This window comes from Cervus elaphus, chromosome X (genome assembly GCF_910594005.1).
Source record: "Cervus elaphus chromosome X, mCerEla1.1, whole genome shotgun sequence".
Taxonomy (NCBI): domain Eukaryota; kingdom Metazoa; phylum Chordata; class Mammalia; order Artiodactyla; family Cervidae; genus Cervus; species Cervus elaphus.
The window spans coordinates 4,830,193-4,897,263 of NC_057848.1; positions in this window are offsets into that span (position 1 = coordinate 4,830,193).

The window sequence follows — 67,071 nt, forward strand, 5'->3', positions numbered from 1 at the left end:
GCCCTTGCCCCTGAGCCTGGGGGCCAGGCAGGGTGTCCACAGTCCCAGGCCAAGGCAGAACCACATGCACACGTCTGTTCCTGCCCCCTGCACCGGCAGAGAGCTCGGGGGAGCCAGAGACTGTCAGGCAGCTGCTGGGCTGGCCGCCTGTGTGGGAAGGGGCAGAGCCGACCTAGGGGCACACTGGGCCTCTTGCTCTCCCTGCTGCCCTGAGGCTGCTGGGCCAAAGAGGTCTTGGGCATCCAGCCCCTTGCTGGTCCCTTCCCTCTGACGAAGACCTCTGAGCTCCAGCACCTTGCAGTGTGGAGAGAGCCCCTGCCAGCAACCTCCTCTCCAAGGAGGCCTCAACCGAGGCCTAGGCCCAGGGGAAAGGCACCAGCGGGGATGAGCCTGGGGAAGCGCCCAGGCATGTCTGGGCCCAGTCCCCGCAGCCTGCCCCTTGGTGGGGCAGTAGCCCCGGAGGCCCCGAACGTCTGGGCAAGGCTGGCCAGGGACAGGGGCCCTGCTGGGTCCTGCCCCTGTCCTGTGGGGCCTCCTAGCACAACCGGCTATCTCCCGCTGGAAGACCTCCCCGGCTGCCTCCAAAGGCCGCTTTGCAAGCACTCTCGCCGGCTGTTCCCGCCAGCCGCGCAAAATGCTCCCAAGTCTGGGAGAAAAGCGCTTCGGGGTGGTGCTCTCTCCTGGCCCTTCACCCTGAGCCTGAGGGCCAGGCAGGGGGTCCACACTCCCAGGCCAAGGCAGAACCACATGCACACGTCTGTTCCTGCCCCCTACACCGGCAGAGAGCTCGGGGGAGCCAGAGTCTGTCAGGCAGCTGCTGGGCTGGCTGCCCGTGTGGGAAGGGGCAGAGCCGACCTAGAGGCACAGTGGGCCTCTTGCTCTCCCTGCTGCCCTGAGGCTGCTGGGCCAAAGAGGTCTTGGGCATCCAGCCCCTTGCTGGTCCCTTCCCTCTGACGAAGCCCTCTGAGCTCCAGCACCTTGCAGTGTGGAGAGAGCCCCTGCCAGCAACCTCCTCTCCAAGGAGGCCTCAACCGAGGCCTAGGCCCAGGGGAAAGGCACCAGCGGGGATGAGCCTGGGAAGGCGCAGGGGAATGTCTGGACCCAGTCCCCGCAGCCTGCCCCTTGGTGGGGCAGTACCCCCGGAGGCCAGGAAGGTCTGGGCAAGGCTGGCCAGGGGAAGGGGCCCTGCTGGGTCCTGCCCCTGGCCTGTGGGGCCTCTGAGCACAACCGGCCCTCTCCCGCTGGAAGACCTCCCCGGCTGCCTCCAAAGGCCGCTTTGCAAGCACTCTCGCCGGCTGTTCCCGCCAGCTGCGCACAATGCTCTCAAGCCCGGGAGAAAAGCGCTTCGGGGTGGTGCTCTCTCCCGGCCCTTGCCCCTGAGCCTGGGGGCCAGGCAGGGGGTCCACAGTCCCTGGCCAAGGCAGAACCACATGCACAGGTCTGTTCCTGCCCCCTGCACCAGCAGAGAGCTCGGGGGAGCCAGAGACTGTCAGGCAGCTGCTGGGCTGGCCGCCTGTGTGGGAAGGGGCAGAGCCGACCTAGGGGCACACTGGTCCTCTTGCTCTCCCTGCTGCCCTGAGGCTGCTGGGCCAAAGAGGTCTTGGGCATCCAGCCCCTTGCTGGTCCCTTCCCTCTGACGAAGCCCTCTGAGCTCCAGCACCTTGCAGTGTGGAGAGAGCCCCTGCCAGCAACCTCCTCTCCAAGGAGGCCTCAACCGAGGCCTAGGCCCAGGGGAAAGGCACCAGCGGGGATGAGCCTGGGAAGGCGCAGGGGAATGTCTGGACCCAGTCCCCGTAGCCTGCCCCTTGGTGGGGCAGTACCCCCGGAGGCCAGGAAGGTCTGGGCAAGGCTGGCCAGGGGAAGGGGACCTGCTGGGTGCTGTCCCTGGCCTGTGGGGCCTCTGAGCACAACCGACCCTCTCCCGCTGGAAGACCTCCCCGGCTGCCTCCAAAGGCCGCTTTGCAAGCACTCTCGCCGGCTGTTCCCGCCAGCCGCGCAAAATGCTCCCAAGTCCGGGAGAAAAGCGCTTCGGGGTGGTGCTCTCTCCCGGCCCTTCCCCCTGAGCCTGAGGGCCAGGCAGGGGTCCACACTCCCAGGCCAAGGCAGAACCACATGCACACGTCTGTTCCTGCCCCCTACACCGGCAGAGAGCTCGGGGGAGCCAGAGTCTGTCAGGCAGCTGCTGGGCTGGCCGCCCGTGTGGGAAGGGGCAGAGCCGACCTAGAGGCACAGTGGGCCTCTTGCTCTCCCTGCTGCCCTGAGGCTGCTGGGCCAAAGAGGTCTTGGGCATCCAGCCCCTTGCTGGTCCCTTCCCTCTGACGAAGCCCTCTGAGCTCCAGCACCTTGCAGTGTGGAGAGAGCCCCTGCCAGCAACCTCCTCTCCAAGGAGGCCTCAACCGAGGCCTAGGCCCAGGGGAAAGGCACCAGCGGGGATGAGCCTGGGGAGGCGCCCGGGCATGTCTGGACCCAGGCCCCGCAGCCTGCCCCTTGGTGGGGCAGTAGCCCCGGAGGCCAGGAAGGTCTGGGCAAGGCTGGCCAGGGGAAGGGGACTTGCTGGGTCCTGCCCCTGGCCTGTGGGGCCTCTGAGCACAACCGGCCCTCTCCCGCTGGAAGACCTCCCCGGCTGCCTCCAAAGGCCGCTTTGCAAGCACTCTCGCCGGCTGTTCCCGCCAGCTGCGCACAATGCTCCCAAGCCCGGGAGAAAAGCGCTTCGGGGTGGTGCTCTCTCCCGGCCCTTGCCCCTGAGCCTGGGGGCCAGGCAGGGGGTCCACAGTCCGTGGCCAAGGCAGAACCACATGCACAGGTCTGTTCCTGTCCCCTGCACCAGCAGAGAGCTCGGGGGAGCCAGAGACTCTCAGGCAGCTGCTGGGCTGGCCGCCTGTTTGGGAAGGGGCAGAGCCGACCTAGGGGCACACTGGGCCTCTTGCTCTCCCTGCTGCCCTGAGGCTGCTGGGCCAAAGAGGTCTTGGGCATCCAGCCCATTGCTGGTCCCTTCCCTCTGACGAGTCCCTCTGAGCTCCAGCACCTTGTAGTGTGGAGACAGGCCCTGCCAGCAACCTCCTCTCCAAGGAGGCCTCAACCGAGGCCTAGGCCCAGGGGAAAGGCACCAGCGGGGATGAGCCTGGGGAGGCGCCCAGGCATGTCTGGGCCCAGTCCCCGCAGCCTGCCCCTTGGTGGGGCAGTACCCCCGGAGGCCAGGAAGGTCTGGGCAAGGCTGGCCAGGGTCAGGGGCCGTGCTGGGTCCTGCCCCTGGCCTGTGGGGCCTCTGAGCACAACCGGCCCTCTCACGCTGGAAGTCCTCCCCGGCTGCCTCCAAGGCCGCTTTGCAAGCACTCTCGCCGGCTGTTCCCGCCAGCTGGGCACAATGCTCCCAAGCCCGGGAGAAAAGCGCTTCGTGGTGGTGCTCTCTCCCGGCCCTTGCCCCTGAGCCTGGGGGCCAGGCAGGGGGTCCACAGTCCCAGGCCAAGGCAGAACCACATGCACACGTCTGTTCCTGCCCCCTGCACCGGCAGAGAGCTCGGGGGAGCCAGAGACTGTCAGGCAGCTGCTGGGCTGGCCGCCTGTGTGGGAAGGGGCAGAGCCGACCTAGGGGCACACTGGGCCTCTTGCTCTCCCTGCTGCCCTGAGGCTGCTGGGCCAAAGAGGTCTTGGGCATCCAGCCCCTTGCTGGTCCCTTCCCTCTGACGAAGACCTCTGAGCTCCAGCACCTTGCAGTGTGGAGAGAACCCCTGCCAGCAACCTCCTCTCCAAGGAGGCCTCAACCGAGGCCTAGGCCCAGGGGAAAGGCACCAGCGGGGATGAGCCTGGGGAGGCGCCCAGGCATGTCTGGGCCCAGTCCCCGCAGCCTGCCCCTTGGTGGGGCAGTAGCCCCGGAGGCCAGGAACGTCTGGGCAAGGCTGGCCAGGGACAGGGGCCCTGCTGGGTCCTGCCCCTGTCCTGTGGGGCCTCCTAGCACAACCGGCTATCTCCCGCTGGAAGACCTCCCCGGCTGCCTCCAAAGGCTGCTTTGCAAGCACTCTCGCCGGCTGTTCCCGCCAGCCGCGCAAAATGCTCCCAAGTCCGGGAGAAAAGCGCTTCGGGGTGGTGCTCTCTCCCGGCCCTTGCCCCTGAGCCTGAGGGCCAGGCAGGGGGTCCACACTCCCAGGCCAAGGCAGAACCACATGCACACGTCTGTTCCTGCCCCCTACACCGGCAGAGAGCTCGGGGGAGCCAGATTCTGTCAGGCAGCTGCTGGGCTGGCTGCCCGTGTGGGAAGGGGCAGAGCCGACCTAGAGGCACAGTGGGCCTCTTGCTCTCCCTGCTGCCCTGAGGCTGCTGGGCCAAAGAGGTCTTGGGCATCCAGCCCCTTGCTGGTCCCTTCCCTCTGACGAAGCCCTCTGAGCTCCAGCACCTTGCAGTGTGGAGAGAGCCCCTGCCAGCAACCTCCTCTCCAAGGAGGCCTCAACCGAGGCCTAGGCCCAGGGGAAAGGCACCAGCGGGGATGAGCCTGGGAAGGCGCAGGGGAATGTCTGGACCCAGTCCCCGCAGCCTGCCCCTTGGTGGGGCAGTACCCCCGGAGACCAGGAAGGTCTGGGCAAGGCTGGCCAGGGGAAGGGGCCCTGCTGGGTCCTGCCCCTGGCCTGTGGGGCCTCTGAGCACAACCGGCCCTCTCCCGCTGGAAGACCTCCCCGGCTGCCTCCAAAGGCCGCTTTGCAAGCACTCTCGCCGGCTGTTCCCGCCAGCCGCGCAAAATGCTCCCAAGTCCGGGAGAAAAGCGCTTCGGGGTGGTGCTCTCTCCCGGCCCTTGACCCTGAGCCTGAGGGCCAGGCAGGGGTCCACACTCCCAGGCCAAGGCAGAACCACATGCACACGTCTGTTCCTGCCCCCTACACCGGCAGAGAGCTCGGGGGAGCCAGAGTCTGTCAGGCAGCTGCTGGGCTGGCCGCCCGTGTGGGAAGGGGCAGAGCCGACCTAGAGGCACAGTGGGCCTCTTGCTCTCCCTGCTGCCCTGAGGCTGCTGGGCCAAAGAGGTCTTGGGCATCCAGCCCCTTGCTGGTCCCTTCCCTCTGACGAAGCCCTCTGAGCTCCAGCACCTTGCAGTGTGGAGAGAGCCCCTGCCAGCAACCTCCTCTCCAAGGAGGCCTCAACCGAGGCCTAGGCCCAGGGGAAAGGCACCAGCGGGGATGAGCCTGGGGAGGCGCCCGGGCATGTCTGGACCCAGTCCCCGCAGCCTGCCCCTTGGTGGGGCAGTAGCCCCGGAGGCCAGGATGGATTGGGCAAGGCTGGCCAGGGGAAGGGGACTTGCTGGGTCCTGCCCCTGGCCTGTGGGGCCTCTGAGCACAACCGGCCCTCTCCCGCTGGAAGACCTCCCCGGCTGCCTCCAAAGGCCGCTTTGCAAGCACTCTCGCCGGCTGTTCCCGCCAGCTGCGCACAATGCTCCCAAGCCCGGGAGAAAAGCGCTTCGGGGAGGTACTCTCTCCCGGCCCTTGCCCCTGAGCCTGGGGGCCAGGCAGGGGGTCCACAGTCCGTGGCCAAGGCAGAACCACATGCACAGGTCTGTTCCTGTCCCCTGCACCAGCAGAGAGCTCGGGGGAGCCAGAGACTCTCAGGCAGCTGCTGGGCTGGCCGCCTGTTTGGGAAGGGGCAGAGCCGACCTAGGGGCACACTGGGCCTCTTGCTCTCCCTGCTGCCCTGAGGCTGCTGGGCCAAAGAGGTCTTGGGCATCCAGCCCCTTGCTGGTCCCTTCCCTCTGACGAGTCCCTCTGAGCTCCAGCACCTTGCAGTGTGGAGACAGGCCCTGCCAGCAACCTCCTCTCCAAGGAGGCCTCAACCGAGGCCTAGGCCCAGGGGAAAGGCACCAGCGGGGATGAGCCTGGGGAGGCGCCCAGGCATGTCTGGGCCCAGTCCCCGCAGCCTGCCCCTTGGTGGGGCAGTACCCCCGGAGGCCAGGAAGGTCTGGGCAAGGCTGGCCAGGGTCAGGGGCCCTGCTGGGTCCTGCCCCTGGCCTGTGGGGCCTCTGAGCACAACCGGCCCTCTCACGCTGGAAGTCCTCCCCGGCTGCCTCCAAGGCCGCTTTGCAAGCACTCTCGCCGGCTGTTCCCGCCAGCTGCGCACAATGCTCCCAAGCCCGGGAGAAAAGCGCTTCGGGGTGGTGCTCTCTCCCGGCCCTTGCCCCTGAGCCTGGGGGCCAGGCAGGGGGTCCACACTCCCAGGCCAAGGCAGAACCACATGCACACGTCTGTTCCTGCCCCCTGCACCGGCAGAGAGCTCGGGGGAGCCAGAGACTGTCAGGCAGCTGCTGGGCTGGCCGCCTGTGTGGGAAGGGGCAGAGCCGACCTAGGGGCACACTGGGCCTCTTGCTCTCCCTGCTGCCCTGAGGCTGCTGGGCCAAAGAGGTCTTGGGCATCCAGCCCCTTGCTGGTCCCTTCCCTCTGACGAAGACCTCTGAGTTCCAGCACCTTGCAGTGTGGAGAGAGCCCCTGCCAGCAACCTCCTCTCCAAGGAGGCCTCAACCGAGGCCTAGGCCCAGGGGAAAGGCACCAGCGGGGATGAGCCTGGGGAGGCGCCCGGGCATGTCTGGACCCAGGCCCCGCAGCCTGCCCCTTGGTGGGGCAGTAGCCCCGGAGGCCAGGAAGGTCTGGGCAAGGCTGGCCAGGGGAAGGGGACTTGCTGGGTCCTGCCCCTGGCCTGTGGGGCCTCTGAACACAACCGGCCCTCTCCCGCTGGAAGACCTCCCCGGCTGCCTCCAAAGGCCGCTTTGCAAGCACTCTCGCCGGCTGTTCCCGCCAGCTGCGCACAATGCTCCCAAGCCCGGGAGAAAAGCGCTTCGAGGTGGTGCTCTCTCCCGGCCCTTGCCCCTGAGCCTGGGGGCCAGGCAGGGGGTCCACAGTCCCTGGCCAAGGCAGAACCACATGCACAGGTCTGTTCCTGTCCCCTGCACCAGCAGAGAGCTCGGGGGAGCCAGAGACTCTCAGGCAACTGCTGGGCTGGCCGCCTGTGTGGGAAGGGGCAGAGCCGACCTAGGGGCACACTGGGCCTCTTGCTCTCCCTGCTGCCCTGAGGCTGCTGGGCCAAAGAGGTCTTGGGCATCCAGCCCCTTGCTGGTCCCTTCCCTCTGACGAGTCCCTCTGAGCTCCAGCACCTTGCAGTGTGGAGACATGCCCTGCCAGCAACCTCCTCTCCAAGGAGGCCTCAACCGAGGCCTAGGCCCAGGGGAAAGGCACCAGCGGGGATGAGCCTGGGGAGGCGCCCAGGCATGTCTGGGCCCAGTCCCCGCAGCCTGCCCCTTGGTGGGGCAGTACCCCCGGAGGCCAGGAACGTCTGGGCAAGGCTGGCCAGGGACAGGGGCCCTGCTGGGTCCTGCCCCTGTCCTGTGGGGCCTCCTAGCACAACCGGCTATCTCCCGCTGGAAGACCTCCCCGGCTGCCTCCAAAGGCCGCTTTGCAAGCACTCTCGCCGGCTGTTCCCGCCAGCCGCGCAAAATGCTCCCAAGTCCGGGAGAAAAGCGCTTCGGGGTGGTGCTCTCTCCCGGCCCTTGCCCCTGAGCCTGAGGGCCAGGCAGGGGGTCCACACTCCCAGGCCAAGGCAGAACCACATGCACACGTCTGTTCCTGCCCCCTACACCGGCAGAGAGCTCGGGGGAGCCAGAGTCTGTCAGGCAGCTGCTGGGCTGGCTGCCCGTGTGGGAAGGGGCAGAGCCGACCTAGAGGCACAGTGGGCCTCTTGCTCTCCCTGCTGCCCTGAGGCTGCTGGGCCAAAGAGGTCTTGGGCATCCAGCCCCTTGCTGGTCCCTTCCCTCTGACGAAGCCCTCTGAGCTGCAGCACCTTGCAGTGTGGAGAGAGCCCCTGCCAGCAACCTCCTCTCCAAGGAGGCCTCAACCGAGGCCTAGGCCCAGGGGAAAGGCACCAGCGGGGATGAGCCTGGGAAGGCGCAGGGGAATGTCTGGACCCAGTCCCCGCAGCCTGCCCCTTGGTGGGGCAGTACCCCCGGAGACCAGGAAGGTCTGGGCAAGGCTGGCCAGGGGAAGGGGCCCTGCTGGGTCCTGCCCCTGGCCTGTGGGGCCTCTGAGCACAACCGGCCCTCTCCCGCTGGAAGACCTCCCCGGCTGCCTCCAAAGGCCGCTTTGCAAGCACTCTCGCCGGCTGTTCCCGCCAGCTGCGCACAATGCTCCCAAGCCCGGGAGAAAAGCGCTTCGGGGTGGTGCTCTCTCCCGGCCCTTGCCCCTGAGCCTGGGGGCCAGGCAGGGGGTCCACAGTCCCTGGCCAAGGCAGAACCACATGCACAGGTCTGTTCCTGTCCCCTGCACCAGCAGAGAGCTCGGGGGAGCCAGAGACTCTCAGGCAGCTGCTGGGCTGGCCGCCTGTTTGGGAAGGGGCAGAGCCGACCTAGGGGCACACTGGGCCTCTTGCTCTCCCTGCTGCCCTGAGGCTGCTGGGCCAAAGAGGTCTTGGGCATCCAGCCCCTTGCTGGTCCCTTCCCTCTGACGAGTCCCTCTGAGCTCCAGCACCTTGCAGTGTGGAAACAGGCCCTGCCAGCAACCTCCTCTCCAAGGAGGCCTCAACCGAGGCCTAGGCCCAGGGGAAAGGCACCAGCGGGGATGAGCCTGGGGAGGCGCCCAGGCATGTCTGGGCCCAGTCCCCGCAGCCTGCCCCTTGGTGGGGCAGTACCCCCGGAGGCAAGGAAGGTCTGGGCAAGGCTGGCCAGGGTCAGGGGCCCTGCTGGGTCCTGCCCCTGGCCTGTGGGGCCTCTGAGCACAACCGACCCTCTCCCGCTGGAAGACCTCCCCGGATGCCTTCAAAGGCCGCTTTGCAAGCACTCTCGCCGGCTGTTCCCGCCAGCCGCGCAAAAATGCTCCCAAGTCCGGGAGAAAAGCGCTTCGGGGTGGTGCTCTCTCCCGGCCCTTGCCCCTGAGCCTGAGGGCCAGGCAGGGGTCCACACTCCCAGGCCAAAGCAGAACCACATGCACACGTCTGTTCCTGCCCCCTACACCGGCAGAGAGCTCGGGGGAGCCAGAGTCAGTCAGGCAGCTGCTGGGCTGGCCGCCCGTGTGGGAAGGGGCAGAGCCGACCTAGAGGCACAGTGGGCCTCTTGCTCTCCCTGCTGCCCTGAGGCTGCTGGGCCAAAGAGGTCTTGGGCATCCAGCCCCTTGCTGGTCCCTTCCCTCTGACGAAGCCCTCTGAGCTCCAGCACCTTGCAGTGTGGAGAGAGCCCCTGCCAGCAACCTCCTCTCCAAGGAGGCCTCAACCGAGGCCTAGGCCCAGGGGAAAGGCACCAGCGGGGATGAGCCTGGGGAGGCGCCCGGGCATGTCTGGACCCAGTCCCCGCAGCCTGCCCCTTGGTAGGGCAGTAGCCCCGGAGGCCAGGAAGGTCTGGGCAAGGCTGGCCAGGGGAAGGGGACTTGCTGGGTCCTGCCCCTGGCCTGTGGGGCCTCTGAGCACAACCGGCCCTCTCCCGCTGGAAGACCTCCCCGGCTGCCTCCAAAGGCCGCTTTGCAAGCACTCTCGCCAGCTGTTCCCGCCAGCTGCGCACAATGCTCCCAAACCCGGGAGAAAAGCGCTTCGGGGTGGTGCTCTCTCCCGGCCCTTGCCCCTGAGCCTGGGGGCCAGGCAGGGGGTCCACAGTCCCTGGCCAAGGCAGAACCACATGCACACGTCTGTTCCTGTCCCGTGCACCAGCAGAGAGCTCGGGGGAGCCAGAGACTGTCAGGCAGCTGCTGGGAAGGCCGCCTGTGTGGGAAGGGGCAGAGCCGACCTAGGGGCACACTGGGCCTCTTGCTCTCCCTGCTGCCCTGAGGCTGCTGGGCCAAAGAGGTCTTGGGCATCCAGCCACTTGCTGGTCCCTTCCCTCTGACGAGTCCCTCTGAGCTCCAGCACCTTGCAGTGTGGAGACAGGCCCTGCCAGCAACCTCCTCTCCAAGGAGGCCTCAACCGAGGCCTAGGCCCAGGGGAAAGGCACCAGCGGGGATGAGCCTGGGGAGGCGCCCAGGCATGTCTGGGCCCAGTCCCCGCAGCCTGCCCCTTTGTGGGGCAGTACCCCCGGAGGCCAGGAAGGTCTGGGCAAGGCTGGCCAGGGGCAGGGGCCCTGCTGGGTCCTGCCCCTGGCCTGTGGGGCCTATGAGCACAACCGGCCCTCTCACGCTGGAAGTCCTCCCCGGCTGCCTCCAAGGCCGCTTTGCAAGCACTCTCGCCGGCTGTTCCCGCCAGCTGCGCACAATGCTCCCAAGCCCGGGAGAAAAGCGCTTCGGGGTGGTGCTCTCTCCCGGCCCTTGCCCCTGAGCCTGGGGGCCAGGCAGGGGGTCCACAGTCCCTGGCCAAGGCAGAACCACATGCACACGTCTGTTCCTGCCCCCTGCACCGGCAGAGAGCTCAGGGGAGCCAGAGACTGTCAGGCAGCTGCTGGGCTGGCCGCATGTGTGGGAAGGGGCAGAGCCGTCCTAGGGGCACACTGGGCCTCTTGCTCTCCCTGCTGCGCTGAGGCTGCTGGGCCAAAGATGTCTTGGGCATCCAGCCCCTTGCTGGTCCCTTCCCTCTGACGAAGACCTCTGAGCTCCAGCACCTTGCAGTGTGGAGAGAGCCCCTGCCAGCAACCTCCTCTCCAAGGAGGCCTCAACCGAGGCCTAGGCCCAGGGGAAAGGCACCAGCGGGGATGAGCCTGGGGAGGCGCCCGGGCATGTCTGGACCCAGTCCCCGCAGCCTGCCCCTTGGTGGGGCAGTAGCCCCGGAGGCCAGGAAGGTCTGGGCAAGGCTGGCCAGGGGAAGGGGACTTGCTGGGTCCTGCCCCTGGCCTGTGGGGCCTCTGAGCACAACCGGCCCTCTCCCGCTGGAAGACCTCCCCGGCTGCCTCCAAAGGCCGCTTTGCAAGCACTCTCGCCGGCTGTTCCCGCCAGCTGCGCACAATGCTCCCAAGCCCGGGAGAAAAGCGCTTCGGGGTGGTGCTCTCTCCCGGCCCTTGCCCCTGAGCCTGGGGGCCAGGCATGGGGTCCACAGTCCCTGGCCAAGGCAGAACCACATGCACAGGTCTGTTCCTGTCCCCTGCACCAGCAGAGAGCTCGGGGGAGCCAGAGACTCTCAGGCAGCTGCTGGGCTGGCCGCCTGTTTGGGAAGGGGCAGAGCCGACCTAGGGGCACAGTGGGCCTCTTGCTCTCCCTGCTGCCCTGAGGCTGCTGGGCCAAAGAGGTCTTGGGCATCCAGCCCCTTGCTGGTCCCTTCCCTCTGACGAGTCCCTCTGAGCTCCAGCACCTTGCAGTGTGGAGACAGGCCCTGCCAGCAACCTCCTCTCCAAGGAGGCCTCAACCGAGGCCTAGGACCAGGGGAAAGGCACCAGCGGGGATGAGCCTGAGGAGGCGCCCAGGCATGTCTGGGCCCAGTCCCCGCAGCCTGCCCCTTGGTGGGGCAGTACCCCCGGAGGCCAGGAACGTCTGGGCAAGGCTGGCCAGGGACAGGGGCACTGCTGGGTCCTGCCCCTGGCCTGTGGGGCCTCTGAGCACAACCGGCTATCTCCCGCTGGAAGACCTCCCCGGCTGCCTCCAAAGGCCGCTTTGCAAGCATTCTCGCCGGCTGTTCCCGCCAGCCGCGCAAAATGCTCCCAAGTCCGGGGGAAAAGCGCTTCGGGGTGGTGCTCTCTCCCGGCCCTTCCCCCTGAGCCTGAGGGCCAGGCAGGGGGTCCACACTTCCAGGCCAAGGCAGAACCACATGCACACGTCTGTTCCTGCCCCCTACACCGGCAGAGAGCTCGGGGGAGCCAGAGTCTGTCAGGCAGCTGCTGGGCTGGCTGCCCGTGTGGGAAGGGGCAGAGCCGACCTAGAGGCACAGTGGGCCTCTTGCTCTCCCTGCTGCCCTGAGGCTGCTGGGCCAAAGAGGTCTTGGGCATCCAGCCCCTTGCTGGTCCCTTCCCTCTGACGAAGCCCTCTGAGCTCCAGCACCTTGCAGTGTGGAGAGAGCCCCTGCCAGCAACCTCCTCTCCAAGGAGGCCTCAACCGAGGCCTAGGCCCAGGGGAAAGGCACCAGCGGGGATGAGCCTGGGGAGGCGCCCGGGCATGTCTGGACCCAGTCCCCGCAGCCTGCCCCTTGGTGGGGCAGTAGCCCCGGAGGCCAGGAAGGTCTGGGCAAGGCTGGCCAGGGGAAGGGGACTTGCTGGGTCCTGCCCCTGGCCTGTGGGACCTCTGAGCACAACCGGCCCTCTCCCGCTGGAAGACCTCCCCGGCTGCCTCCAAAGGCCGCTTTGCAAGCACTCTCGCCGGCTGTTCCCGCCAGCTGCGCACAATGCTCCCAAGTCCGGGAGAAAAGCGCTTCGGGGTGGTGCTCTCTCCCGGCCCTTGCCCCTGAGCCTGGGGGCCAGGCAGGGGGTCCACAGTCCGTGGCCAAGGCAGAACCACATGCACACGTCTGTTCCTGCCCCCTGCACCGGCAGAGAGCTCGGGGGAGCCAGAGACTGTCAGGCAGCTGCTGGGCTGGCCGCCTGTGTGGGAAGGGGCAGAGCCGACCTAGGGGCACACTGGGCCTCTTGCTCTCCCTGCTGCCCTGAGGCTGCTGGGCCAAAGAGGTCTTGGGCATCCAGCCCCTTGCTGGTCCCTTCCCTCTGACGAAGACCTCTGAGCTCCAGCACCTTGCAGTGTGGAGAGAGCCCCTGCCAGCAACCTCCTCTCCAAGGAGGCCTCAACCGAGGCCTAGGCCCAGGGGAAAGGCACCAGCGGGGATGAGCCTGGGTAGGCGCCCAGACATGTCTGGACCCAGTCCCCGCAGCCTGCCCCTTGGTGGGGCAGTAGCCCCGGAGGCCAGGAAGGTCTGGGCAAGGCTGGCCAGGGGAACGGGACTTGCTGGGTCCTGCCCCTGGCCTGTGGGGCCTCTGAGCACAACCGGCCCTCTCCCGCTGGAAGACCTCCCCGGCTGCCTCCAAAGGCCGCTTTGCAAGCACTCTCGCCGGCTGTTCCCGCCAGCTGCGCACAATGCTCCCAAGCCCGGGAGAAAAGCGCTTCGGGGTGATGCTTTCTCCCGGCCCTTGCCCCTGAGCCTGGGGGCCAGGCAGGGGGTCCACAGTCCCTGGCCAAGGCAGAACCACATGCACAGGTCTGTTCCTGTCCCCTGCACCAGCAGAGAGCTCGGGGGAGCCAGAGACTCTCAGGCAGCTGCTGGGCTGGCCGCCTGTGTGGGAAGGGGCAGAGCCGACCTAGGGGCACACTGGGCCTCTTGCTCTCCCTGCTGCCCTGAGGCTGCTGGGCCAAAGAGGTCTTGGGCATCCAGCCCCTTGCTGGTCCCTTCCCTCTGACGAGTCCCTCTGAGCTCCAGCACCTTGCAGTGTGGAGACAGGCCCTGCCAGCAACCTCCTCTCCAAGGAGGCCTCAACCGAGGCCTAGGCCCAGGGGAAAGGCACCAGCGGGGATGAGCCTGGGGAGGCGCCCAGACATGTCTGGGCCCAGTCCCCGCAGCCTGCCCCTTGGTGGGGCAGTACCCCCGGAGGCCAGGAAGGTCTGGGCAAGGCTGGCCAGGGACAGGGGCCCTGCTGGGTCCTGCCCCTGGCCTGTGGGGCCTCTGAGCACAACCGGCTATCTCCCGCTGGAAGACCTCCCCGGCTGCCTCCAAAGGCCGCTTTGCAAGCACTCTCGCCGGCTGTTCCCGCCAGCCTTGCAAAATGCTCCCAAGTCTGGGAGAAAAGCGCTTCGGGGTGGTGCTCTCTCCTGGCCCTTCACCCTGAGCCTGAGGGCCAGGCAGGGGGTCCACACTCCCAGGCCAAGGCAGAACCACATGCACACGTCTGTTCCTGCCCCCTACACCGGCAGAGAGCTCGGGAGAGCCAGAGTCTGTCAGGCAGCTGCTGGGCTGGCTGCCCGTGTGGGAAGGGGCAGAGCCGACCTAGAGGCACAGTGGGCCTCTTGCTCTCCCTGCTGCCCTGAGGCTGCTGGGCCAAAGAGGTCTTGGGCATCCAGCCCCTTGCTGGTCCCTTCCCTCTGACGAAGCCCTCTGAGCTCCAGCACCTTGCAGTGTGGAGAGAGCCCCTGCCAGCAACCTCCTCTCCAAGGAGGCCTCAACCGAGGCCTAGGCCCAGGGGAAAGGCACCAGCGGGGATGAGCCTGGGAAGGCGCAGGGGAATGTCTGGACCCAGTCCCCGCAGCCTGCCCCTTGGTGGGGCAGTACCCCCGGAGACCAGGAAGGTCTGGGCAAGGCTGGCCAGGGGAAGGGGCCCTGCTGGGTCCTGCCCCTGGCCTGTGGGGCCTCTGAGCACAACCGGCCCTCTCCCGCTGGAAGACCTCCCCGGCTGCCTCCAAAGGCCGCTTTGCAAGCACTCTCGCCGGCTGTTCCCGCCAGCTGCGCACAATGCTCCCAAGCCCGGGAGAAAAGCGCTTCGGGGTGGTGCTCTCTCCCGGCCCTTGCCCCTGAGCCTGGGGGCCAGGCAGGGGGTCCACAGTCCGTGGCCAAGGCAGAACCACATGCACAGGTCTGTTCCTGTCCCCTGCACCAGCAGAGAGCTCGGGGGAGCCAGAGACTCTCAGGCAGCTGCTGGGCTGGCCGCCTGTTTGGGAAGGGGCAGAGCCGACCTAGGGGCACACTGGGCCTCTTGCTCTCCCTGCTGCCCTGAGGCTGCTGGGCCAAAGAGGTCTTGGGCATCCAGCCCATTGCTGGTCCCTTCCCTCTGACGAGTCCCTCTGAGCTCCAGCACCTTGCAGTGTGGAGACAGGCCCTGCCAGCAACCTCCTCTCCAAGGAGGCCTCAACCGAGGCCTAGGCCCAGGGGAAAGGCACCAGCGGGGATGAGCCTGGGGAGGCGCCCAGGCATGTCTGGGCCCAGTCCCCGCAGCCTGCCCCTTGGTGGGGCAGTACCCCCGGAGGCCAGGAAGGTCTGGGCAAGGCTGGCCAGGGTCAGGGGCCGTGCTGGGTCCTGCCCCTGGCCTGTGGGGCCTCTGAGCACAACCGGCCCTCTCACGCTGGAAGTCCTCCCTGGCTGCCTCCAAGGCCGCTTTGCAAGCACTCTCGCCGGCTGTTCCCGCCAGCTGGGCACAATGCTCCCAAGCCCGGGAGAAAAGCGCTTCGGGGTGGTGCTCTCTCCCGGCCCTTGCCCCTGAGCCTGGGGGCCAGGCAGGGGGTCCACAGTCCCAGGCCAAGGCAGAACCACATGCACACGTCTGTTCCTGCCCCCTGCACCGGCAGAGAGCTCGGGGGAGCCAGAGACTGTCAGGCAGCTGCTGGGCTGGCCTCCTGTGTGGGAAGGGGCAGAGACGACCTAGGGGCACACTGGGCCTCTTGCTCTCCCTGCTGCCCTGAGGCTGCTGGGCCAAAGAGGTCTTGGGCATCCAGCCCCTTGCTGGTCCCTTCCCTCTGACGAAGACCTCTGAGCTCCAGCACCTTGCAGTGTGGAGAGAGCCCCTGCCAGCAACCTCCTCTCCAAGGAGGCCTCAACCGAGGCCTAGGCCCAGGGGAAAGGCACCAGCGGGGATGAGCCTGGGGAGGCGCCCAGGCATGTCTGGGCCCAGTCCCCGCAGCCTGCCCCTTGGTGGGGCAGTAGCCCCGGAGGCCAGGAACGTCTGGGCAAGGCTGGCCAGGGACAGGGGCCCTGCTGGGTCCTGCCCCTGTCCTGTGGGGCCTCCTAGCACAACCGGCTATCTCCCGCTGGAAGACCTCCCCGGCTGCCTCCAAAGGCCGCTTTGCAAGCACTCTCGCCGGCTGTTCCCGCCAGCCGCGCAAAATGCTCCCAAGTCCGGGAGAAAAGCGCTTCGGGGTGGTGCTCTCTCCCGGCCCTTGCCCCTGAGCCTGAGGGCCAGGCAGGGGGTCCACACTCCCAGGCCAAGGCAGAACCACATGCACACGTCTGTTCCTGCCCCCTACACCGGCAGAGAGCTCGGGGGAGCCAGAGTCTGTCAGGCAGCTGCTGGGCTGGCTGCCCGTGTGGGAAGGGGCAGAGCCGACCTAGAGGCACAGTGGGCCTCTTGCTCTCCCTGCTGCCCTGAGGCTGCTGGGCCAAAGAGGTCTTGGGCATCCAGCCCCTTGCTGGTCCCTTCCCTCTGACGAAGCCCTCTGAGCTCCAGCACCTTGCAGTGTGGAGAGAGCCCCTGCCAGCAACCTCCTCTCCAAGGAGGCCTCAACCGAGGCCTAGGCCCAGGGGAAAGGCACCAGCGGGGATGAGCCTGGGAAGGCGCAGGGGAATGTCTGGACCCAGTCCCCGCAGCCTGCCCCTTGGTGGGGCAGTACCCCCGGAGACCAGGAAGGTCTGGGCAAGGCTGGCCAGGGGAAGGGGCCCTGCTGGGTCCTGCCCCTGGCCTGTGGGGCCTCTGAGCACAACCGGCCCTCTCCCGCTGGAAGACCTCCCCGGCTGCCTCCAAAGGCCGCTTTGCAAGCACTCTCGCCGGCTGTTCCCGCCAGCTGCGCACAATGCTCCCAAGCCCGGGAGAAAAGCGCTTCGAGGTGGTGCTCTCTCCCGGCCCTTGCCCCTGAGCCTGGGGGCCAGGCAGGGGGTCCACAGTCCGTGGCCAAGGCAGAATCACATGCACAGGTCTATTCCTGCCCCCTGCACCAGCAGAGAGCTCGGGGGAGCCAGAGACTGTCAGGCAGCTGCTGGGCTGGCCGCCTGTGTGGGAAGGGGCAGAGCCGACCTAGGGGCACACTGGGCCTCTTGCTCTCCCTGCTGCCCTGAGGCTGCTGGGCCAAAGAGGTCTTGGGCATCCAGCCCCTTGCTGGTCCCTTCCCTCTGACGAAGCCCTCTGAGCTCCAGCACCTTGCAGTGTGGAGAGAGCCCCTGCCAGCAACCTCCTCTCCAAGGAGGCCTCAACCGAGGCCTAGGCCCAGGGGAAAGGCACCAGCGGGGATGAGCCTGGGAAGGCGCAGGGGAATGTCTGGACCCAGTCCCCGTAGCCTGCCCCTTGGTGGGGCAGTACCCCCGGAGGCCAGGAAGGTCTGGGCAAGGCTAGCCAGGGGAAGGGGACCTGCTGGGTGCTGTCCCTGGCCTGTGGGGCCTCTGAGCACAACCGACCCTCTCCCGCTGGAAGACCTCCCCGGCTGCCTGCAAAGGCCGCTTTGCAAGCACTCTGCCGGCTGTTCCCGCCAGCCGAGCAAAATGCTCCCAAGTCCGGGAGAAAAGCGCTTCGGGGTGGTGCTCTCTCCCGGCCCTTGACCCTGAGCCTGAGGGCCAGGCAGGGGTCCACACTCCCAGGCCAAGGCAGAACCACATGCACACGTCTGTTCCTGCCCCCTACACCGGCAGAGAGCTCGGGGGAGCCAGAGTCTGTCAGGCAGCTGCTGGGCTGGCCGCCCGTGTGGGAAGGGGCAGAGCCGACCTAGAGGCACAGTGGGCCTCTTGCTCTCCCTGCTGCCCTGAGGCTGCTGGGCCAAAGAGGTCTTGGGCATCCAGCCCCTTGCTGGTCCCTTCCCTCTGACGAAGCCCTCTGAGCTCCAGCACCTTGCAGTGTGGAGAGAGCCCCTGCCAGCAACCTCCTCTCCAAGGAGGCCTCAACCGAGGCCTAGGCCCAGGGGAAAGGCACCAGCGGGGATGAGCCTGGGGAGGCGCCCGGGCATGTCTGGACCCAGTCCCCGCAGCCTGCCCCTTGGTGGGGCAGTAGCCCCGGAGGCCAGGATGGTCTGGGCAAGGCTGGCCAGGGGAAGGGGACTTGCTGGGTCCTGCCCCTGGCCTGTGGGGCCTCTGAGCACAACCGGCCCTCTCCCGCTGGAAGACCTCCCCGGCTGCCTCCAAAGGCCGCTTTGCAAGCACTCTCGCCGGCTGTTCCCGCCAGCTGCGCACAATGCTCCCAAGCCCGGGAGAAAAGCGCTTCGGGGTGGTGCTCTCTCCCGGCCCTTGCCCCTGAGCCTGGGGGCCAGGCAGGGGGTCCACAGTCCGTGGCCAAGGCAGAACCACATGCACAGGTCTGTTCCTGTCCCCTGCACCAGCAGAGAGCTCGGGGGAGCCAGAGACTCTCAGGCAGCTGCTGGGCTGGCCGCCTGTTTGGGAAGGGGCAGAGCCGACCTAGGGGCACACTGGGCCTCTTGCTCTCCCTGCTGCCCTGAGGCTGCTGGGCCAAAGAGGTCTTGGGCATCCAGCCCCTTGCTGGTCCCTTCCCTCTGACGAGTCCCTCTGAGCTCCAGCACCTTGCAGTGTGGAGACAGGCCCTGCCAGCAACCTCTTCTCCGAGGAGGCCTCAACCGAGGCCTAGGCCCAGGGGAAAGGCACCAGCGGGGATGAGCCTGGGAAGGCGCAGGGGAATGTCTGGACCCAGTCCCCGTAGCCTGCCCCTTGGTGGGGCAGTACCCCCGGAGGCCAGGAAGGTCTGGGCAAGGCTGGCCAGGGTCAGGGGCCCTGCTGGGTCCTGCCCCTGGCCTGTGGGGCCTCTGAGCACAACCGGCCCTCTCACGCTGGAAGTCCTCCCCGGCTGCCTCCAAGGCCGCTTTGCAAGCACTCTCGCCGGCTGTTCCCGCCAGCTGCGCACAATGCTCCCAAGCCCGGGAGAAAAGCGCTTCGGGGTGGTGCTCTCTCCCGGCCCTTGCCCCTGAGCCTGAGGGCCAGGCAGGGGGTCCACACTCCCAGGCCAAGGCAGAACCACATGCACACGTCTGTTCCTGCCCCCTACACCGGCAGAGAGCTCGGGGGAGCCAGAGTCTGTCAGGCAGCTGCTGGGCTGGCTGCCCGTGTGGGAAGGGGCAGAGCCGACCTAGAGGCACAGTGGGCCTCTTGCTCTCCCTGCTGCCCTGAGGCTGCTGGGCCAAAGAGGTCTTGGGCATCCAGCCCCTTGCTGGTCCCTTCCCTCTGACGAAGACCTCTGAGCTCCAGCACCTTGCAGTGTGGAGAGAGCCCCTGCCAGCAACCTCCTCTCCAAGGAGGCCTCAACCGAGGCCTAGGCCCAGGGGAAAGGCACCAGCGGGGATGAGCCTGGGGAGGCGCCCGGGCATGTCTCGACCCAGTCCCCGCAGCCTGCCCCTTGGTGGGGCAGTAGCCCCGGAGGCCAGGAAGGTCTGGGCAAGGCTGGCCAGGGGAAGGGGACTTGCTGGGTCCTGCCCCTGGCCTGTGGGGCCTCTGAGCACAACCGGCCCTCTCCCGCTGGAAGACCTCCCCGGCTGCCTCCAAAGGCCGCTTTGCAAGCACTCTTGCCGGCTGTTCCCGCCAGCTGCGCACAATGCTCCCAAGCCCTGGAGAAAAGCGCTTCGGGGTGGTGCTCTCTCCCGGCCCTTGCCCCTGAGCCTGGGGGCCAGGCAGGGGGTCCACAGTCCCTGGCCAAGGCAGAACCACATGCACAGGTCTGTTCCTGTCCCCTGCATCAGCAGAGACCTCGGGGGAGGCAGAGACTCTCAGGCAGCTGCTGGGCTGGCCGCCTGTTTGGGAAGGGGCAGAGCCGACCTAGGGGCACACTGGGCCTCTTGCTCTCCCTGCTGCCCTGAGGCTGCTGGGCCAAAGAGGTCTTGGGCATCCAGCCCCTTGCTGGTCCCTTCCCTCTGACGAGTCCCTCTGAGCTCCAGCACCTTGCAGTGTGGAGACAGGCCCTGGCAGCAACCTCCTCTCCAAGGAGGCCTCAACCGAGGCCTAGGCCCAGGGGAAAGGCACCAGCGGGGATGAGCCTGGGGAGGCGCCCAGACATGTCTGGGCCAAGTCCCCGCAGCCTGCCCCTTGGTGGGGCTGTACCCCCGGAGGCCAGGAAGGTCTGGGCAAGGCTGGCCAGGGGCAGGGGCCCTGCTGGGTCCTGCCCCTGGCCTGTGGGGCCTCTGAGCACAACCGGCCCTCTCCCGCTGGAAGACCTCCCCGGCTGCCTCCAAAGGCCGCTTTGCAAGCACTCTCGCCGGCTGTTCCCGCCAGCCGCGCAAAATGCTCCCAAGTCCGGGAGAAAAGCGCTTCGGGGTGGTGCCCTCTCCCGGCCCTTGCCCCTGAGCCTGAGGGCCAGGCAGGGGTCCACACTCCCAGGCCAAGGCAGAACCACATGCACACGTCTGTTCCTGCCCCCTGCACCGGCAGAGAGCTCGGGGGAGCCAGAGTCTGTCAGGCAGCTGCTGGGCTGGCCGCCCGTGTGGGAAGGGGCAGAGCCGACCTAGAGGCACAGTGGGCCTCTTGCTCTCCCTGCTGCCCTGAGGCTGCTGGGCCAAAGAGGTCTTGGGCATCCAGCCCCTTGCTGGTCCCTTCCCTCTGACGAAGCCCTCTGAACTCCAGCACCTTGCAGTGTGGAGAGAGCCCCTGCCAGCAACCTCCTCTCCAAGGAGGCCTCAACCGAGGCCTAGGCCCAGGGGAAAGGCACCAGCGGGGATGAGCCTGGGGAGGCGCCCGGGCATGTCTGGACCCAGTCCCCGCAGCCTACCCCTTGGTGGGGCAGTACCCCCGGAGACCAGGAAGGTCTGGGCAAGGCTGGCCAGGGGAAGGGGACCTGCTGGGTGCTGTCCCTGACCTGTGGGGCCTCTGAGCACAACCGACCCTCTCCCGCTGGAAGACCTCCCCGGCTGCCTCCAAAGGCCGCTTTGCAAGCACTCTCGCCGGCTGTTCCCGCCAGCCGCGCAAAATGCTCCCAAGTCTGGGAGAAAAGCGCTTCGGGGTGGTGCTCTCTCCCGGCCCTTGCCCCTCAGCCTGGGGGCCAGGCAGGGGGTCCACAGTCCCTGGCCAAGGCAGAACCACAGGCACAGGTCTGTTCCTGTCCCCTGCACCAGCAGAGAGCTCGGGGGAGCCAGAGACTCTCAGGCAGCTGCTGGGCTGGCCGCCTGTTTGGGAAGGGGCAGAGCCGACCTAGGGGCACACTGGGCCTCTTGCTCTCCCTGCTGCCCTGAGGCTGCTGGGCCAAAGAGGTCTTGGGCATCCAGCCCCTTGCTGGTCCCTTCCCTCTGACGAGTCCCTCTGAGCTCCAGCACCTTGCAGTGTGGAGACAGGCCCTGCCAGCAACCTCCTCTCCAAGGAGGCCTCAACCGAGGCCTAGGCCCAGGGGAAAGGCACCAGCGGGGATGAGCCTGGGGAGGCGCCCAGGCATGTCTGGGCCCAGGCCCCGCAGCCTGCCCCTTGGTGGGGCAGTACCCCCGGAGGCCAGGAAGGTCTGGGCAAGGCTGGCCAGGGTCAGGGGCCCTGCTGGGTCCTGCCCCTGGCCTGTGGGGCCTCTGAGCACAACCGGCCCTCTCACGCTGGAAGTCCTCCCCGGCTGCCTCCAAGGCCGCTTTGCAAGCACTCTCGCCGGCTGTTCCCGCCAGCTGCGCACAATGCTCCCAAGCCCGGGAGAAAAGCGCTTTGGGGTGGTGCTCTCTCCCGGCCCTTGCCCCTGAGCCTGGGGGCCAGGCAGGGGGTCCACACTCCCAGGCCAAGGCAGAACCACATGCACACGTCTGTTCCTGCCCCCTACACCGGCAGAGAGCTCGGGGGAGCCAGAGTCGGTCAGGCAGCTGCTGGGCTGGCCGCCCGTGTGGGAAGGGTCAGAGCCGACCTAGAGGCACAGTGGGCCTCTTGCTCTCCCTGCTGCCCTGAGGCTGCTGGGCCAAAGAGGTCTTGGGCATCCAGCCCCTTGCTGGTCCCTTCCCTCTGACGAAGCCCTCTGAGCTCCAGCACCTTGCAGTGTGGAGAGAGCCCCTGCCAGCAACCTCCTCTCCAAGGAGGCCTCAACCGAGGCCTAGGCCCAGGGGAAAGGCACCAGCGGGGATGAGCCTGGGGAGGCGCCCGGGCAGGTCTGGACCCAGTCCCCGCAGCCTGCCCCTTGGTGGGGCAGTAGCCCCGGAGGCCAGGAACGTCTGGGCAAGGCTGGCCAGGGACAGGGGCCCTGCTGGGTCCTGCCCCTGTCCTGTGGGGCCTCCTAGCACAACCGGCTATCTCCCGCTGGAAGACCTCCCCGGCTGCCTCCAAAGGCCGCTTTGCAAGCACTCTCGCCGGCTGTTCCCGCCAGCCGCGCAAAATGCTCCCAAGTCCGGGAGAAAAGCGCTTCGGGGTGGTGCTCTCTCCCGGCCCTTGCCCCTGAGCCTGAGGGCCAGGCAGGGGGTCCACACTCCCAGGCCAAGGCAGAACCACATGCACACGTCTGTTCCTGCCCCCTACACCGGCAGAGAGCTCGGGGGAGCCAGAGTCTGTCAGGCAGCTGCTGGGCTGGCTGCCCGTGTGGGAAGGGGCAGAGCCGACCTAGAGGCACAGTGGGCCTCTTGCTCTCCCTGCTGCCCTGAGGCTGCTGGGCCAAAGAGGTCTTGGGCATCCAGCCCCTTGCTGGTCCCTTCCCTCTGACGAAGCCCTCTGAGCTCCAGCACCTTGCAGTGTGGAGAGAGCCCCTGCCAGCAACCTCCTCTCCAAGGAGGCCTCAACCGAGGCCTAGGCCCAGGGGAAAGGCACCAGCGGGGATGAGCCTGGGAAGGCGCAGGGGAATGTCTGGACCCAGTCCCCGCAGCCTGCCCCTTGGTGGGGCAGTACCCCCGGAGACCAGGAAGGTCTGGGCAAGGCTGGCCAGGGGAAGGGGCCCTGCTGGGTCCTGCCCCTGGCCTGTGGGGCCTCTGAGCACAACCGGCCCTCTCCCGCTGGAAGACCTCCCCGGCTGCCTCCAAAGGCCGCTTTGCAAGCACTCTCGCCGGCTGTTCCCGCCAGCTGCGCACAATGCTCCCAAGCCCGGGAGAAAAGCGCTTCGGGGTGGTGCTCTCTCCCGGCCCTTGCCCCTGAGCCTGGGGGCCAGGCAGGGGGTCCACAGTCCGTGGCCAAGGCAGAATCACATGCACAGGTCTGTTCCTGCCCCCTGCACCAGCAGAGAGCTCGGGGGAGCCAGAGACTGTCAGGCAGCTGCTGGGCTGGCCGCCTGTGTGGGAAGGGGCAGAGCCGACCTAGGGGCACACTGGGCCTCTTGCTCTCCCTGCTGCCCTGAGGCTGCTGGGCCAAAGAGGTCTTGGGCATCCAGCCCCTTGCTGGTCCCTTCCCTCTGACGAAGCCCTCTGAGCTCCAGCACCTTGCAGTGTGGAGAGAGCCCCTGCCAGCAACCTCCTCTCCAAGGAGGCCTCAACCGAGGCCTAGGCCCAGGGGAAAGGCACCAGCGGGGATGAGCCTGGGAAGGCGCAGGGGAATGTCTGGACCCAGTCCCCGTAGCCTGCCCCTTGGTGGGGCAGTACCCCCGGAGGCCAGGAAGGTCTGGGCAAGGCTAGCCAGGGGAAGGGGACCTGCTGGGTGCTGTCCCTGGCCTGTGGGGCCTCTGAGCACAACCGACCCTCTCCCGCTGGAAGACCACCCCGGCTGCCTGCAAAGGCCGCTTTGCAAGCACTCTGCCGGCTGTTCCCGCCAGCCGAGCAAAATGCTCCCAAGTCCGGGAGAAAAGCGCTTCGGGGTGGTGCTCTCTCCCGGCCCTTGACCCTGAGCCTGAGGGCCAGGCAGGGGTCCACACTCCCAGGCCAAGGCAGAACCACATGCACACGTCTGTTCCTGCCCCCTACACCGGCAGAGAGCTCGGGGGAGCCAGAGTCTGTCAGGCAGCTGCTGGGCTGGCCGCCCGTGTGGGAAGGGGCAGAGCCGACCTAGAGGCACAGTGGGCCTCTTGCTCTCCCTGCTGCCCTGAGGCTGCTGGGCCAAAGAGGTCTTGGGCATCCAGCCCCTTGCAGGTCCCTTCCCTCTGACGAAGCCCTCTGAGCTCCAGCACCTTGCAGTGTGGAGAGAGCCCCTGCCAGCAACCTCCTCTCCAAGGAGGCCTCAACCGAGGCCTAGGCCCAGGGGAAAGGCACCAGCGGGGATGAGCCTGGGGAGGCGCCCGGGCATGTCTGGACCCAGTCCCCGCAGCCTGCCCCTTGGTGGGGCAGTAGCCCCGGAGGCCAGGATGGTCTGGGCAAGGCTGGCCAGGGGAAGGGGACTTGCTGGGTCCTGCCCCTGGCCTGTGGGGCCTCTGAGCACAACCGGCCCTCTCCCGCTGGAAGACCTCCCCGGCTGCCTCCAAAGGCCGCTTTGCAAGCACTCTCGCCGGCTGTTCCCGCCAGCTGCGCACAATGCTCCCAAGCCCGGGAGAAAAGAGCTTCGGGGTGGTGCTCTCTCCCGGCCCTTGCCCCTGAGCCTGGGGGCCAGGCAGGGGGTCCACAGTCCGTGGCCAAGGCAGAACCACATGCACAGGTCTGTTCCTGTCCCCTGCACCAGCAGAGAGCTCGGGGGAGCCAGAGACTCTCAGGCAGCTGCTGGGCTGGCCGCCTGTTTGGGAAGGGGCAGAGCCGACCTAGGGGCACACTGGGCCTCTTGCTCTCCCTGCTGCCCTGAGGCTGCTGGGCCAAAGAGGTCTTGGGCATCCAGCCCCTTGCTGGTCCCTTCCCTCTGACGAGTCCCTCTGAGCTCCAGCACCTTGCAGTGTGGAGACAGGCCCTGCCAGCAACCTCCTCTCCGAGGAGGCCTCAACCGAGGCCTAGGCCCAGGGGAAAGGCACCAGCGGGGATGAGCCTGGGGAGGCGCCCAGGCATGTCTGGGCCCAGTCCCCGCAGCCTGCCCCTTGGTGGGGCAGTACCCCCGGAGGCCAGGAAGGTCTGGGCAAGGCTGGCCAGGGTCAGGGGCCCTGCTGGGTCCTGCCCCTGGCCTGTGGGGCCTCTGAGCACAACCGGCCCTCTCACGCTGGAAGTCCTCCCCGGCTGCCTCCAAGGCCGCTTTGCAAGCACTCTCGCCGGCTGTTCCCGCCAGCTGCGCACAATGCTCCCAAGCCCGGGAGAAAAGCGCTTCGGGGTGGTGCTCTCTCCCGGCCCTTGCCCCTGAGCCTGAGGGCCAGGCAGGGGGTCCACACTCCCAGGCCAAGGCAGAACCACATGCACACGTCTGTTCCTGCCCCCTACACCGGCAGAGAGCTCGGGGGAGCCAGAGTCTGTCAGGCAGCTGCTGGGCTGGCTGCCCGTGTGGGAAGGGGCAGAGCCGACCTAGAGGCACAGTGGGCCTCTTGCTCTCCCTGCTGCCCTGAGGCTGCTGGGCCAAAGAGGTCTTGGGCATCCAGCCCCTTGCTGGTCCCTTCCCTCTGACGAAGCCCTCTGAGCTGCAGCACCTTGCAGTGTGGAGAGAGCCCCTGCCAGCAACCTCCTCTCCAAGGAGGCCTCAACCGAGGCCTAGGCCCAGGGGAAAGGCACCAGCGGGGATGAGCCTGGGAAGGCGCAGGGGAATGTCTGGACCCAGTCCCCGTAGCCTGCCCCTTGGTGGGGCAGTACCCCCGGAGACCAGGAAGGTCTGGGCAAGGCTGGCCAGGGGAAGGGGCCCTGCTGGGTCCTGCCCCTGGCCTGTGGGGCCTCTGAGCACAACCGGCCCTCTCCCGCTGGAAGACCTCCCCGGCTGCCTCCAAAGGCCGCTTTGCAAGCACTCTGGCCGGCTGTTCCCGCCAGCTGCGGACAATGCTCCCAAGCCCGGGAGAAAAGCGCTTCGGGGTGGTGCTCTCTCCCGGCCCTTGCCCCTGAGCCTGGGGGCCAGGCAGGGGGTCCACAGTCCCTGGCCAAGGCAGAACCACATGCACAGGTCTGTTCCTGTCCCCTGCACCAGCAGAGAGCTCGGGGGAGCCAGAGACTCTCAGGCAGCTGCTGGGCTGGCCGCCTGTTTGGGAAGGGGCAGAGCTGACCTAGGGGCACACTGGGCCTCTTGCTCTCCCTGCTGCCCTGAGGCTGCTGGGCCAAAGAGGTCTTGGGCATCCAGCCCCTTGCTGGTCCCTTCCCTCTGACGAGTCCCTCTGAGCTCCAGCACCTTGCAGTGTGGAAACAGGCCCTGCCAGCAACCTCCTCTCCAAGGAGGCCTCAACCGAGGCCTAGGCCCAGGGGAAAGGCACCAGCGGGGATGAGCCTGGGGAGGCGCCCAGGCATGTCTGGGCCCAGTCCCCGCAGCCTGCCCCTTGGTGGGGCAGTACCCCCGGAGGCCAGGAAGGTCTGGGCAAGGCTGGCCAGGGTCAGGGGCCCTGCTGGGTCCTGCCCCTGGCCTGTGGGGCCTCTGAGCACAACCGACCCTCTCCCGCTGGAAGACCTCCCCGGATGCCTTCAAAGGCCGCTTTGCAAGCACTCTCGCCGGCTGTTCCCGCCAGCCACGCAAAAATGCTCCCAAGTCCGGGAGAAAAGCGCTTCGGGGTGGTGCTCTCTCCCGGCCCTTGCCCCTGAGCCTGAGGGCCAGGCAGGGGTCCACACTCCCAGGCCAAGGCAGAACCACATGCACACGTCTGTTCCTGCCCCCTACACCGGCAGAGAGCTCGGGGGAGCCAGAGTCAGTCAGGCAGCTGCTGGGCTGGCCGCCCGTGTGGGAAGGGGCAGAGCCGACCTAGAGGCACAGTGGGCCTCTTGCTCTCCCTGTTGCCCTGAGGCTGCTGGGCCAAAGAGGTCTTGGGCATCCAGCCCCTTGCTGGTCCCTTCCCTCTGACGAAGCCCTCTGAGCTCCAGCACCTTGCAGTGTGGAGACACCACCTGCCAGCAACCTCCTCTCCAAGGAGGCCTCAACCGAGGCCTAGGCCCAGGGGAAAGGCACCAGCGGGGATGAGCCTGGGGAGGCGCCCGGGCATGTATGGACCCAGTCCCCGCAGCCTGCCCCTTGGTGGGGCAGTAGCCCCGGAGGCCAGGAAGGTCTGGGCAAGGCTGGCCAGGGGAAGGGGCCCTGCTGGGTCTTGCTTCTGGCCTGTGGGGCCTCTGAGCACAACCGGCCCTCTCCCGCTGGAAGACCTCCCCGGCTGCCTCCAAAGGCCGCTTTGCAAGCACTCTCGCCGGCTGTTCCCGCCAGCTGCGCACAATGCTCCCAAGTCCGGGAGAAAAGCGCTTCGGGGTGGTGCTCTCTCCCGGCCCTTGCCCCTGAGCCTGAGGGCCAGGCATGGGGTCCACAGTCCCTGGCCAAGGCAGAACCACATGCACAGGTCTGTTCCTGCCCCCTGCACCAGCAGAGAGCTCGGGGGAGCCAGAGACTCTCAGGCAGCTGCTGGGCTGGCCGCCTGTTTGGGAAGGGGCAGAGCCGACCTAGGGGCACACTGGGCCTCTTGATCTCCCTGCTGCCCTGAGGCTGCTGGGCCAAAGAGGTCTTGGGCATCCAGCCCCTTGCTGGTCCCTTCCCTCTGACGAGTCCCTCTGAGCTCCAGCACCTTGCAGTGTGGAGACAGGCCCTGCCAGCAACCTCCTCTCCAAGGAGGCCTCAACCGAGGCCTAGGCCCAGGGGAAAGGCACCAGCGGGGATGAGCCTGGGAAGGCGCAGGGGAATGTCTGGACCCAGTCCCCGTAGCCTGCCCCTTGGTGGGGCAGTACCCCCGGAGGCCAGGAAGGTCTGGGCAAGGCTGGCCAGGGGAAGGGGACCTGCTGGGTGCTGTCCCTGGCCTGTGGGGCCTCTGAGCACAACCGACCCTCTCCCGCTGGAAGACCTCCCCGGCTGCCTCCAAAGGCCGCTTTGCAAGCACTCTCGCCGGCTGTTCCCGCCAGCCGCGCAAAATGCTCCCAAGTCTGGGAGAAAAGCGCTTCGGGGTGGTGCTCTCTCCCGGCCCTTGCCCCTCAGCCTGGGGGCCAGGCAGGGGGTCCACAGTCCCTGGCCAAGGCAGAACCACATGCACAGGTCTGTTCCTGTCCCCTGCACCAGCAGAGAGCTCGGGGGAGCCAGAGACTCTCAGGCAGCTGCTGGGCTGGCCGCCTGTTTGGGAAGGGGCAGAGCCGACCTAGGGGCACACTGGGCCTCTTGCTCTCCCTGCTGCCCTGAGGCTGCTGGGCCTAAGAGGTCTTGGGCATCCAGCCCCTTGCTGGTCCCTTCCCTCTGACGAGTCCCTCTGAGCTCCAGCACCTTGCAGTGTGGAGACAGGCCCTGCCAGCAACCTCCTCTCCAAGGAGGCCTCAACCGAGGCCTAGGACCAGGGGAAAGGCACCAGCGGGGATGAGCCTGGGGAGGCGCCCAGGCATGTCTGGGCCCAGGCCCCGCAGCCTGCCCCTTGGTGGGGCAGTACCACCGGAGGCCAGGAAGGTCTGGGCAAGGCTGGCCAGGGTCAGGGGCCCTGCTGGGTCCTGCCCCTGGCCTGTGGGGCCTCTGAGCACAACCGGCCCTCTCACGCTGGAAGTCCTCCCCGGCTGCCTCCAAGGCCGCTTTGCAAGCACTCTCGCCGGCTGTTCCCGCCAGCTGCGCACAATGCTCCCAAGCCCGGGATAAAAGCGCTTCGGGGTGGTGCTCTCTCCCGGCCCTTGCCCCTGAGCCTGAGGGCCAGGCAGGGGGTCCACAGTCCCAGGCCAAGGCAGAACCACATGCACACGTCTGTTACTGCCCCCTACACCGGCAGAGAGCTCGGGGGAGCCAGAGACTGTCAGGCAGCTGCTGGGCTGGCCGCCTGTGTGGGAAGGGGCAGAGCCGACCTAGGGGCACACTGGGCCTCTTGCTCTCCCTGCTGCGCTGAGGCTGCTGGGCCAAAGAGGTCTTGGGCATCCAGCCCCTTGCTGGTCCCTTCCCTCTGACGAAGACCTCTGAGCTCCAGCACCTTGCAGTGTGGAGAGAGCCCCTGCCAGCAACCTCCTCTCCAAGGAGGCCTCAACCGAGGCCTAGGCCCAGGGGAAAGGCACCAGCGGGGATGAGCCTGGGGAGGCGCCCGGGCATGTCTCGACCCAGTCCCCGCAGCCTGCCCCTTGGTGGGGCAGTAGCCCCGGAGGCCAGGAAGGTCTGGGCAAGGCTGGCCAGGGGAAGGGGACTTGCTGGGTCCTGCCCCTGGCCTGTGGGGCCTCTGAGCACAACCGGCCCTCTCCCGCTGGAAGACCTCCCCGGCTGCCTCCAAAGGCCGCTTTGCAAGCACTCTCGCCGGCTGTTCCCGCCAGCCGCGCAAAATGCTCCCAAGTCTGGGAGAAAAGCGCTTCGGGGTGGTGCTCTCTCCCGGCCCTTGCCCCTGAGCCTGGGGGCCAGGCAGGGGGTCCACAGTCCCTGGCCAAGGCAGAACCACAGGCACAGGTCTGTTCCTGTCCCCTGCACCAGCAGAGAGCTCGGGGGAGCCAGAGACTCTCAGGCAGCTGCTGGGCTGGCCGCCTGTTTGGGAAGGGGCAGAGCCGACCTAGGGGCACACTGGGCCTCTTGCTCTCCCTGCTGCCCTGAGGCTGCTGGGCCAAAGAGGTCTTGGGCATCCAGCCCCTTGCTGGTCCCTTCCCTCTGACGAGTCCCTCTGAGCTCCAGCACCTTGCAGTGTGGAGACAGGCCCTGCCAGCAACCTCCTCTCCAAGGAGGCCTCAACCGAGGCCTAGGCCCAGGGGAAAGGCACCAGCGGGGATGAGCCTGGGGAGGCGCCCAGGCATGTCTGGGCCCAGGCCCCGCAGCCTGCCCCTTGGTGGGGCAGTACCCCCGGAGGCCAGGAAGGTCTGGGCAAGGCTGGCCAGGGTCAGGGGCCCTGCTGGGTCCTGCCCCTGGCCTGTGGGGCCTCTGAGCACAACCGGCCCTCTCACGCTGGAAGTCCTCCCCGGCTGCCTCCAAGGCCGCTTTGCAAGCACTCTCGCCGGCTGTTCCCGCCAGCTGCGCACAATGCTCCCAAGCCCGGGAGAAAAGCGCTTCGGGGTGGTGCTCTCTCCCGGCCCTTGCCCCTGAGCCTGAGGGCCAGGCAGGGGGTCCACAGTCCCAGGCCAAGGCAGAACCACATGCACACGTCTGTTCCTGCCCCCTACACCGGCAGAGAGCTCGGGGGAGCCAGAGACTGTCAGGCAGCTGCTGGGCTGGCCGCCTGTGTGGGAAGGGGCAGAGCCGACCTAGGGGCACACTGGGCCTCTTGCTCTCCCTGCTGCGCTGAGGCTGCTGGGCCAAAGAGGTCTTGGGCATCCAGCCCCTTGCTGGTCCCTTCCCTCTGACGAAGACCTCTGAGCTCCAGCACCTTGCAGTGTGGAGAGAGCCCCTGCCAGCAACCTCCTCTCCAAGGAGGCCTCAACCGAGGCCTAGGCCCAGGGGAAAGGCACCAGCGGGGATGAGCCTCGGGAGGCGCCCGGGCATGTCTCGACCCAGTCCCCGCAGCCTGCCCCTTGGTGGGGCAGTAGCCCCGGAGGCCAGGAAGGTCTGGGCAAGGCTGGCCAGGGGAAGGGGACTTGCTGGGTCCTGCCCCTGGCCTGTGGGGCCTCTGAGCACAATCGGCCCTCTCCCGCTGGAAGACCTCCCCGGCTGCCTCCAAAGGCCGCTTTGCAAGCACTCTCGCCGGCTGTTCCCGCCAGCTGCGCACAATGCTCCCAAGCCCGGGAGAAAAGCGCTTCGGGGTGGTGCTCTCTCCCGGCCCTTGCCCCTGAGCCTGGGGGCCAGGCAGGGGGTCCACAGTCCCTGGCCAAGGCAGAACCACATGCACAGGTCTGTTCCTGCCCCCTGCACCAGCAGAGAGCTCGGGGGAGCCAGAGACTGTCAGGCAGCTGCTGGGCTGGCCGCCTGTGTCGGAAGGGGCAGAGCCGACCTAGGGGCACACTGGGCCTCTTGCTCTCCCTGCTGCCCTGAGGCTGCTGGGCCAAAGAGGTCTTGGGCATCCAGCACCTTGCTGGTCCCTTCCCTCTGACGAGTCCCTCTGAGCTCCAGCACCTTGCAGTGTGGAGACAGCACCTGCCAGCAACCTCCTCTCCAAGGAGGCCTCAACCGAGGCCTAGGCCCAGGGGAAAGGCACCAGCGGGGATGAGCCTGGGGAGGCGCCCAGACATGTCTGGGCCCAGTCCCCGCAGCCTGCCCCTTTGTTGGGCTGTACCCCCGGAGGCCAGGAAGGTCTGTGCAAGGCTGGCCAGGGGCAGGGGCCCTGCTGGGTCCTTCTTTTGGCCTGTGGGGCCTCTGAGCACAACCGGCCCTCTCCCGCTGGAAGACCTCCCCGGTGCCTCCAAAGGCCGCTTTGCAAGCACTCTCGCCGGGTGTTCCCGCCAGCCGCGCAAAATGCTCCCAAGTCCGGGAGAAAAGCGCTTCGGGGTGGTGCTCTCTCCCGGCCCTTGCCCCTGAGCCTGAGGGCCAGGCAGGGGGTCCACACTCCCAGGCCAAGGCAGAACCACATGCACACGTCTGTTCCTGCCCCCTACACCGGCAGAGAGCTCGGGGGAGCCAGAGTCTGTCAGGCAGCTGCTGGGCTGGCTGCCCGTGTGGGAAGGGGCAGAGCCGACCTAGAGGCACAGTGGGCCTCTTGCTCTCCCTGCTGCCCTGAGGCTGCTGGGCCAAAGAGGTCTTGGGCATCCAGCCCCTTGCTGGTCCCTTCCCTCTGACGAAGCCCTCTGAGCTCCAGCACCTTGCAGTGTGGAGAGAGCCCCTGCCAGCAACCTCCTCTCCAAGGAGGCCTCAACCGAGGCCTAGGCCCAGGGGAAAGGCACCAGCGGGGATGAGCCTGGGAAGGCGCAGGGGAATGTCTGGACCCAGTCCCCGTAGCCTGCCCCTTGGTGGGGCAGTACCCCCGGAGGCCAGGAAGGTCTGGGCAAGGCTGGCCAGGGGAAGGGGACCTGCTGGGTGCTGTCCCTGGCCTGTGGGGCCTCTGAGCACAACCGGCCCTCTCCCGCTGGAAGACCTCCCCGGCTGCCTCCAAAGGCCGCTTTGCAAGCACTCTCGCCGGCTGTTCCCGCCAGCCGCGCAAAATACTCCCAAGTCTGGGAGAAAAGCGCTTCGGGGTGGTGCTCTCTCCCGGCCCTTGCCCCTGAGCCTGGGGGCCAGGCAGGGGGTCCACAGTCCCTGGCCAAGGCAGAACCACATGCACACGTCTGTTCCTGCCCCCTACACCGGCAGAGAGCTCGGGGGAGCCAGAGACTGTCAGGCAGCTGCTGGGCTGGCCGCCTGTGTGGGAAGGGGCAGAGCCGACCTAGGGGCACACTGGGCCTCTTGCTCTCCCTGCTGCCCTGAGGCTGCTGGGACTAAGAGGTCTTGGGCATCCAGCCCCTTGCTGGTCCCTTCCCTCTGACGAGTCCCTCTGAGCTCCAGCACCTTGCAGTGTGGAGACAGGCCCTGCCAGCAACCTCCTCTCCAAGGAGGCCTCAACCGAGGCCTAGGACCAGGGGAAAGGCACCAGCGGGGATGAGCCTGGGGAGGCGCCCAGGCATGTCTGGGCCCAGGCCCCGCAGCCTGCCCCTTGGTGGGGCAGTACCCCCGGAGGCCAGGAAGGTCTGGGCAAGGCTGGCCAGGGTCAGGGGCCCTGCTGGGTCCTGCCCCTGGCCTGTGGGGCCTCTGAGCACAACCGGCCCTCTCACGCTGGAAGTCCTCCCCGGCTGCCTCCAAGGCCGCTTTGCAAGCACTCTCGCCGGCTGTTCCCGCCAGCTGCGCACAATGCTCCCAAGCCCGGGAGAAAAGCGCTTCGGGGTGGTGCTCTCTCCCGGCCCTTGCCCCTGAGCCTGAGGGCCAGGCAGGGGGTCCACAGTCCCAGGCCAAGGCAGAACCACATGCACAGGTCTGTTCCTGCCCCCTACACCGGAAGAGAGCTCGGGGGAGCCAGAGACTGTCAGGCAGCTGCTGGGCTGGCCGCCTGTGTGGGAAGGGGCAGAGCCGACCTAGGGGCACACTGGGCCTCTTGCTCTCCCTGCTGCGCTGAGGCTGCTGGGCCAAAGAGGTCTTGGGCATCCAGCCCCTTGCTGGTCCCTTCCCTCTGACGAAGACCTCTGAGCTCCAGCACCTTGCAGTGTGGAGAGAGCCCCTGCCAGCAACCTCCTCTCCAAGGAGGCCTCAACCGAGGCCTAGGCCCAGGGGAAAGGCACCAGCGGGGATGAGCCTGGGGAGGCGCCCGGGCATGTCTCGACCCAGTCCCCGCAGCCTGCCCCTTGGTGGGGCAGTAGCCCCGGAGGCCAGGAAGGTCTGGGCAAGGCTGGCCAGGGGAAGGGGTCTTGCTGGGTCCTGCCCCTGGCCTGTGGGGCCTCTGAGCACAACCGGCCCTCTCCCGCTGGAAGACCTCCCCGGCTGCCTCCAAAGGCCGCTTTGCAAGCACTCTTGCCGGCTGTTCCCGCCAGCTGCGCACAATGCTCCCAAGCCCTGGAGAAAAGCGCTTCGGGGTGGTGCTCTCTCCCGGCCCTTGCCCCTGAGCCTGGGGGCCAGGCAGGGGGTCCACAGTCCCTGGCCAAGGCAGAACCACATGCACAGGTCTGTTCCTGTCCCCTGCATCAGCAGAGACCTCGGGGGAGCCAGAGACTCTCAGGCACCTGCTGGGCTGGCCGCCTGTTTGGGAAGGGGCAGAGCCGACCTAGGGGCACACTGGGCCTCTTGCTCTCCCTGCTGCCCTGAGGCTGCTGGGCCAAAGAGGTCTTGGGCATCCAGCCCCTTGCTGGTCCCTTCCCTCTGACGAGTCCCTCTGAGCTCCAGCACCTTGCAGTGTGGAGACAGGCCCTGCCAGCAACCTCCTCTCCAAGGAGGCCTCAACCGAGGCCTAGGCCCAGGGGAAAGGCACCAGCGGGGATGAGCCTGGGGAGGCGCCCAGACATGTCTGGGCCAAGTCCCCGCAGCCTGCCCCTTGGTGGGGCTGTACCCCCGGAGGCCAGGAAGGTCTGGGCAAGGCTGGCCAGGGGCAGGGGCCCTGCTGGGTCCTGCCCCTGGCCTGTGGGGCCTCTGAGCACAACCGGCCCTCTCCCGCTGGAAGACCTCCCCGGCTGCCTCCAAAGGCCGCTTTGCAAGCACTCTCGCCGGCTGTTCCCGCCAGCCGCGCAAAATGCTCCCAAGTCCGGGAGAAAAGCGCTTCGGGGTGGTGCTCTCTCCCGGCCCTTGCCCCTGAGCCTGAGGGCCAGGCAGGGGTCCACACTCCCAGGCCAAGGCAGAACCACATGCACACGTCTGTTCCTGCCCCCTGCACCGGCAGAGAGCTCGGGGGAGCCAGAGTCTGTCAGGCAGCTGCTGGGCTGGCCGCCCGTGTGGGAAGGGGCAGAGCCGACCTAGAGGCACAGTGGGCCTCTTGCTCTCCCTGCTGCCCTGAGGCTGCTGGGCCAAAGAGGTCTTGGGCATCCAGCCCCTTGCTGGTCCCTTCCCTCTGACGAAGCCCTCTGAACTCCAGCACCTTGCAGTGTGGAGAGAGCCCCTGCCAGCAACCTCCTCTCCAAGGAGGCCTCAACCGAGGCCTAGGCCCAGGGGAAAGGCACCAGCGGGGATGAGCCTGGGGAGGCGCCCGGGCATGTCTGGACCCAGTCCCCGCAGCCTACCCCTTGGTGGGGCAGTACCCCCGGAGACCAGGAAGGTCTGGGCAAGGCTGGCCAGGGGAAGGGGACCTGCTGGGTGCTGTCCCTGGCCTGTGGGGCCTCTGAGCACAACCGACCCTCTCCCGCTGGAAGACCTCCCCGGCTGCCTCCAAAGGCCGCTTTGCAAGCACTCTCGCCGGCTGTTCCCGCCAGCCGCGCAAAATGCTCCCAAGTCTGGGAGAAAAGCGCTTCGGGGTGGTGCTCTCTCCCGGCCCTTGCCCCTCAGCCTGGGGGCCAGGCAGGGGGTCCACAGTCCCTGGCCAAGGCAGAACCACAGGCACAGGTCTGTTCCTGTCCCCTGCACCAGCAGAGAGCTCGGGGGAGCCAGAGACTCTCAGGCAGCTGCTGGGCTGGCCGCCTGTTTGGGAAGGGGCAGAGCCGACCTAGGGGCACACTGGGCCTCTTGCTCTCCCTGCTGCCCTGAGGCTGCTGGGCCAAAGAGGTCTTGGGCATCCAGCCCCTTGCTGGTCCCTTCCCTCTGACGAGTCCCTCTGAGCTCCAGCACCTTGCAGTGTGGAGACAGGCCCTGCCAGCAACCTCCTCTCCAAGGAGGCCTCAACCGAGGCCTAGGCCCAGGGGAAAGGCACCAGCGGGGATGAGCCTGGGGAGGCGCCCAGGCATGTCTGGGCCCAGGCCCCGCAGCCTGCCCCTTGGTGGGGCAGTACCCCCGGAGGCCAGGAAGGTCTGGGCAAGGCTGGCCAGGGTCAGGGGCCCTGCTGGGTCCTGCCCCTGGCCTGTGGGGCCTCTGAGCACAACCGGCCCTCTCACGCTGGAAGTCCTCCCCGGCTGCCTCCAAGGCCGCTTTGCAAGCACTCTCGCCGGCTGTTCCCGCCAGCTGCGCACAATGCTCCCAAGCCCGGGAGAAAAGCGCTTTGGGGTGGTGCTCTCTCCCGGCCCTTGCCCCTGAGCCTGGGGGCCAGGCAGGGGGTCCACACTCCCAGGCCAAGGCAGAACCACATGCACACGTCTGTTCCTGCCCCCTGCACCGGCAGAGAGCTCGGGGGAGCCAGAGACTGTCAGGCAGCTGCTGGGCTGGCCGCCTGTGTGGGAAGGGGCAGAGCCGACCTAGGGGCACACTGGGCCTCTTGCTCTCCCTGCTGCCCTGAGGCTGCTGGGCCAAAGAGGTCTTGGGCATCCAGCCCCTTGCTGGTCCCTTCCCTCTGACGAGTCCCTCTGAGCTCCAGCACCTTGCAGTGTGGAGATAGGCCCTGCCAGCAACCTCCTCTCCAAGGAGGCCTCAACCGAGGCCTAGGCCCAGGGGAAAGGCACCAGCGGGGATGAGCCTGGGGAGGCGCCCGGGCATGTCTCGACCCAGTCCCCGCAGCCTTCCCCTTGGTGGGGCAGTAGCCCCGGAGGCCAGGAAGGTCTGGGCAAGGCTGGCCAGGGGAAGGGGACTTGCTGGGTCCTGCCCCTGGCCTGTGGGGCCTCTGAGCACAACCGGCCCTCTCCCGCTGGAAGACCTCCCCGGCTGCCTCCAAAGGCCGCTTTACAAGCACTCTCGCCGGCTGTTCCCGCCAGCCGCGCAAAATGCTCCCAAGTCCGGGAGAAAAGCGCTTCGGGGTGGTGCTCTCTCCCGGCCCTTCCCCCTGAGCCTGAGGGCCAGGCAGGGGGTCCACACTCCCAGGCCAAGGCAGAACCACATGCACACGTCTGTTCCTGCCCCCTACACCGGCAGAGAGCTCGGGGGAGCCAGAGTCTGTCAGGCAGCTACTGGGCTGGCTGCCCGTGTGGGAAGGGGCAGAGCCGACCTAGAGGCACAGTGGGCCTCTTGCTCTCCCTGCTGCCCTGAGGCTGCTGGGCCAAAGAGGTCTTGGGCATCCAGCCCCTTGCTGGTCCCTTCCCTCTGACGAAGCCCTCTGAGCTCCAGCACCTTGCAGTGTGGAGAGAGCCCCTGCCAGCAACCTCCTCTCCAAGGAGGCCTCAACCGAGGCCTAGGCCCAGGGGAAAGGCACCAGCGGGGATGAGCCTGGGAAGGCGCAGGGGAATGTCTGGACCCAGTCCCCGTAGCCTGCCCCTTGGTGGGGCAGTACCCCCGGAGGCCAGGAAGGTCTGGGCAAGGCTGGCCAGGGGAAGGGGACCTGCTGGGTGCTGTCCCTGGCCTGTGGGGCCTCTGAGCACAACCGGCCCTCTCCCGCTGGAAGACCTCCCCGGCTGCCTCCAAAGGCCGCTTTGCAAGCACTCTCGCCGGCTGTTCCCGCCAGCCGCGCAAAATGCTCCCAAGTCTGGGAGAAAAGCGCTTCGGGGTGGTGCTCTCTCCCGGCCCTTGCCCCTGAGCCTGGGGGCCAAGCAGGGGGTCCACAGTCCCTGGCCAAGGCAGAACCACAGGCACAGGTCTGTTCCTGTCCCCTGCACCAGCAGAGAGCTCGGGGGAGCCAGAGACTCTCAGGCAGCTGCTGGGCTGGCCGCCTGTTTGGGAAGGGGCAGAGCCGACCTAGGGGCACACTGGGCCTCTTGCTCTCCCTGCTGCCCTGAGGCTGCTGGGCCAAAGAGGTCTTGGGCATCCAGCCCCTTGCTGGTCCCTTCCCTCTGACGAGTCCCTCTGAGCTCCAGCACCTTGCAGTGTGGAGACAGGCCCTGCCAGCAACCTCCTCTCCAAGGAGGCCTCAACCGAGGCCTAGGCCCAGGGGAAAGGCACCAGCGGGGATGAGCCTGGGGAGGCGCCCAGGCATGTCTGGGCCCAGGCCCCGCAGCCTGCCCCTTGGTGGGGCAGTAGCCCCGGAGGCCAGGAAGGTCTGGGCAAGGCTGGCCAGGGGAAGGGGACTTGCTGGGTCCTGCCCCTGGCCTGTGGGGCCTCTGAGCACAACCGGCCCTCTCCCGCTGGAAGACCTCCCCGGCTGCCTCCAAAGGCCGCTTTGCAAGCACTCTCGCCGGCTGTTCCCGCCAGCTGCGCACAATGCTCCCAAGCCCGGGAGAAAAGCGCTTCGGGGTGGTGCTCTCTCCCGGCCCTTGCCCCTGAGCCTGAGGGCCAGGCACGAGGTCCACAGTCCCAGGCCAAGGCAGAACCACATGCACACCTCTGTTCCTGCCCCCTACACCGGCAGAGAGCTCGGGGGAGCCAGAGACTGTCAGGCAGCTGCTGGGCTGGCCGCCTGTGTGGGAAGGGGCAGAGCCGACCTAGGGGCACACTGGGCCTCTTGCTCTCCCTGCTGCCCTGAGGCTGCTGGGCCAAAGAGGTCTTGGGCATCCAGCCCCTTGCTGGTCCCTTCCCTCTGACGAGTCCCTCTGAGCTCCAGCACCTTGCAGTGTGGAGATAGGCCCTGCCAGCAACCTCCTCTCCAAGGAGGCCTCAACCGAGGCCTAGGCCCAGGGGAAAGGCACCAGCGGGGATGAGCCTGGGGAGGCGCCCGGGCATGTCTCGACCCAGTCCCCGCAGCCTTCCCCTTGGTGGGGCAGTACCCCCGGAGACCAGGAAGGTCTGGGCAAGGCTGGCCAGGGGAAGGGGACTTGCTGGGTCCTGCCCCTGGCCTGTGGGGCCTCTGAGCACAACCGGCTATCTCCCGCTGGAAGACCTCCCCGGCTGCCTCCAAAGGCCGCTTTGCAAGCACTCTCGCCGGCTGTTCCCGCCAGCCGCGCAAAATGCTCCCAAGTCCGGGAGAAGAGCGCTTCGGGGTGGTGCTCTCTCCCGGCCCTTCCCCCTGAGCCTGAGGGCCAGGCAGGGGGTCCACACTCCCAGGCCAAGGCAGAACCACATGCACACGTCTGTTCCTGCCCCCTACACCGGCAGAGAGCTCGGGGGAGCCAGAGTCTGTCAGGCAGCTACTGGGCTGGCTGCCCGTGTGGGAAGGGGCAGAGCCGACCTAGAGGCACAGTGGGCCTCTTGCTCTCCCTGCTGCCCTGAGGCTGCTGGGCCAAAGAGGTCTTGGGCATCCAGCCCCTTGCTGGTCCCTTCCCTCTGACGAAGCCCTCTGAGCTCCAGCACCTTGCAGTGTGGAGAGAGCCCCTGCCAGCAACCTCCTCTCCAAGGAGGCCTCAACTGAGGCCTAGGCCCAGGGGAAAGGCACCAGCGGGGATGAGCCTGGGAAGGCGCAGGGGAATGTCTGGACCCAGTCCCCGTAGCCTGCCCCTTGGTGGGGCAGTACCCCCGGAGGCCAGGAAGGTCTGGGCAAGGCTGGCCAGGGGAAGGGGACCTGCTGGGTGCTGTCCCTGGCCTGTGGGGCCTCTGAGCACAACCGGCCCTCTCCCGCTGGAAGACCTCCCCGGCTGCCTCCAAAGGCCGCTTTGCAAGCACTCTCGCCGGCTGTTCCCGCCAGCCGCGCAAAATGCTACCAAGTCCGGGAGAAAAGCGCTTCGGGGTGGTGCTCTCTCCCGGCCCTTGCCCCTGAGCCTGAGGGCCAGGCAGGGGTCCACACTCCCAGGCCAAGGCAGAACCACATGCACACGTCTGTTCCTGCCCCCTACACCGGCAGAGAGCTCAGGGGAGCCAGAGTCTGTCAGGCAGCTGCTGGGCTGGCCGCCCGTGTGGGAAGGGGCAGAGCCGACCTAGAGGCACAGTGGGCCTCTTGCTCTCCCTGCTGCCCTGAGGCTGCTGGGCCAAAGAGGTCTTGGGCATCCAGCCCCTTGCTGGTCCCTTCCCTCTGACGAAGCCCTCTGAGCTGCAGCACCTTGCAGTGTGGAGAGAGCCCCTGCCAGCAACCTCCTCTCCAAGGAGGCCTCAACCGAGGCCTAGGCCCAGGGGAAAGGCACCAGCGGGGATGAGCCTGGGAAGGCGCAGGGGAATGTCTGGACCCAGTCCCCGCAGCCTGCCCCTTGGTGGGGCAGTACCCCCGGAGACCAGGAAGGTCTGGGCAAGGCTGGCCAGGGGAAGGGGCCCTGCTGGGTCCTGCCCCTGGCCTGTGGGGCCTCTGAGCACAACCGGCCCTCTCCCGCTGGAAGACCTCCCCGGCTGCCTCCAAAGGCCGCTTTGCAAGCACTCTCGCCGGCTGTTCCCGCCAGCTGCGCACAATGCTCCCAAGCCCGGGAGAAAAGCGCTTCGGGGTGGTGCTCTCTCCCGGCCCTTGCCCCTCAGCCTGGGGGCCAGGCATGGGGTCCACAGTCCATGGCCAAGGCAGAACCACATGCACAGGTCTGTTCCTGCCCCCTGCACCAGCAGAGAGCTCGGGGGAGCCAGAGACTGTCAGGCAGCTGCTGGGCTGGCCGCCTGTGTGGGAAGGGGCAGAGCCGACCTAGGGGCACACTGGGCCTCTTGCTCTCCCTGCTGCCCTGAGGCTGCTGGGCCAAAGAGGTCTTGGGCATCCAGCCCCTTGCTGGTCCCTTCCCTCTGACGAGTCCCTCTGAGCTCCAGCACCTTGCAGTGTGGAGACAGGCCCTGCCAGCAACCTCCTCTCCAAGGAGGCCTCAACCGAGGCCTAGGCCCAGGGGAAAGGCACCAGCGGGGATGAGCCTGGGAAGGCGCAGGGGAATGTCTGGACCCAGTCCCCGTAGCCTGCCCCTTGGTGGGGCAGTACCCCCGGAGGCCAGGAAGGTCTGGGCAAGGCTGGCCATGGGAAGGGGACCTGCTGGGTGCTGTCCCTTGCCTGTGGGGCCTCTGAGCACAACCGACCCTCTCCCGCTGGAAGACCTCCCCGGCTGCCTCCAAAGGCCGCTTTGCAAGCACTCTCGCCGGCTGTTCCCGCCAGCCGCGCAAAATGCTCCCAAGTCCGGGAGAAAAGCGCTTCGGGGTGGTGCTCTCTCCCGGCCCTTGCCCCTGAGCCTGAGGGCCAGGCAGGGGTCCACACTCCCAGGCCAAGGCAGAACCACATGCACACGTCTGTTCCTGCCCCCTACACCGGCAGAGAGCTCGGGGGAGCCAGAGTCGGTCAGGCAGCTGCTGGGCTGGCCGCCCGTGTGGGAAGGGTCAGAGCCGACCTAGAGGCACAGTGGGCCTCTTGCTCTCCCTGCTGCCCTGAGGCTGCTGGGCCAAAGAGGTCTTGGGCATCCAGCCCCTTGCTGGTCCCTTCCCTCTGACGAAGCCCTCTGAGCTCCAGCACCTTGCAGTGTGGTGAGAGCCCCTGCCAGCAACCTCCTCTCCAAGGAGGCCTCAACCGAGGCCTAGGCCCAGGGGAAAGGCACCAGCGGGGATGAGCCTGGGGAGGCGCCCGGGCAGGTCTGGACCCAGTCCCCGCAGCCTGCCCCTTGGTGGGGCAGTAGCCCCGGAGACCAGGAAGGTCTGGGCAAGGCTGGCCAGGGGAAGGGGACTTGCTGGGTCCTGCCCCTGGCCTGTGGGGCCTCTGAGCACAACCGGCCCTCTCCCGCTGGAAGACCTCCCCGGCTGCCTCCAAAGGCCGCTTTGCAAGCACTCTCGCCGGCTGTTCCCGCCAGCTGCGCACAATGCTCCCAAGCCCGGGAGAAAAGCGCTTCGGGGTGGTGCTCTCTCCCGGCCCTTGCCCCTGAGCCTGGGGGCCAGGCAGGGGGTCCACAGTCCCTGGCCAAGGCAGAACCACATGCACAGGTCTGTTCCTGTCCCCTGCACCAGCAGAGAGCTCGGGGGAGCCAGAGACTCTCAGGCAGCTGCTGGGCTGGCCGCCTGTGTGGGAAGGGGCAGAGCCGACCTAGGGGCACACTGGGCCTCTTGCTCTCCCTGCTGCCCTGAGGCTGCTGGGCCAAAGAGGTCTTGGGCATCCAGCCCCTTGCTGGTCCCTTCCCTCTGACGAGTCCCTCTGAGCTCCAGCACCTTGCAGTGTGGAGACAGGCCCTGCCAGCAACCTCCTCTCCAAGGAGGCCTCAACCGAGGCCTAGGCCCAGGGGAAAGGCACCAGCGGGGATGAGCCTGGGGAGGCGCCCAGACATGTCTGGGCCCAGTCCCTGCAGCCTGCCCCTTGGTGGGGCAGTACCCCTGGAGGCCAGGAAGGTCTGGGCAAGGCTGGCCAGGGGCAGGGGCCCTGCTGGGTCCTGCCCCTGGCCTGTGGGGCCTCTGAGCACAACCGGCCCTCTCCCGCTGGAAGTCCTCCCCGGCTGCCTCCAAGGCCGCTTTGCAAGCACTCTCGCCGGCTGTTCCCGCCAGCTGCGCACAATGCTCCCAAGCCCGGGAGAAAAGCGCTTCGGGGTGGTGCTCTCTCCCGGCCCTTGCCCCTGAGCCTGGGGGCCAGGCAGGGGGTCCACAGTCCCAGGCCAAGGCAGAACCACATGCACACGTCTGTTCCTGCCCCCTGCACCGGCAGAGAGCTCGGGGGAGCCAGAGTCTGTCAGGCAGCTGCTGGGCTGGCCGCCCGTGTGGGAAGGGGCAGAGCCGACCTAGAGGCACAGTGGGCCTCTTGCTCTCCCTGCTGCCCTGAGGCTGCTGGGCCAAAGAGGTCTTGGGCATCCAGCCCCTTGCTGGTCCCTTCCCTCTGACGAAGCCCTCTGAACTCCAGCACCTTGCAGTGTGGAGAGAGCCCCTGCCAGCAACCTCCTCTCCAAGGAGGCCTCAACCGAGGCCTAGGCCCAGGGGAAAGGCACCAGCGGGGATGAGCCTGGGGAGGCGCCCGGGCATGTCTGGACCCAGTCCCTGCAGCCTACCCCTTGGTGGGGCAGTACCCCCGGAGACCAGGAAGGTCTGGGCAAGGCTGGCCAGGGGAAGGGGACCTGCTGGGTGCTGTCCCTGGCCTGTGGGGCCTCTGAGCACAACCGACCCTCTCCCGCTGGAAGACCTCCCCGGCTGCCTCCAAAGGCCGCTTTGCAAGCACTCTCGCCGGCTGTTCCCGCCAGCCGCGCAAAATGCTCCCAAGTCGGAGAAAAGCGCTTCGGGGTGGTGCTCTCTCCCGGCCCTTGCCCCTCAGCCTGGGGGCCAGGCAGGGGGTCCACAGTCCCTGGCCAAGGCAGAACCACAGGCACAGGTCTGTTCCTGTCCCCTGCACCAGCAGAGAGCTCAGGGGAGCCAGAGACTCTCAGGCAGCTGCTGGGCTGGCCGCCTGTTTGGGAAGGGGCAGAGCCGACCTAGGGGCACACTGGGCCTCTTGCTCTCCCTGCTGCCCTGAGGCTGCTGGGCCAAAGAGTTCTTGGGCATCCAGCCCCTTGCTGGTCCCTTCCCTCTGACGAGTCCCTCTGAGCTCCAGCACCTTGCAGTGTGGAGACAGGCCCTGCCAGCAACCTCCTCTCCAAGGAGGCCTCAACCGAGGCCTAGGCCCAGGGGAAAGGCACCAGCGGGGATGAGCCTGGGGAGGCGCCCAGGCATGTCTGGGCCCAGGCCCCGCAGCCTGCCCCTTGGTGGGGCAGTACCCCCGGAGGCCAGGAAGGTCTGGGCAAGGCTGGCCAGGGTCAGGGGCCCTGCTGGGTCCTGCCCCTGGCCTGTGGGGCCTCTGAGCACAACCGGCCCTCTCACGCTGGAAGTCCTCCCCGGCTGCCTCCAAAGGCCGCTTTGCAAGCACTCTCGCCGGCTGTTCCCGCCAGCTGCGCACAATGCTCCCAAGCCCGGGAGAAAAGCGCTTCGGGGTGGTGCTCTCTCCCGGCCCTTGCCCCTGAGCCTGAGGGCAAGGCAGGGGGTCCACAGTCCCAGGCCAAGGCAGAACCACATGCACACCTCTGTTCCTGCCCCCTACACCGGCAGAGAGCTCGGGGGAGCCAGAGACTGTCAGGCAGCTGCTGGGCTGGCCGCCTGTGTGGGAAGGGGCAGAGCCGACCTAGGGGCACACTGGGCCTCTTGCTCTCCCTGCTGCCCTGAGGCTGCTGGGCCAAAGAGGTCTTGGGCATCCAGCCCCTTGCTGGTCCCTTCCCTCTGACGAGTCCCTCTGAGCTCCAGCACCTTGCAGTGTGGAGATAGGCCCTGCCAGCAACCTCCTCTCCAAGGAGGCCTCAACCGAGGCCTAGGCCCAGGGGAAAGGCACCAGCGGGGATGAGCCTGGGGAGGCGCCCGGGCATGTCTCGACCCAGTCCCCGCAGCCTTCCCCTTGGTGGGGCAGTAGCCCCGGAGGCCAGGAAGGTCTGGGCAAGGCTGGCCAGGGGAAGGGGACTTGCTGGGTCCTTGCCTCTGGCCTGTGGGGCCTCTGAGCACAACCGGCTATCTCCCGCTGGAAGACCTCCCCGGCTGCCTCCAAAGGCCGCTTTGCAAGCACTCTCGCCGGCTGTTCCCGCCAGCCGCGCAAAATGCTCCCAAGTCCGGGAGAAAAGCGCTTCGGGGTGGTGCTCTCTCCCGGCCCTTCCCCCTGAGCCTGAGGGCCAGGCAGGGGGTCCACACTCCCAGGCCAAGGCAGAACCACATGCACACGTCTGTTCCTGCCCCCTACACCGGCAGAGAGCTCGGGGGAGCCAGAGTCTGTCAGGCAGCTGCTGGGCTGGCTGCCCGTGTGGGAAGGGGCAGAGCCGACCTAGAGGCACAGTGGGCCTCTTGCTCTCCCTGCTGCCCTGAGGCTGCTGGGCCAAAGAGGTCTTGGGCATCCAGCCCCTTGCTGGTCCCTTCCCTCTGACGAAGCCCTCTGAGCTCCAGCACCTTGCAGTGTGGAGAGAGCCCCTGCCAGCAACCTCCTCTCCAAGGAGGCCTCAACCGAGGCCTAGGCCCAGGGGAAAGGCACCAGCGGGGATGAGCCTGGGAAGGCGCAGGGGAATGTCTGGACCCAGTCCCCGTAGCCTGCCCCTTGGTGGGGCAGTACCCCCGGAGGCCAGGAAGGTCTGGGCAAGGCTGGCCAGGGGAAGGGGACCTGCTGGGTGCTGTCCCTGGCCTGTGGGGCCTCTGAGCACAACCGGCCCTCTCCCGCTGGAAGACCTCCCCGGCTGCCTCCAAAGGCCGCTTTGCAAGCACTCTCGCCGGCTGTTCCCGCCAGCCGCGCAAAATGCTCCCAAGTCCGGGAGAAAAGCGCTTCGGGGTGGTGCTCTCTCCCGGCCCTTGCCCCTGAGCCTGAGGGCCAGGCAGGGGTCCACACTCCCAGGCCAAGGCAGAACCACATGCACACGTCTGTTCCTGCCCCCTACACCGGCAGAGAGCTCAGGGGAGCCAGAGTCTGTCAGGCAGCTGCTGGGCTGGCCGCCCGTGTGGGAAGGGGCAGAGCCGACCTAGAGCCACAGTGGGCCTCTTGCTCTCCCTGCTGCCCTGAGGCTGCTGGGCCAAAGAGGTCTTGGGCATCCAGCCCCTTGCTGGTCCCTTCCCTCTGACGAAGCCCTCTGAGCTCCAGCACCTTGCAGTGTGGAGAGAGCCCCTGCCAGCAACCTCCTCTCCAAGGAGGCCTCAACCGAGGCCTAGGCCCAGGGGAAAGGCACCAGCGGGGATGAGCCTGGGAAGGCGCAGGGGAATGTCTGGACCCAGTCCCCGCAGCCTGCCCCTTGGTGGGGCAGTACCCCCGGAGACCAGGAAGGTCTGGGCAAGGCTGGCCAGGGGAAGGGGCCCTGCTCGGTCCTGCCCCTGGCCTGTGGGGCCTCTGAGCACAACCGGCCCTCTCCCGCTGGAAGACCTCCCCGGCTGCCTCCAAAGGCCGCTTTGCAAGCACTCTCGCCGGCTGTTCCCGCCAGCTGCGCACAATGCTCCCAAGCCCGGGAGAAAAGCGCTTCGGGGTGGTGCTCTCTCCCGGCCCTTGCCCCTCAGCCTGGGGGCCAGGCATGGGGTCCACAGTCCATGGCCAAGGCAGAACCACATGCACAGGTCTGTTCCTGCCCCCTGCACCAGCAGAGAGCTCGGGGGAGCCAGAGACTGTCAGGCAGCTGCTGGGCTGGCCGCCTGTGTGGGAAGGGGCAGAGCCGACCTAGCGGCACACTGGGCCTCTTGCTCTCCCTGCTGCCCTGAGGCTGCTGGGCCAAAGAGGTCTTGGGCATCCAGCCCCTTGCTGGTCCCTTCCCTCTGACGAGTCCCTCTGAGCTCCAGCACCTTGCAGTGTGGAGACAGGCACTGCCAGCAACCTCCTCTCCAAGGAGGCCTCAACCGAGGCCTAGGCCCAGGGGAAAGGCACCAGCGGGGATGAGCCTGGGAAGGCGCAGGGGAATGTCTGGACCCAGTCCCCGTAGCCTGCCCCTTGGTGGGGCAGTACCCCCGGAGGCCAGGAAGGTCTGGGAAAGGCTGGCCATGGGAAGGGGACCTGCTGGGTGCTGTCCCTTGCCTGTGGGGCCTCTGAGCACAACCGACCCTCTCCCGCTGGAAGACCTCCCCGGCTGCCTCCAAAGGCCGCTTTGCAAGCACTCTCGCCGGCTGTTCCCGCCAGCCGCGCAAAATGCTCCCAAGTCCGGGAGAAAAGCGCTTCGGGGTGTTGCTCTCTCCCGGCCCTTGCCCTTCAGCCTGGGGGCCAGGCAGGGGTCCACACTCCCAGGCCAAGGCAGAACCACATGCACACGTCTGTTCCTGCCCCCTACACCGGCAGAGAGCTCGGGGGAGCCAGAGTCGGTCAGGCAGCTGCTGGGCTGGCCGCCCGTGTGGGAAGGGTCAGAGCCGACCTAGAGGCACAGTGGGCCTCTTGCTCTCCCTGCTGCCCTGAGGCTGCTGGGCCAAAGAGGTCTTGGGCATCCAGCCCCTTGCTGGTCCCTTCCCTCTGACGAAGCCCTCTGAGCTCCAGCACCTTGCAGTGTGGAGAGAGCCCCTGCCAGCAACCTCCTCTCCAAGGAGGCCTCAACCGAGGCCTAGGCCCAGGGGAAAGGCACCAGCGGGGATGAGCCTGGGGAGGCGCCCGGGCATGTCTGGACCCAGTCCCCGCAGCCTGCCCCTTGGTGGGGCAGTAGCCCCGGAGGCCAGGAAGGTCTGGGCAAGGCTGGCCAGGGGAAGGGGACTTGCTGGGTCCTGCCCCTGGCCTGTGGGGCCTCTGAGCACAACCGGCCCTGTCACGCTGGAAGTCCTCCCCGGCTGCCTCCAAGGCCGCTTTGCAAGCACTCTCGCCGGCTGTTCCCGCCAGCTGCGCACAATGCTCCCAAGCCCGGGAGAAAAGCGCTTCGGGGTGGTGCTCTCTCCCGGCCCTTGCCCCTGAGCCTGGGGGCCAGGCAGGGGGTCCACAGTCCCAGGCCAAGGCAGAACCACATGCACACGTCTGTTCCTGCCCCCTGCACCGGCAGAGAGCTCGGGGGAGCCAGAGTCTGTCAGGCAGCTGCTGGGCTGGCCGCCTGTGTGGGAAGGGGCAGAGCGGACCTAGGGGCACACTGGGCCTCTTGCTCTCCCTGCTGCCCTGAGGCTGCTGGGCCAAAGAGGTCTTGGGCATCCAGCCCCTTGCTGGTCCCTTCCCTCTGACGAAGACCTCTGAGCTCCAGCACCTTGCAGTGTGGAGAGAGCCCCTGCCAGCAACCTCCTCTCCAAGGAGGCCTCAACCGAGGCCTAGGCCCAGGGGAAAGGCACCAGCGGGGATGAGCCTGGGGAGGCGCCCGGGTATGTCTGGACCCAGTCCCCGCAGCCTGCCCCTTGGTGGGGCAGTAGCCCCGGAGGCCAGGAAGGTCTGGGCAAGGCTGGCCAGGGGAAGGGGACTTGCTGGGTCCTGTCCCTGGCCTGTGGGGCCTCTGAGCACAACCGGCCCTCTCCCGCTGGAAGACCTCCCCGGCTGCCTCCAAAGGCCGCTTTGCAAGCACTCTCGCCGGCTGTTCCCGCCAGCTGCGCACAATGCTCCCAAGCCCGGGAGAAAAGCGCTTCGGGGTGGTGCTCTCTCCCGGCCCTTGCCCCTGAGCCTCGGGGCCAGGCAGGGGGTCCACAGTCCCTGGCCAAGGCAGAACCACATGCACAGGTCTGTTCCTGTCCCTGCACCAGCAGAGAGCTCGGGGGAGCCAGAGACTGTCAGGCAGCTGCTGGGCTGGCCGCCTGTTTGGGAAGGGGCAGAGCCGACCTAGGGGCACACTGGGCCTCTTGCTCTCCCTGCTGCCCTGAGGCTGCTGGGCCAAAGAGGTCTTGGGCATCCAGCCCCTTGCTGGTCCCTTCCCTCTGACGAGTCCCTCTGAGCGCCAGCACCTTGCAGTGTGGAGACAGGCCCTGCCAGCAACCTCCTCTCCAAGGAGGCCTCAACCGAGGCCTAGGCCCAGGGGAAAGGCACCAGCGGGGATGAGCCTGGGGAGGCGCCCAGGCATGTCTGGGCCCATTCCCCGCAGCCTGCCCCTTGGTGGGGCAGTACCCCCGGAGGCCAGGAAGGTCTGGGCAAGGCTGACCAGGGGAAGGGGCCCTGCTGGGTCCTGCCCCTGGCCTGTGGGGCCTCTGAGCACAACCGGCCCTCTCCCGCTGGAAGACCTCCCCGGCTGCCTCCAAAGGCCGCTTTGCAAGCACTCTCGCCGGCTGTTCCCACCAGCTGCGCACAAAGCTCCCAAGCCCGGGAGAAAAGCGCTTCGGGGTGGTGCTCTCTCCCGGCCCTTGCCCCTGAGCCTGGGGGCCAGGCAGGGGGTCCACAGTCCCTTGCCAAGGCAGAACCACATGCACAGGTCTGTTCCTGTCCCCTGCACCAGCAGAGAGCTCGGGGGAGCCAGAGACTGTCAGGCAGCTGCTGGGCTGGCCGCCTCTGTGGGAAGGGGCAGAGCCGACCTAGGGGCACACTGGGCCTCTTGCTCTCCCTGCTGCCCTGAGGCTGCTGGGCCAAAGAGGTCTTGGGCATCCAGCCCCTTGCTGGTCCCTTCCCTCTGACGAGTCCCTCTGAGCTCCAGCACCTTGCAGTGTGGAGACAGCACCTGCCAGCAACCTCCTCCCCAAGGAGGCCTCAACCGAGGCCTAGGCCCAGGGGAAAGGCACCAGCGGGGATGAGCCTGGGGAGGCACCCAGACATGTCTGGGCCCAGTCCCCGCAGCCTGCCCCTTGGTGGGGCTGTACCCCCGGAGGCCAGGAAGGTCTGGGCAAGGCTGGCCAGGGGCAGGGGCCCTGCTGGGTCCTGCCCCTGGCCTGTGGGGCCTCTGAGCACAACCGGCCCTCTCCCGCTGGAAGACCTCCCCGGCTGCCTCCAAAGGCCGCTTTGCAAGCACTCTCGCCGGCTGTTCCCGCCAGCCGCGCAAAATGCTCCCAAGTCCGGGAGAAAAGCGCTTCGGGGTGGTGCTCTCTCCCGGCCCTTCCCCCTGAGCCTGAGGGCCAGGCAGGGGGTCCACAGTCCCTTGCCAAGGCAGAACCACATGCACACGTCTGTTCCTGCCCCCTACACCGGCAGAGAGCTCGGGGGAGCCAGAGTCTGTCAGGCAGCTGCTGGGTTGGCTGCCCGTGTGGGAAGGGGCAGAGCCGACCTAGAGGCACAGTGGGCCTCTTGCTCTCCCTGCTGCCCTGAGGCTGCTGGGCCAAAGAGGTCTTGGGCATCCAGCCCCTTGCTGGTCCCTTCCCTCTGACGAAGCCCTCTGAGCTCCAGCACCTTGCAGTGTGGAGAGAGCCCCTGCCAGCAACCTCCTCTCCAAGGAGGCCTCAACCGAGGCCTAGGCCCAGGGGAAAGGCACCAGCGGGGATGAGCCTGGGAAGGCGCAGGGGAATGTCTGGACCCAGTCCCCGTAGCCTGCCCCTTGGTGGGGCAGTACCCCCGGAGGCCAGGAAGGTCTGGGCAAGGCTGGCCAGGGGAAGGGGACCTGCTGGGTGCTGTCCCTGGCCTGTGGGGCCTCTGAGCACAACCGGCCCTCTCCCGCTGGAAGACCTCCCCGGCTGCCTCCAAAGGCCGCTTTGCAAGCACTCTCGCCGGCTGTTCCCGCCAGCCGCGCAAAATGCTCCCAAGTCCGGGAGAAAAGCGCTTCGGGGTGGTGCTCTCTCCCGGCCCTTGCCCCTGAGCCTGAGGGCCAGGCAGGGGTCCACACTCCCAGGCCAAGGCAGAACCACATGCACACGTCTGTTCCTGCCCCCTACACCGGCAGAGAGCTCGGGGGAGCCAGAGTCTGTCAGGCAGCTGCTGGGCTGGCCGCCCGTGTGGGAAGGGGCAGAGCCGACCTAGAGGCACAGTGGGCCTCTTGCTCTCCCTGCTGCCCTGAGGCTGCTGGGCCAAAGAGGTCTTGGGCATCCAGCCCCTTGCTGGTCCCTTCCCTCTGACGAAGCCCTCTGAGCTCCAGCACCTTGCAGTGTGGAGAGAGCCCCTGCCAGCAACCTCCTCTCCAAGGAGGCCTCAACCGAGGCCTAGGCCCAGGGGAAAAGCACCAGCGGGGATGAGCCTGGGAAGGCGCAGGGGAATGTCTGGACCCAGTCCCCGCAGCCTGCCCCTTGGTGGGGCAGTACCCCCGGAGACCAGGAAGGTCTGGGCAAGGCTGGCCAGGGGAAGGGGCCCTGCTGGGTCCTGCCCCTGGCCTGTGGGGCCTCTGAGCACAACCGGCCCTCTCCCGATGGAAGACCTCCCCGGCTGCCTCCAAAGGCCGCTTTGCAAGCACTCTCGCCGGCTGTTCCCGCCAGCTGCGCACAATGCTCCCAAGCCCGGGAGAAAAGCGCTTCGGGGTGGTGCTCTCTCCCGGCCCTTGCCCCTGAGCCTGGGGGCCAGGCAGGGGGTCCACAGTCCCTGGCCAAGGCAGAACCACATGCACAGGTCTGTTCCTGCCCCCTGCACCAGCAGAGAGCTCGGGGGAGCCAGAGACTGTCAGGCAGCTGCTGGGCTGGCCGCCTGTGTGGGAAGGGGCAGAGCCGACCTAGGGGCACACTGGGCCTCTTGCTCTCCCTGCTGCCCTGAGGCTGCTGGGCCAAAGAGGTCTTGGGCATCCAGCCCCTTGCTGGTCCCTTCCCTCTGACGAGTCCCTCTGAGCTCCAGCACCTTGCAGTGTGGAGACAGCACCTACCAGCAACCTCCTCTCCAAGGAGGCCTCAACCGAGGCCTAGGCCCAGGGGAAAAGCACCAGCGGGGATGAGCCTGGGGAGGCGCCCAGACATGTCTGGGCCCAGTCCCCGCAGCCTGCCCCTTGGTGGGGCTGTACCCCCGGAGGCCAGGAAGGTCTGGGCAAGGCTGGCCAGGGGCAGGGGCCCTGCTGGGTCCTGCCCCTGGCCTGTGGGGCCTCTGAGCACAATCGGCCCTCTCCCGCTGGAAGACCTCCCCGGCTGCCTCCAAAGGCCGCTTTGCAAGCACTCTCGCAGGCTGTTCCCGCCAGCCGCGCAAAATGCTCCCAAGTCCGGGAGAAAAGCGCTTCGGGGTGGTGCTCTCTCCCGGCCCTTGCCCCTGAGCCTGAGGGCCAGGCAGGGGGTCCACACTCCCAGGCCAAGGCAGAACCACATGCACACGTCTGTTCCTGCTCCCTACACCGGCAGAGAGCTCGGGGGAGCCAGAGTCTGTCAGGCAGCTGCTGGGCTGGCTGCCCGTGTGGGAAGGGGCAGAGCCGACCTAGAGGCACAGTGGGCCTCTTGCTCTCCCTGCTGCCCTGAGGCTGCTGGGCCAAAGAGGTCTTGGGCATCCAGCCCCTTGCTGGTCCCTTCCCTCTGACGAAGCCCTCTGAGCTCCAGCACCTTGCAGTGTGGAGAGAGCCCCTGCCAGCAACCTCCTCTCCAAGGAGGCCTCAACCGAGGCCTAGGCCCAGGGGAAAGGCACCAGCGGGGATGAGCCTGGGAAGGCGCAGGGGAATGTCTGGACCCAGTCCCCGTAGCCTGCCCCTTGGTGGGGCAGTACCCCCGGAGGCCAGGAAGGTCTGGGCAAGGCTGGCCAGGGGAAGGGGACCTGCTGGGTGCTGTCCCTGGCCTGTGGGGCCTCTGAGCACAACCGGCCCTCTCCCGCTGGAAGACCTCCCCGGCTGCCTCCAAAGGCCGCTTTGCAAGCACTCTCGCCGGCTGTTCCCGCCAGCCGCGCAAAATACTCCCAAGTCTGGGAGAAAAGCGCTTCGGGGTGGTGCTCTCTCCCGGCCCTTGCCCCTGAGCCTGGGGGCCAGGCAGGGGGTCCACAGTCCCTGGCCAAGGCAGAACCACATGCACACGTCTGTTCCTGCCCCCTACACCGGCAGAGAGCTCGGGGGAGCCAGAGACTGTCAGGCAGCTGCTGGGCTGGCCGCCTGTGTGGGAAGGGGCAGAGCCGACCTAGGGGCACACTGGGCCTCTTGCTCTCCCTGCTGCCCTGAGGCTGCTGGGACTAAGAGGTCTTGGGCATCCAGCCCCTTGCTGGTCCCTTCCCTCTGACGAGTCCCTCTGAGCTCCAGCACCTTGCAGTGTGGAGACAGGCCCTGCCAGCAACCTCCTCTCCAAGGAGGCCTCAACCGAGGCCTAGGACCAGGGGAAAGGCACCAGCGGGGATGAGCCTGGGGAGGCGCCCAGGCATGTCTGGGCCCAGGCCCCGCAGCCTGCCCCTTGGTGGGGCAGTACCCCCGGAGGCCAGGAAGGTCTGGGCTAGGCTGGCCAGGGTCAGGGGCCCTGCTGGGTCCTGCCCCTGGCCTGTGGGGCCTCTGAGCACAACCGGCCCTCTCACGCTGGAAGTCCTCCCCGGCTGCCTCCAAGGCCGCTTTGCAAGCACTCTCGCCGGCTGTTCCCGCCAGCTGCGCACAATGCTCCCAAGCCCGGGAGAAAAGCGCTTCGGGGTGGTGCTCTCTCCCGGCCCTTGCCCCTGAGCCTGAGGGCCAGGCAGGGGGTCCACAGTCCCAGGCCAAGGCAGAACCACATGCACAGGTCTGTTCCTGCCCCCTACACCGGAAGAGAGCTCGGGGGAGCCAGAGACTGTCAGGCAGCTGCTGGGCTGGCCGCCTGTGTGGGAAGGGGCAGAGCCGACCTAGGGGCACACTGGGCCTCTTGCTCTCCCTGCTGCGCTGAGGCTGCTGGGCCAAAGAGGTCTTGGGCATCCAGGCCCTTGCTGGTCCCTTCCCTCTGACGAAGACCTCTGAGCTCCAGCACCTTGCAGTGTGGAGAGAGCCCCTGCCAGCAACCTCCTCTCCAAGGAGGCCTCAACCGAGGCCTAGGCCCAGGGGAAAGGCACCAGCGGGGATGAGCCTGGGGAGGCGCCCGGGCATGTCTCGACCCAGTCCCCGCAGCCTGCCCCTTGGTGGGGCAGTAGCCCCGGAGGCCAGGAAGGTCTGGGCAAGGCTGGCCAGGGGAAGGGGACTTGCTGGGTCCTGCCCCTGGCCTGTGGGGCCTCTGAGCACAACCGGCCCTCTCCCGCTGGAAGACCTCCCCGGCTGCCTCCAAAGGCCGCTTTGCAAGCACTCTTGCCGGCTGTTCCCGCCAGCTGCGCACAATGCTCCCAAGCCCTGGAGAAAAGCGCTTCGGGGTGGTGCTCTCTCCCGGCCCTTGCCCCTGAGCCTGAGGGCCAGGCAGGGGGTCCACAGTCCCTGGCCAAGGCAGAACCACATGCACAGGTCTGTTCCTGTCCCCTGCATCAGCAGAGACCTCGGGGGAGCCAGAGACTCTCAGGCAGCTGCTGGGCTGGCCGCCTGTTTGGGAAGGGGCAGAGCCGACCTAGGGGCACACTGGGCCTCTTGCTCTCCCTGCTGCCCTGAGGCTGCTGGGCCAAAGAGGTCTTGGGCATCCAGCCCCTTGCTGGTCCCTTCCCTCTGACGAGTCCCTCTGAGCTCCAGCACCTTGCAGTGTGGAGACAGGCCCTGCCAGCAACCTCCTCTCCAAGGAGGCCTCAACCGAGGCCTAGGCCCAGGGGAAAGGCACCAGCGGGGATGAGCCTGGGGAGGCGCCCAGACATGTCTGGGCCAAGTCCCCGCAGCCTGCCCCTTGGTGGGGCTGTACCCCCGGAGGCCAGGAAGGTCTGGGCAAGGCTGGCCAGGGGCAGGAGCCCTGCTGGGTCCTGCCCCTGGCCTGTGGGGCCTCTGAGCACAACCGGCCCTCTCCCGCTGGAAGACCTCCCCGGCTGCCTCCAAAGGCCGCTTTGCAAGCACTCTCGCCGGCTGTTCCCGCCAGCCGCGCAAAATGCTCCCAAGTCCGGGAGAAAAGCGCTTCGGGGTGGTGCTCTCTCCCGGCCCTTGCCCCTGAGCCTGAGGGCCAGGCAGGGGTCCACACTCCCAGGCCAAGGCAGAACCACATGCACACGTCTGTTCCTGCCCCCTGCACCGGCAGAGAGCTCGGGGGAGCCAGAGTCTGTCAGGCAGCTGCTGGGCTGGCCGCCCGTGTGGGAAGGGGCAGAGCCGACCTAGAGGCACAGTGGGCCTCTTGCTCTCCCTGCTGCCCTGAGGCTGCTGGGCCAAAGAGGTCTTGGGCATCCAGCCCCTTGCTGGTCCCTTCCCTCTGACGAAGCCCTCTGAACTCCAGCACCTTGCAGTGTGGAGAGAGCCCCTGCCAGCAACCTCCTCTCCAAGGAGGCCTCAACCGAGGCCTAGGCCCAGGGGAAAGGCACCAGCGGGGATGAGCCTGGGGAGGCGCCCGGGCATGTCTGGACCCAGTCCCCGCAGCCTACCCCTTGGTGGGGCAGTACCCCCGGAGACCAGGAAGGTCTGGGCAAGGCTGGCCAGGGGAAGGGGACCTGCTGGGTGCTGTCCCTGGCCTGTGGGGCCTCTGAGCACAACCGACCCTCTCCCGCTGGAAGACCTCCCCGGCTGCCTCCAAAGGCCGCTTTGCAAGCACTCTCGCCGGCTATTCCCGCCAGCCGCGCAAAATGCTCCCAAGTCTGGGAGAAAAGCGCTTCGGGGTGGTGCTCTCTCCCGGCCCTTGCCCCTCAGCCTGGGGGCCAGGCAGGGGGTCCACAGTCCCTGGCCAAGGCAGAACCACAGGCACAGGTCTGTTCCTGTCCCCTGCACCAGCAGAGAGCTCGGGGGAGCCAGAGACTCTCAGGCAGCTGCTGGGCTGGCCGCCTGTTTGGGAAGGGGCAGAGCCGACCTAGGGGCACACTGGGCCTCTTGCTCTCCCTGCTGCCCTGAGGCTGCTGGGCCAAAGAGGTCTTGGGCATCCAGCCCCTTGCTGGTCCCTTCCCTCTGACGAGTCCCTCTGAGCTCCAGCACCTTGCAGTGTGGAGACAGGCCCTGCCAGCAACCTCCTCTCCAAGGAGGCCTCAACCGAGGCCTAGGCCCAGGGGAAAGGCACCAGCGGGGATGAGCCTGGGGAGGCGCCCAGGCATGTCTGGGCCCAGGCCCCGCAGCCTGCCCCTTGGTGGGGCAGTACCCCCGGAGGCCAGGAAGGTCTGGGCAAGGCTGGCCAGGGTCAGGGGCCCTGCTGGGTCCTGCCCCTGGCCTGTGGGGCCTCTGAGCACAACCGGCCCTCTCACGCTGGAAGTCCTCCCCGGCTGCCTCCAAGGCCGCTTTGCAAGCACTCTCGCCGGCTGTTCCCGCCAGCTGCGCACAATGCTCCCAAGCCCGGGAGAAAAGCGCTTTGGGGTGGTGCTCTCTCCCGGCCCTTGCCCCTGAGCCTGGGGGCCAGGCAGGGGGTCCACACTCCCAGGCCAAGGCAGAACCACATGCACACGTCTGTTCCTGCCCCCTGCACCGGCAGAGAGCTCGGGGGAGCCAGAGACTGTCAGGCAGCTGCTGGGCTGGCCGCCTGTGTGGGAAGGGGCAGAGCCGACCTAGGGGCACACTGGGCCTCTTGCTCTCCCTGCTGCCCTGAGGCTGCTGGGCCAAAGAGGTCTTGGGCATCCAGCCCCTTGCTGGTCCCTTCCCTCTGACGAGTCCCTCTGAGATCCAGCACCTTGCAGTGTGGAGATAGGCCCTGCCAGCAACCTCCTCTCCAAGGAGGCCTCAACCGAGTCCTAGGCCCAGGGGAAAGGCACCAGCGGGGATGAGCCTGGGGAGGCGCCCGGGCATGTCTCGACCCAGTCCCCGCAGCCTTCCCCTTGGTGGGGCAGTAGCCCCGGAGGCCAGGAAGGTCTGGGCAAGGCTGGCCAGGGGAAGGGGACTTGCTGGGTCCTGCCCCTGGCCTGTGGGGCCTCTGAGCACAACCGGCTATCTCCCGCTGGAAGACCTCCCCGGCTGCCTCCAAAGGCCGCTTTACAAGCACTCTCGCCGGCTGTTCCCGCCAGCCGCGCAAAATGCTCCCAAGTCCGGGAGAAAAGCGCTTCGGGGTGGTGCTCTCTCCCGGCCCTTCCCCCTGAGCCTGAGGGCCAGGCAGGGGGTCCACACTCCCAGGCCAAGGCAGAACCACATGCACACGTCTGTTCCTGCCCCCTACACCGGCAGAGAGCTCGGGGGAGCCAGAGTCTGTCAGGCAGCTACTGGGCTGGCTGCCCGTGTGGGAAGGGGCAGAGCCGACCTAGAGGCACAGTGGGCCTCTTGCTCTCCCTGCTGCCCTGAGGCTGCTGGGCCAAAGAGGTCTTGGGCATCCAGCCCCTTGCTGGTCCCTTCCCTCTGACGAAGCCCTCTGAGCTCCAGCACCTTGCAGTGTGGAGAGAGCCCCTGCCAGCAACCTCCTCTCCAAGGAGGCCTCAACCGAGGCCTAGGCCCAGGGGAAAGGCACCAGCGGGGATGAGCCTGGGAAGGCGCAGGGGAATGTCTGGACCCAGTCCCCGTAGCCTGCCCCTTGGTGGGGCAGTACCCCCGGAGGCCAGGAAGGTCTGGGCAAGGCTGGCCAGGGGAAGGGGACCTGCTGGGTGCTGTCCCTGGCCTGTGGGGCCTCTGAGCACAACCGGCCCTCTCCCGCTGGAAGACCTCCCCGGCTGCCTCCAAAGGCCGCTTTGCAAGCACTCTCGCCGGCTATTCCCGCCAGCCGCGCAAAATGCTCCCAAGTCTGGGAGAAAAGCGCTTCGGGGTGGTGCTCTCTCCCGGCCCTTGCCCCTGAGCCTGGGGGCCAAGCAGGGGGTCCACAGTCCCTGGCCAAGGCAGAACCACAGGCACAGGTCTGTTCCTGTCCCCTGCACCAGCAGAGAGCTCGGGGGAGCCAGAGACTCTCAGGCAGCTGCTGGGCTGGCCGCCTGTTTGGGAAGGGGCAGAGCCGACCTAGGGGCACACTGGGCCTCTTGCTCTCCCTGCTGCCCTGAGGCTGCTGGGCCAAAGAGGTCTTGGGCATCCAGCCCCTTGCTGGTCCCTTCCCTCTGACGAGTCCCTCTGAGCTCCAGCACCTTGCAGTGTGGAGACAGGCCCTGCCAGCAACCTCCTCTCCAAGGAGGCCTCAACCGAGGCCTAGGCCCAGGGGAAAGGCACCAGCGGGGATGAGCCTGGGGAGGCGCCCAGGCATGTCTGGGCCCAGGCCCCGCAGCCTGCCCCTTGGTGGGGCAGTAGCCCCGGAGGCCAGGAAGGTCTGGGCAAGGCTGGCCAGGGGAAGGGGACTTGCTGGGTCCTGCCCCTGGCCTGTGGGGCCTCTGAGCACAACCGGCCCTCTCCCGCTGGAAGACCTCCCCGGCTGCCTCCAAAGGCCGCTTTGCAAGCACTCTCGCCGGCTGTTCCCGCCAGCTGCGCACAATGCTCCCAAGCCCGGGAGAAAAGCGCTTCGGGGTGGTGCTCTCTCCCGGCCCTTGCCCCTGAGCCTGAGGGCCAGGCAGGAGGTCCACAGTCCCAGGCCAAGGCAGAACCACATGCACACCTCTGTTCCTGCCCCCTACACCGGCAGAGAGCTCGGGGGAGCCAGAGACTGTCAGGCAGCTGCTGGGCTGGCCGCCTGTGTGGGAAGGGGCAGAGCCGACCTAGGGGCACACTGGGCCTCTTGCTCTCCCTGCTGCCCTGAGGCTGCTGGGCCAAAGAGGTCTTGGGCATCCAGCCCCTTGCTGGTCCCTTCCCTCTGACGAGTCCCTCTGAGCTCCAGCACCTTGCAGTGTGGAGATAGGCCCTGCCAGCAACCTCCTCTCCAAGGAGGCCTCAACCGAGGCCTAGGCCCAGGGGAAAGGCACCAGCGGGGATGAGCCTGGGGAGGCGCCCGGGCATGTCTCGACCCAGTCCCCGCAGCCTTCCCCTTGGTGGGGCAGTACCCCCGGAGACCAGGAAGGTCTGGGCAAGGCTGGCCAGGGGAAGGGGACTTGCTGGGTCCTGCCCCTGGCCTGTGGGGCCTCTGAGCACAACCGGCTATCTCCCGCTGGAAGACCTCCCCGGCTGCCTCCAAAGGCCGCTTTGCAAGCACTCTCGCCGGCTGTTCCCGCCAGCCGCGCAAAATGCTCCCAAGTCCGGGAGAAGAGCGCTTCGGGGTGGTGCTCTCTCCCGGCCCTTCCCCCTGAGCCTGAGGGCCAGGCAGGGGGTCCACACTCCCAGGCCAAGGCAGAACCACATGCACACGTCTGTTCCTGCCCCCTACACCGGCAGAGAGCTCGGGGGAGCCAGAGTCTGTCAGGCAGCTACTGGGCTGGCTGCCCGTGTGGGAAGGGGCAGAGCCGACCTAGAGGCACAGTGGGCCTCTTGCTCTCCCTGCTGCCCTGAGGCTGCTGGGCCAAAGAGGTCTTGGGCATCCAGCCCCTTGCTGGTCCCTTCCCTCTGACGAAGCCCTCTGAGCTCCAGCACCTTGCAGTGTGGAGAGAGCCCCTGCCAGCAACCTCCTCTCCAAGGAGGCCTCAACTGAGGCCTAGGCCCAGGGGAAAGGCACCAGCGGGGATGAGCCTGGGAAGGCGCAGGGGAATGTCTGGACCCAGTCCCCGTAGCCTGCCCCTTGGTGGGGCAGTACCCCCGGAGGCCAGGAAGGTCTGGGCAAGGCTGGCCAGGGGAAGGGGACCTGCTGGGTGCTGTCCCTGGCCTGTGGGGCCTCTGAGCACAACCGGCCCTCTCCCGCTGGAAGACCTCCCCGGCTGCCTCCAAAGGCCGCTTTGCAAGCACTCTCGCCGGCTGTTCCCGCCAGCCGCGCAAAATGCTACCAAGTCCGGGAGAAAAGCGCTTCGGGGTGGTGCTCTCTCCCGGCCCTTGCCCCTGAGCCTGAGGGCCAGGCAGGGGTCCACACTCCCAGGCCAAGGCAGAACCACATGCACACGTCTGTTCCTGCCCCCTACACCGGCAGAGAGCTCAGGGGAGCCAGAGTCTGTCAGGCAGCTGCTGGGCTGGCCGCCCGTGTGGGAAGGGGCAGAGCCGACCTAGAGGCACAGTGGGCCTCTTGCTCTCCCTGCTGCCCTGAGGCTGCTGGGCCAAAGAGGTCTTGGGCATCCAGCCCCTTGCTGGTCCCTTCCCTCTGACGAAGCCCTCTGAGCTGCAGCACCTTGCAGTGTGGAGAGAGCCCCTGCCAGCAACCTCCTCTCCAAGGAGGCCTCAACCGAGGCCTAGGCCCAGGGGAAAGGCACCAGCGGGGATGAGCCTGGGAAGGCGCAGGGGAATGTCTGGATCCAGTCCCCGCAGCCTGCCCCTTGGTGGGGCAGTACCCCCGGAGACCAGGAAGGTCTGGGCAAGGCTGGCCAGGGGAAGGGGCCCTGCTGGGTCCTGCCCCTGGCCTGTGGGGCCTCTGAGCACAACCGGCCCTCTCCCGCTGGAAGACCTCCCCGGCTGCCTCCAAAGGCCGCTTTGCAAGCACTCTCGCCGGCTGTTCCCGCCAGCTGCGCACAATGCTCCCAAGCCCGGGAGAAAAGCGCTTCGGGGTGGTGCTCTCTCCCGGCCCTTGCCCCTCAGCCTGGGGGCCAGGCATGGGGTCCACAGTCCATGGCCAAGGCAGAACCACATGCACAGGTCTGTTCCTGCCCCCTGCACCAGCAGAGAGCTCGGGGGAGCCAGAGACTGTCAGGCAGCTGCTGGGCTGGCCGCCTGTGTGGGAAGGGGCAGAGCCGACCTAGGGGCACACTGGGCCTCTTGCTCTCCCTGCTGCCCTGAGGCTGCTGGGCCAAAGAGGTCTTGGGCATCCAGCCCCTTGCTGGTCCCTTCCCTCTGACGAGTCCCTCTGAGCTCCAGCACCTTGCAGTGTGGAGACAGGCCCTGCCAGCAACCTCCTCTCCAAGGAGGCCTCAACCGAGGCCTAGGCCCAGGGGAAAGGCACCAGCGGGGATGAGCCTGGGAAGGCGCAGGGGAATGTCTGGACCCAGTCCCCGTAGCCTGCCCCTTGGTGGGGCAGTACCCCCGGAGGCCAGGAAGGTCTGGGCAAGGCTGGCCATGGGAAGGGGACCTGCTGGGTGCTGTCCCTTGCCTGTGGGGCCTCTGAGCACAACCGACCCTCTCCCGCTGGAAGACCTCCCCGGCTGCCTCCAAAGGCCGCTTTGCAAGCACTCTCGCCGGCTGTTCCCGCCAGCCGCGCAAAATGCTCCCAAGTCCGGGAGAAAAGCGCTTCGGGGTGGTGCTCTCTCCCGGCCCTTGCCCCTGAGCCTGAGGGCCAGGCAGGGGTCCACACTCCCAGGCCAAGGCAGAACCACATGCACACGTCTGTTCCTGCCCCCTACACCGGCAGAGAGCTCGGGGGAGCCAGAGTCGGTCAGGCAGCTGCTGGGCTGCCCGCCCGTGTGGGAAGGGTCAGAGCCGACCTAGAGGCACAGTGGGCCTCTTGCTCTCCCTGCTGCCCTGAGGCTGCTGGGCCAAAGAGGTCTTGGGCATCCAGCCCCTTGCTGGTCCCTTCCCTCTGACGAAGCCCTCTGAGCTCCAGCACCTTGCAGTGTGGAGAGAGCCCCTGCCAGCAACCTCCTCTCCAAGGAGGCCTCAACCGAGGCCTAGGCCCAGGGGAAAGGCACCAGCGGGGATGAGCCTGGGGAGGCGCCCGGGCAGGTCTGGACCCAGTCCCCGCAGCCTGCCCCTTGGTGGGGCAGTAGCCCCGGAGACCAGGAAGGTCTGGGCAAGGCTGGCCAGGGGAAGGGGACTTGCTGGGTCCTGCCCCTGGCCTGTGGGGCCTCTGAGCACAACCGGCCCTCTCCCGCTGGAAGACCTCCCCGGCTGCCTCCAAAGGCCGCTTTGCAAGCACTCTCGCCGGCTGTTCCCGCCAGCTGCGCACAATGCTCCCAAGCCCGGGAGAAAAGCGCTTCGGGGTGGTGCTCTCTCCCGGCCCTTGCCCCTGAGCCTGGGGGCCAGGCAGGGGGTCCACAGTCCCTGGCCAAGGCAGAACCACATGCACAGGTCTGTTCCTGTCCCCTGCACCAGCAGAGAGCTCGGGGGAGCCAGAGACTCTCAGGCAGCTGCTGGGCTGGCCGCCTGTTTGGGAAGGGGCAGAGCCGACCTAGGGGCACACTGGGCCTCTTGCTCTCCCTGCTGCCCTGAGGCTGCTGGGCCAAAGAGGTCTTGGGCATCCAGCCCCTTGCTGGTCCCTTCCCTCTGACGAGTCCCTCTGAGCTCCAGCACCTTGCAGTGTGGAGACAGGCCCTGCCAGCAACCTCCTCTCCAAGGAGGCCTCAACCGAGGCCTAGGCCCAGGGGAAAGGCACCAGCGGGGATGAGCCTGGGGAGGCGCCCAGACATGTCTGGGCCCAGTCCCTGCAGCCTGCCCCTTGGTGGGGCAGTACCCCTGGAGGCCAGGAAGGTCTGGGCAAGGCTGGCCAGGGGCAGGGGCCCTGCTGGGTCCTGCCCCTGGCCTGTGGGGCCTCTGAGCACAACCGGCCCTCTCCCGCTGGAAGTCCTCCCCGGCTGCCTCCAAGGCCGCTTTGCAAGCACTCTCGCCGGCTGTTCCCGCCAGCTGCGCACAATGCTCCCAAGCCCGGGAGAAAAGCGCTTCGGGGTGGTGCTCTCTCCCGGCCCTTGCCCCTGAGCCTGGGGGCCAGGCAGGGGGTCCACAGTCCCAGGCCAAGGCAGAACCACATGCACACGTCTGTTCCTGCCCCCTGCACCGGCAGAGAGCTCGGGGGAGCCAGAGTCTGTCAGGCAGCTGCTGGGCTGGCCGCCCGTGTGGGAAGGGGCAGAGCCGACCTAGAGGCACAGTGGGCCTCTTGCTCTCCCTGCTGCCCTGAGGCTGCTGGGCCAAAGAGGTCTTGGGCATCCAGCCCCTTGCTGGTCCCTTCCCTCTGACGAAGCCCTCTGAACTCCAGCACCTTGCAGTGTGGAGAGAGCCCCTGCCAGCAACCTCCTCTCCAAGGAGGCCTCAACCGAGGCCTAGGCCCAGGGGAAAGGCACCAGCGGGGATGAGCCTGGGGAGGCGCCCGGGCATGTCTGGACCCAGTCCCTGCAGCCTACCCCTTGGTGGGGCAGTACCCCCGGAGACCAGGAAGGTCTGGGCAAGGCTGGCCAGGGGAAGGGGACCTGCTGGGTGCTGTCCCTGGCCTGTGGGGCCTCTGAGCACAACCGACCCTCTCCCGCTGGAAGACCTCCCCGGCTGCCTCCAAAGGCCGCTTTGCAAGCACTCTCGCCGGCTGTTCCCGCCAGCCGCGCAAAATGCTCCCAAGTCGGAGAAAAGCGCTTCGGGGTGGTGCTCTCTCCCGGCCCTTGCCCCTCAGCCTGGGGGCCAGGCAGGGGGTCCACAGTCCCTGGCCAAGGCAGAACCACAGGCACAGGTCTGTTCCTGTCCCCTGCACCAGCAGAGAGCTCAGGGGAGCCAGAGACTCTCAGGCAGCTGCTGGGCTGGCCGCCTGTTTGGGAAGGGGCAGAGCCGACCTAGGGGCACACTGGGCCTCTTGCTCTCCCTGCTGCCCTGAGGCTGCTGGGCCAAAGAGTTCTTGGGCATCCAGCCCCTTGCTGGTCCCTTCCCTCTGACGAGTCCCTCTGAGCTCCAGCACCTTGCAGTGTGGAGACAGGCCCTGCCAGCAACCTCCTCTCCAAGGAGGCCTCAACCGAGGCCTAGGCCCAGGGGAAAGGCACCAGCGGGGATGAGCCTGGGGAGGCGCCCAGGCATGTCTGGGCCCAGGCCCCGCAGCCTGCCCCTTGGTGGGGCAGTACCCCCGGAGGCCAGGAAGGTCTGGGCAAGGCTGGCCAGGGTCAGGGGCCCTGCTGGGTCCTGCCCCTGGCCTGTGGGGCCTCTGAGCACAACCGGCCCTCTCACGCTGGAAGTCCTCCCCGGCTGCCTCCAAAGGCCGCTTTGCAAGCACTCTCGCCGGCTGTTCCCGCCAGCTGCGCACAATGCTCCCAAGCCCGGGAGAAAAGCGCTTCGGGGTGGTGCTCTCTCCCGGCCCTTGCCCCTGAGCCTGAGGGCAAGGCAGGGGGTCCACAGTCCCAGGCCAAGGCAGAACCACATGCACACCTCTGTTCCTGCCCCCTACACCGGCAGAGAGCTCGGGGGAGCCAGAGACTGTCAGGCAGCTGCTGGGCTGGCCGCCTGTGTGGGAAGGGGCAGAGCCGACCTAGGGGCACACTGGGCCTCTTGCTCTCCCTGCTGCCCTGAGGCTGCTGGGCCAAAGAGGTCTTGGGCATCCAGCCCCTTGCTGGTCCCTTCCCTCTGACGAGTCCCTCTGAGCTCCAGCACCTTGCAGTGTGGAGATAGGCCCTGCCAGCAACCTCCTCTCCAAGGAGGCCTCAACCGAGGCCTAGGCCCAGGGGAAAGGCACCAGCGGGGATGAGCCTGGGGAGGCGCCCGGGCATGTCTCGACCCAGTCCCCGCAGCCTTCCCCTTGGTGGGGCAGTAGCCCCGGAGGCCAGGAAGGTCTGGGCAAGGCTGGCCAGGGGAAGGGGACTTGCTGGGTCCTGCCCCTGGCCTGTGGGGCCTCTGAGCACAACCGGCTATCTCCCGCTGGAAGACCTCCCCGGCTGCCTCCAAAGGCCGCTTTGCAAGCACTCTCGCCGGCTGTTCCCGCCAGCCGCGCAAAATGCTCCCAAGTCCGGGAGAAAAGCGCTTCGGGGTGGTGCTCTCTCCCGGCCCTTCCCCCTGAGCCTGAGGGCCAGGCAGGGGGTCCACACTCCCAGGCCAAGGCAGAACCACATGCACACGTCTGTTCCTGCCCCCTACACCGGCAGAGAGCTCGGGGGAGCCAGAGTCTGTCAGGCAGCTGCTGGGCTGGCTGCCCGTGTGGGAAGGGGCAGAGCCGACCTAGAGGCACAGTGGGCCTCTTGCTCTCCCTGCTGCCCTGAGGCTGCTGGGCCAAAGAGGTCTTGGGCATCCAGCCCCTTGCTGGTCCCTTCCCTCTGACGAAGCCCTCTGAGCTCCAGCACCTTGCAGTGTGGAGAGAGCCCCTGCCAGCAACCTCCTCTCCAAGGAGGCCTCAACCGAGGCCTAGGCCCAGGGGAAAGGCACCAGCGGGGATGAGCCTGGGAAGGCGCAGGGGAATGTCTGGACCCAGTCCCCGTAGCCTGCCCCTTGGTGGGGCAGTACCCCCGGAGGCCAGGAAGGTCTGGGCAAGGCTGGCCAGGGGAAGGGGACCTGCTGGGTGCTGTCCCTGGCCTGTGGGGCCTCTGAGCACAACCGGCCCTCTCCCGCTGGAAGACCTCCCCGGCTGCCTCCAAAGGCCGCTTTGCAAGCACTCTCGCCGGCTGTTCCCGCCAGCCGCGCAAAATGCTCCCAAGTCCGGGAGAAAAGCGCTTCGGGGTGGTGCTCTCTCCCGGCCCTTGCCCCTGAGCCTGAGGGCCAGGCAGGGGTCCACACTCCCAGGCCAAGGCAGAACCACATGCACACGTCTGTTCCTGCCCCCTACACCGGCAGAGAGCTCAGGGGAGCCAGAGTCTGTCAGGCAGCTGCTGGGCTGGCCGCCCGTGTGGGAAGGGGCAGAGCCGACCTAGAGGCACAGTGGGCCTCTTGCTCTCCCTGCTGCCCTGAGGCTGCTGGGCCAAAGAGGTCTTGGGCATCCAGCCCCTTGCTGGTCCCTTCCCTCTGACGAAGCCCTCTGAGCTCCAGCACCTTGCAGTGTGGAGAGAGCCCCTGCCAGCAACCTCCTCTCCAAGGAGGCCTCAACCGAGGCCTAGGCCCAGGGGAAAGGCACCAGCGGGGATGAGCCTGGGAAGGCGCAGGGGAATGTCTGGACCCAGTCCCCGCAGCCTGCCCCTTGGTGGGGCAGTACCCCCGGAGACCAGGAAGGTCTGGGCAAGGCTGGCCAGGGGAAGGGGCCCTGCTCGGTCCTGCCCCTGGCCTGTGGGGCCTCTGAGCACAACCGGCCCTCTCCCGCTGGAAGACCTCCCCGGCTGCCTCCAAAGGCCGCTTTGCAAGCACTCTCGCCGGCTGTTCCCGCCAGCTGCGCACAATGCTCCCAAGCCCGGGAGAAAAGCGCTTCGGGGTGGTGCTCTCTCCCGGCCCTTGCCCCTCAGCCTGGGGGCCAGGCATGGGGTCCACAGTCCATGGCCAAGGCAGAACCACATGCACAGGTCTGTTCCTGCCCCCTGCACCAGCAGAGAGCTCGGGGGAGCCAGAGACTGTCAGGCAGCTGCTGGGCTGGCCGCCTGTGTGGGAAGGGGCAGAGCCGACCTAGCGGCACACTGGGCCTCTTGCTCTCCCTGCTGCCCTGAGGCTGCTGGGCCAAAGAGGTCTTGGGCATCCAGCCCCTTGCTGGTCCCTTCCCTCTGACGAGTCCCTCTGAGCTCCAGCACCTTGCAGTGTGGAGACAGGCACTGCCAGCAACCTCCTCTCCAAGGAGGCCTCAACCGAGGCCTAGGCCCAGGGGAAAGGCACCAGCGGGGATGAGCCTGGGAAGGCGCAGGGGAATGTCTGGACCCAGTCCCCGTAGCCTGCCCCTTGGTGGGGCAGTACCCCCGGAGGCCAGGAAGGTCTGGGAAAGGCTGGCCATGGGAAGGGGACCTGCTGGGTGCTGTCCCTTGCCTGTGGGGCCTCTGAGCACAACCGACCCTCTCCCGCTGGAAGACCTCCCCGGCTGCCTCCAAAGGCCGCTTTGCAAGCACTCTCGCCGGCTGTTCCCGCCAGCCACGCAAAATGCTCCCAAGTCCGGGAGAAAAGCGCTTCGGGGTGTTGCTCTCTCCCGGCCCTTGCCCCTCAGCCTGGGGGCCAGGCAGGGGTCCACACTCCCAGGCCAAGGCAGAACCACATGCACACGTCTGTTCCTGCCCCCTACACCGGCAGAGAGCTCGGGGGAGCCAGAGTCGGTCAGGCAGCTGCTGGGCTGGCCGCCCGTGTGGGAAGGGTCAGAGCCGACCTAGAGGCACAGTGGGCCTCTTGCTCTCCCTGCTGCCCTGAGGCTGCTGGGCCAAAGAGGTCTTGGGCATCCAGCCCCTTGCTGGTCCCTTCCCTCTGACGAAGCCCTCTGAGCTCCAGCACCTTGCAGTGTGGAGAGAGCCCCTGCCAGCAACCTCCTCTCCAAGGAGGCCTCAACCGAGGCCTAGGCCCAGGGGAAAGGCACCAGCGGGGATGAGCCTGGGGAGGCGCCCGGGCATGTCTGGACCCAGTCCCCGCAGCCTGCCCCTTGGTGGGGCAGTAGCCCCGGAGGCCAGGAAGGTCTGGGCAAGGCTGGCCAGGGGAAGGGGACTTGCTGGGTCCTGCCCCTGGCCTGTGGGGCCTCTGAGCACAACCGGCCCTCTCCCGCTGGAAGACCTCCCCGGCTGCCTCCAAAGGCCGCTTTGCAAGCACTCTCGCCGGCTGTTCCCGCCAGCTGCGCACAATGCTCCCAAGCCCGGGAGAAAAGCGCTTCGGGGTGGTGCTCTCTCCCGGCCCTTGCCCCTGAGCCTGGGGGCCAGGCAGGGGGTCCACAGTCCCTGGCCAAGGCAGAACCACATGCACAGGTCTGTTCCTGTCCCCTGCACCAGCAGAGAGCTCGGGGGAGCCAGAGACTCTCAGGCAGCTGCTGGGCTGGCCGCCTGTTTGGGAAGGGGCAGAGCCGACCTAGGGGCACACTGGGCCTCTTGCTCTCCCTGCTGCCCTGAGGCTGCTGGGCCAAAGAGGTCTTGGGCATCCAGCCCCTTGCTGGTCCCTTCCCTCTGACGAGTCCCTCTGAGCTCCAGCACCTTGCAGTGTGGAGACAGGCCCTGCCAGCAACCTCCTCTCCAAGGAGGCCTCAACCGAGGCCTAGGCCCAGGGGAAAGGCACCAGCGGGGATGAGCCTGGGGAGGCGCCCAGACATGTCTGGGCCCAGTCCCCGCAGCCTGCCCCTTGGTGGGGCAGTACCCCCGGAGGCCAGGAAGGTCTGGGCAAGGCTGGCCAGGGTCAGGGGCCCTGCTGGGTCCTGCCCCTGGCCTGTGGGGCCTCTGAGCACAACCGGCCCTGTCACGCTGGAAGTCCTCCCCGGCTGCCTCCAAGGCCGCTTTGCAAGCACTCTCGCCGGCTGTTCCCGCCAGCTGCGCACAATGCTCCCAAGCCCGGGAGAAAAGCGCTTCGGGGTGGTGCTCTCTCCCGGCCCTTGCCCCTGAGCCTGGGGGCCAGGCAGGGGGTCCACAGTCCCAGGCCAAGGCAGAACCACATGCACACGTCTGTTCCTGCCCCCTGCACCGGCAGAGAGCTCGGGGGAGCCAGAGTCTGTCAGGCAGCTGCTGGGCTGGCCGCCTGTGTGGGAAGGGGCAGAGCGGACCTAGGGGCACACTGGGCCTCTTGCTCTCCCTGCTGCCCTGAGGCTGCTGGGCCAAAGAGGTCTTGGGCATCCAGCCCCTTGCTGGTCCCTTCCCTCTGATGAAGACCTCTGAGCTCCAGCACCTTGCAGTGTGGAGAGAGCCCCTGCCAGCAACCTCCTCTCCAAGGAGGCCTCAACCGAGGCCTAGGCCCAGGGGAAAGGCACCAGCGGGGATGAGCCTGGGGAGGCGCTCGGGTATGTCTGGACCCAGTCCCCGCAGCCTGCCCCTTGGTGGGGCAGTAGCCCCGGAGGCCAGGAAGGTCTGGGCAAGGCTGGCCAGGGGAAGGGGACTTGCTGGGTCCTGTTCCTGGCCTGTGGGGCCTCTGAGCACAACCGGCCCTCTCCCGCTGGAAGACCTCCCCGGCTGCCTCCAAAGGCCGCTTTGCAAGCACTCTCGCCGGCTGTTCCCGCCAGCTGCGCACAATGCTCCCAAGCCCGGGAGAAAAGCGCTTCGGGGTGGTGCTCTCTCCCGGCCCTTGCCCCTGAGCCTCGGGGCCAGGCAGGGGGTCCACAGTCCCTGGCCAAGGCAGAACCACATGCACAGGTCTGTTCCTGTCCCTGCACCAGCAGAGAGCTCGGGGGAGCCAGAGACTGTCAGGCAGCTGCTGGGCTGGCCGCCTGTTTGGGAAGGGGCAGAGCCGACCTAGGGGCACACTGGGCCTCTTGCTCTCCCTGCTGCCCTGAGGCTGCTGGGCCAAAGAGGTCTTGGGCATCCAGCCCCTTGCTGGTCCCTTCCCTCTGATGAGTCCCTCTGAGCGCCAGCACCTTGCAGTGTGGAGACAGGCCCTGCCAGCAACCTCCTCTCCAAGGAGGCCTCAACCGAGGCCTAGGCCCAGGGGAAAGGCACCAGCGGGGATGAGCCTGGGGAGGCGCCCAGGCATGTCTGGGCCCATTCCCCGCAGCCTGCCCCTTGGTGGGGCAGTACCCCCGGAGGCCAGGAAGGTCTGGGCAAGGCTGACCAGGGGAAGGGGCCCTGCTGGGTCCTGCCCCTGGCCTGTGGGGCCTCTGAGCACAACCGGCCCTCTCCCGCTGGAAGACCTCCCCGGCTGCCTCCAAAGGCCGCTTTGCAAGCACTCTCGCCGGCTGTTCCCACCAGCTGCGCACAAAGCTCCCAAGCCCGGGAGAAAAGCGCTTCGGGGTGGTGCTCTCTCCCGGCCCTTGCCCCTGAGCCTGGGGGCCAGGCAGGGGGTCCACAGTCCCTTGCCAAGGCAGAACCACATGCACAGGTCTGTTCCTGTCCCCTGCACCAGCAGAGAGCTCGGGGGAGCCAGAGACTGTCAGGCAGCTGCTGGGCTGGCCGCCTCTGTGGGAAGGGGCAGAGCCGACCTAGGG